Raw genomic sequence first — 72089 nt, 5'->3', positions numbered from 1 at the left:
CGGTCTCACTGCTTTAGAAATGCACAGTTCATGGGTACAATGAATAGCCCTCCTTTACAATATTTGAGACTTCTGTGAAGCATATGAAAGCTGGTAGCCTTTTGAAAAAATGTGACAGTGTCTACATATCTTCTAATATAACACTTGGGGAATTTTTTAAAAATTGGAGCAAAAAAAGAAAGCTAACAGCAACTTAAGTTATTTAACAAGTACCTACTTACTTTTTAAGAGCTTTGAAATAAAAACCTAATTGCTTCACTGGAAACCAGTTGTGTGACTTTGGGCTGCTAACTCAACCTCTCTGGTTGTCTGAGTCTTGAAGGTGAGCCACTGGGAAAAAAAAATGTTAGAACCTTTATTTATATTTTTTCCTATAAATGTAAGAAAAAGATAAACTTTACTAATATTTGATACATGGATAAACAGAGTAAAGGTATATAATTTACCAAGATATAAATTTTGGGGTGCCTGTTTAAGAAGGTTCTGCTTTCAAGGACATATGAAAAAAACATGGAAATTATTGATCCACACCTTTCAAAGACTAGGCTAGACGTAGTATTTTTTCAAATTGCTGATCCCAACCTGTTGTTAAGTTGTGCAGTCAATTTAGTGGGTTTTAAAAAAGTGAAATAAAATAAAATATAAAATATCAAAGTGTGTTGTTGCACAGCGTGAGGATTAAATATTGTTCTGTGAAGCTTTTGTTTCAGATAAACATATGCCTATATGCTGGGTTGTAATGTAAGATTTTAAAAAATGGAAAGCAACTGGACTAGAGCAGCGGTTCTCAATGTGTCATGAACAACCACAGCATCACCTGGGAACTTGCTAGAAATGCAAATTCTCAGCTCCCATCCCAGATTTTTTGAATCAAAAACCGGAAGTGGAGCTCAGCGATTTGGGGTTTAATGAATGTTCCAGGTCATTCTGATGAACTGTAATATTTAGAGTCAGTGGCCTAAATCTTTCCAGTTGTGAAAGTCTGGGTATCTATTAGCTAGTCACTCAGCTAAGGCTTTCAAGCTTACCTGATCTCAGGAATCACCTGGGGCGGCTTAGCCCCTCCCTCAGAGATTCTAATGAAGCAGGTCTGGGGTTGGCCCTGGAAGGTTATTTTCAACAAACACCACTGGTGATTCTTGTTGGTCAGGCAAGTTTGGGAAATATTTTGCCAAGAAATACTGTCAGTGATGTGGAGAAATTGGAACCCTTATATACTGCTGGTGAGAATGTAAAGTGGTATAGCCACTGTGGAAAAGAGTTTGGCTGTTCCTTAAAAAGTAAACATGGAATTACGACAATTTCACCCTTAGATACCCCTGAAGAATTGAAAGCAGGGACTCAGATACTTGTACAACGAGGTTGATAGAAGCATTATTCATTATAGTCCAAAGGTGGAAACAACCTGTATCCATCAACAGATGGAAGGATAAACCACATATTGTATATATATGCAACAATATTATTCACCCTAAAGAGGAATGAAGTACTGATACATGCCACAACATGGATAGAAATTGAAAACATTATGCTAAGACATAAAAGAACAAATATTATATGATTCCATTTATATGAAATATATAGACTAAGCAAATTCATAGAGAAAGAAAGCAGATTGCAGGTTACTGGGGGCTGGGGAAGAGGGAATGAGGAGTTATCAATTAATGGGTTGAGAGCTTCTGTTTGGGGTAATGAAAAAGTTTTGGTAATGGATGGTGGTGATGGTAACACAACATTGTAAAAGTAATTAATGCCACAAATTGTACACTTAAAATGGCAAATTTTATGTTTTATATTAATACATGTTACCACAATGAAAAAAAAAGAAATAAAAGAAGAAATTCGGAGAATAGCAAGGCTCTCTATAGAAAGTTAACTATTTTACAGAACAGAAAACAGAGTTAAAGAGAAACCAAGTATGAGGAAGAGAAATAAGTCATTTAAGTCAGAACCGGAAAAGCTAAGAATTACCTAAACATTTCTAAACTGAATTAAATGACCTTGCTTTCATTTTGAGAGAGCTGCAACTAAGAGATTCTCTCCTGAAAAGCTGTCCTGTACAGGACTTCAGGGAGGCACATAGTTAGTGCTCAAGGAATGCCAGTTGAAATGAGACTTGCACACCTATGATACTACTCCTTAGGCAATGGTCCCCAGCCCCTGGGCTCAAAGAGTTTGGCACAGCCATTGGAGGAGAGGCTCTGAAATTCCCTCCCTGTGTGGATGAGACAAACTTGACATTGGTTGTGGGTTAGACACCTCACTTTCAAAGGTAAGGATCACAACTGACTTCTTTTGCTATTGCTAAAACTGTTCTCAGTTTATTTTAATTAGAGGCAATATCTTTATGATATAGAAAAAAGTATTTATAATATAGAAAAGTAATACCTGTACCTTATCAAAATATTTGATAAAAATGTGTACATGGGGAGCAGATGTAGCTCAAGTGGTTGAATGCCTGCTTCCCATGTATGAGGTCCCGGGTTCAATCCCTAGTACCTCCTAAAAATAAGAAACAAACAAAAGTATGAAAGAAACAGTTTGAAATTTGTGGTATCTGCAGCACTCTCTTTAAAATAAAAAAAGTACATAAAAATCTGAAAATCTTCTGACCCTCGTCTCTGCCCCAACCTAACAGTAATCATTCCTAACAATTTAGAGGATATTTTTCTCCTTTTTTAATATGCATATATATAATCTTTAAAAAATAAAATTATCATTGATGTTATTCAATAATTTTTCAGTAGCAATATAGCGTGGACATTTTTCTGTATCATAAAACTAAAGATCTAGCCAATTATTTTGAACACCAGCAGATTTTAAATGCTTAATTTAAAACTTACCACACATATTTTACCACAGAACACTATTAAAATTAGATTGTATTAAGAACTTTGGTGGTGCAATTGACAGGGAATCCCTCTCCACATCAGAGGTCTCCAGGATCAAATCCCAGTGAATCCTAGAGGAGAGGAAATGAGAAGACAACACAGACAGCAAAAACAGCAGGGCGGGAGGAGGGGAAGGGGGGAAAATAAATAAATAAATAAATCTTTTAAAAAAACAAAACAACTAAAGCAAAAGATTTAAAAAAACAAAACCAACGAACAAACAAAAACCACGAAGTGCAGCAGTGCTCCAAGCTGTATTCACCAAATGCAACATAGGTGCGGCAATGATGAAGGAGGTTGTAGATGTGGGAGGAGTGGGGGCTGGGGAGGGGGTATATGGGAACCTTTATATATATATATATATTTTTTTTTTTTTTTGAGAAGGAAAAATGGTTTATTGACGGCCGGCCGGACTCGGGCGCTTTCTGTTTCATTCCCGAGCTATATTTTTTAATGTAACATTTTTTTGTGATCTATGTATCTTCAAAAAAAATACAATAAAGAAAATAAATGCTCATAAAAAATAAAAAAAACAACACAATAGCCTCTACTACTAAAACTACTACTTTCAGGATTCTGCTCGTCTTTCTTAGAGAAATAAACTATTTTAATAAATTAAACAAACAAAAATTAGATTGTATTTTGACTGATTATACAAGAGTGCATAGCAGACAATATGTACTTGGTTTTAAAAAAACAGCTAAAAGGTAGCTTCTGAACAGGAGTAATAATAAAAATGAAAGAAATTTAATCATTGTATTTTACTAAGAACAAAGCATATTGAATTAAGACATTTTACCTTAATATGTTTTTTTAGGATGTTTCTCACATTTTAATATGTTTTTATAAAATGGGACATAAAAACACACTCAAAATAGTGTTTTGGGGGTCATTTTATCACCTATCTTAATAGTTGCAATACAGTTTTGTGGGTAAAATCTTATTTGTGGTAAAACATCAAGTATGTTGTATGTTGATATATTCTCATTTCAGCCCAATACAAGAATCCCATTTTTTATACAAGAACACTAAAAGAAAGAAAGGCATGAGTGGAGAACAAGAATTTTATGGTATTCATGTAGTCTTGATTTATATCAGGGGTTCTTAACCTTTTTTGTTCCACAGACCCCTTTGCCAGTCAGGTGAAAACCATGGACCCCTTACTAAGTCCACAGTATATTGTGTATTATTTAATAAATATATCACACCTGCACCAACACGTCCCCACAAGAATATGTTTGTTTTTTTTTTTAATTTAAATTCAAGCTCATTGACCCCTTGTTAAGAACCCCTGATTTAGATGCTCAAAAAATGCTCAATTAGGGAAGCAGACTTGGTGCAATGGATAGTGTCCACCTACCACATGGGAGGTCCGCAGTTCAAACCCCGGGCCTCCTTGACCCGTGTGGAGCTGGCCATGCGCAGTGCTGATGTGCGCAAGGAGTGCCCTGCCACGCAGGGGTGTCCCCCGCGTAGGGGAGCCCCACGCGCAAGGAGTGCGCCCCATAAGGAAAGCCGCCCAGCGCGAAAGAAAGTGCAGCCTGCCCAGGAATGGTGCCACCCACACGGAGAGCTGATGTAGCAAGACGACACAACAAAAAGAAACAGATTCCTGTGCCGCTGACAAGAATACAAGCCGGACACAGAAGAACACACAGTGAATGGACACAGAGGGCAGACAAGTGGGGGGGGAGGGGAAAGGGGAGAGAAATTTTTTAAAAATCCTCAATTATATCCTGTTTGAGAGATCTCTACTTCGTTTTCTAGAAACTAATGGGTACAGTTATTTCTTTTTATGTTGGTATATTCAACTATTTTGACCTCTTAATTAATATACAACTTTTGAACAAGACTGTTTTTCATTTAAATTTTTCTTCTTTCAGCCTTAGATCTATGAGGGACTAGTTTAAGTGTTAATAATATTATAAACATCAAATAATAATCTCCAAGGTGGGTGACAATTATGAGAAAAGACACTCACCATGAAGCTGTCATCATCCAGGAAAGACTGTGCAACCAGACTGTTAAAGATACAGTTTCCTATGCATTGATATGCTCAGGAATCAAAGTCATGCACTCACATATGAGGTATTTTTCTCCTGCGACTTCCTGGGCTTCTGGGGTAGAAGTAAACCTTAGTATTTCTAAAGCTCTTCTATTTAGCAAGGGAATAAATACATAATAATAAAAAGCTATAGACTTAATTTTTGGGTCAGATTTTTCTGATATCAGAATCAAACTCTTGACTCTGAATATAACTTTACTGAGATGTCTGTTCCTGACTCATGCTAATCTCGGATGTGGGAGGAACCTTTCCATCATCGAAGGCTGTATAACTTTGTGTTATGAATTTAAAGCCGTTGTTTCCCCACCATTGTCAGGAGTCCCATGCTTCAATAATTCACCTACAATCAAGACTTTTGCCATATGCACCACTGCCTTATTTCATGGTTATCTTTCTAAATTGACTCACTTTTTTTCACATAAACTTATTTTAAAAGGAAACTACGTCGGTGATCTTCAAAGTAGGGTAGGAAGATTTTGCAAAGGGAACCATAGAATAGTTTTAAGGCAGTTCATTTTTCAGATCCTCAAAGTCCACAGCTACTCTTTCCTGAAACAGATCTGCCTGAGAAGTGCTTTTCCCTTCTTTCCTCACCCCTGTCCTGCCTCACTGTGCAGCCTCGCCTCTGTTGTGCGAACTAACAATTTGGAATGTCAGCTTAGGTGTTGACTTAAATAAGTCCTTTTGCGAAACAGGTAGTTTTACAATTTTTTGCTTTCAGCAAAATTGAAGAAAGACCTAATTGAGTTTTCAGCTGGTGATCACTAAAAATAATTTCTGGTGAGAGATCACTTTATGGATTTTAGCATAGAACTCAAAGGAGTTCAAAGACTGATATGCTATAAAACACTTCCAATTTCCATCTACTTATTTAAGTTGGCAAGATTTCTCAGAGCCAAAATCTATAAAAATGAAAACTAGAAATAGAATTAATGCTGAATCTGTCTAATTTAACCAGTAGGATATTCATCCATGGATATATGCATTAATTTAAAAAAGAATTACCAGCCTCATTCATATAATTAAAATAAGTATATTTAAAAAGAACAAACAAAGACACCAAAAATATGTGTTAATTAATTAAAAAAAAATTTTTTTTTAAGATACTAGGGCCAAGGATTGAACCTGGTATATGGGAGGCTGGTGCTCAACCACTGAACTACACCAGCTCCCCCAAGTTGGTTTTTCCATTTGTTTGTTGGCTTGTTTTGTTTTTAGGAGGTACCAGGGATCGAACCCGGGACCTCATACATGGGAAGCCGGGGCTCAACCACTGAACTACATTTTTGCCCCAGTATAACACTTTAAGTTTTAAATGTATTTATCATAAATGTATTTATTTAGGTTGTTTGATCAACTGTGTACTAATATAATTATGATAATTGATGTTTTTTTAATACCTAGAACTTTATGGTTACAAATAATACAAATGTATTTAAATTTATGACCTATTAGTAGAGACTCACTGTGCAGAGTGAGAGTGAGGATGAACAGGGAATTGAGATTTTTAAAAATTATTATTTTTTAAATTATTTGTTGGAATTTTTCATTGAGCATGTGGTCTTTTTAGAGAAAACACACATAAAAAAAAAGAAAATACACATTCTAACAAACAAAACAATCAGCACGTGTCCCCTGCACTGAAGCTGCTGAAGTCAGAGTTGATGATACACTGATTAGGCTGCTTTGGTGGTCTATGGATGGACGCCTACCTTTCTTCACTTCAAAGAGGGTATAATGTCATATTTTCCCCATCTGTCCATCCCATAGGGCCATTTCTTGACTCACAGAATGTCCTCAATGAAGGCAAACAGATGAATCAATGAATAAAATAATTTAGGTATAGCTTCAGCATAATTTGTTTCAGAAAAGGAACTCTCTCTTCCTGTGTAGAGAAAAACATGAGATATGAAGTTACGTGGCCTCTAATCTGGTTCTCTCACTGTCCAGATCTGAGAACCTGGGCAGGTCACACGCTTTCTGGATTCTTTGAACCTATTTCCATATAAGTAAAATACACAAAGTACTTGCTTTCTCAAACCTTACTAGAGTAATTGTGAGGACCTCATGAGGTAAGGTGAAAAAATAGATTTTGTCAGAGGGGCTTTAGAATTAATAGTTATTTTATTATCATTATTCAGAGAAAGTGAGTTTAATCATCTAGGTGACTTGAATTATTATAAGTGCAATTTCTATGACCAAAAATATATTCCCCAGAGGAAGCGGCGGTGGCCCAATCAGTTGGGCTCTCGCCTACCATATGGGAGGCCCTGGGTTCAAATCCTGGGGCCTCCTTGTGAAAGCAGGCCCACCTGCTCACACCATGGAGAGCCAATTCAGCAAGGTGACACAACAAAAAAGGAGACAGGTGAAAACACAGAAGGGAGCGCAGCGAATGGACACAGAGAACAGACAACAAGCAAGCCGCGGGGGTGGGGGTGGGGGGTGGAATATAAAATAAATACAGACACACAGAAGAATGCACAGTGAATGGACACAGAGAGCAGACAACAAACAAGCTGCAAAGGGGAGAGGGGATTAAAAATATATATTCCCCAGAGCTTGTGGTCAAAAGGGATGACGAGTATAGCTTGAACTAGAAAGAAGTAAAAAGGAAAGCAAGGGCAAGTATTTATTGCTTGTTACTCTGTGCCAGATCCCGTGAAGAGAGTTACATATTTTATTTTACTTAATCCTCACAACGAGCCTATGATTTACTTATCTTGAGCAACATATACGTATCAGAAAACTCAAGATTAAAAAATTTGTGCTTCTTTGTATGAACTCTCATTTATTGGTTCATTTGTTCATTTAATAGGAGCACTGTGTACCAGGAATATTCTAGGTATGTAGATTATGTAGGTACTAGGAATACAACCATACTTTTCTCTCAGAACTTGCTTTTGCGGGAACCTGATTTGAAGTTTCTGAGCTATCAACAGGCAGAGGGGGAATCCTCACTAAAGCTTACACCGCTTAGCTTCCGGTTCCAAACCCCGGCCTTTCCTAGGCTGTTCACTTTAAATCCCATCTACAGGTTGCAGAGCTCTGGTGTTCTCCTATCCCTGGGAAATGACACCTCCTGGGGCCCCCACTCTGCCATTTTTCGAAGATGCAGAAGATTGTATTAACCAGTTTTGCCTCCCAAGGTGTGGCCATCTGAGCCGAGGAAGCCTCCAGGGAAACTTCACTCCCGGATGAGTCAGCTGGCATCGGGGCCCTTACCTAATGCTGAACGGGACTGGTTTGGGAAGCTGAAGTCGGTGAGAAAGCCAAGACTCACAGGTTTGGAACTTGAGGTTGCTGCAAGCACAGGGCTGATTGCGTTTCTGCGGCTGGTGCCAAGCCTTCCTGGGCCCGCTCTCCCTAGAGACCAGCCGCAGCCTTCAGGAGTCCTATTTTTAAAAGGCCAGTATTCCTGGGAAGGGACTCCTTTTAAGTCTTTCTTTGGGAGTGCTTTAGGAAGCTAGACCCCGGAGTAGGGTGGGGGGGAAGAGGAGGAGAAAAGAGAGAGTGCCGGCTGGAGCCAGATGAGAGAGAGGGGCGGCCCTCGGGAGGGTGGCACGGACCTCCCCCGGTTAGAGGGCCATGAGGAGTCACCAGGGGCACTCGTGCCAGCCACCTCGTACTTAAGCTAACGTTCCCATGCCGAAACCTCTTTCTGTGACCAGGGAAAGACCTTCAGAATGATAAACTGGTCCTCGTGTAGTCGAGATACAGCTAACAAAGGCACTAGGCCGCAATGGTGCGGGTATTGCTGATCTTAATTGCTCTGCTTAAAAGTAAAGCTGCCTGTGTTAGGTATTACCCACACCTGTGCTGTCCTTCTTACCAAACTTTCTGGCTTTTTCTCGGCTTGTAAGGAAAGTGTCTTCGGTCTCAATTTGGAGAAAGTAAACACACAAACGTTCACTGCTCATTTGTGTAATTCTTCACTCCCTGGATCCTTGGGGCATTCTGACCTGCTTTTTCTTGCTGCGACTGCTGTTTTTGAATCAGTTTACACTCTGTCCAGAAATGGACCTCCTGCCCCATTCTCTTACGGTACTCTTGACTCAGAAGTTACTCCCAGCCTTTGCCGTACATAGGTAAATCTTCAGGTTGCCATTTCCTGTCATGAACTTTTAAAAATTTACTATTTCCTGGCTTCTCCCTACCAACATCTTAAGTATATTATCCTAAATCAACTCACTTCATTATCTCTTCCTTTTTTTTTTTTTAATTCTTTTTTAGGACTCTAGGATAAAGAATTAAGTTGCTGCTTTTCCTATTTGAATGGTACCTCAATGCAGTTGACAAAGGCAAGTTTCTTTTTATGCAAGTATTTCACTAATGAGTAAGGAGAAAGGATAGAATTAATAGTCTTCATGAGTATAGGACTGGATCAATAATGCTGTTAGCATCACAGAAATAGAAACCAGACTTTATACGATGGAAGTTACTACCACCACTTATGCATTCATCTTGGCAAAATATGAACCTGAAGCTGATTAGGCTTCTAACTAAACAATCTACAGGAAATACAGCTGTTGAAGGATTCTTCAGGAATGAAATCAGGAAAACCTAGACTTAGGGAAAAGCTATTGGACAAACAGCCCTGATGATTAAACAAATAATTTCAAGGGGAAAAAAGAAGAGAGAGAATGGAAACCTATAGATTAAAATAAATTTAAGAGGGATGCCAGACAATTGCAATATATGTTCCTTCTTTTGGTCTGGAGTCAAACAAAATAAACTATCAATTTTTTAAAGACAGTTGGGGAAATGTGATTATTGCCTAGATTTTTTAATAATCTTAAGGAATTATTGTTAATTTTGAGGTAGGATAATGGTGTTATAATTATGATTGCTTTTTAAAAAGAATCCATATCTTTTAGTGATACATGCTGAAGTATAATTGAAAGGGATGGAGTGATATATCTTAGATTTCCTTCAAAATAACCCAGAGGGTTTTGGTGAAATGGATGGGAGTGTAGAATACCAGACTGGCTGTGAGTTGATAATTAAGTTGAATGACAGGTACCTGGAAGTTTATTATACTGCTTACTTTATTTTTGTATACGATTGAAAATGTCCAAAATTATAAAAAATTGTAAGGTAATCACTGGAAAAATGGGCAAAGAATGCTTAACTGCCAATTATTTGAAGGGTAAAAAATGAATAAGAAAATAATGAATTGATTAAAAGGCAGGAAAAGGAAGAAAAAAATCACCCTAGAATGCATTTTAAGTCAAAAACACAAAATAAATTGGCAGAAATATTTTCAGGTCTGGCAGTAATAATTGATAATAAATGGGAATGGCTTGAATTCACCTATTAAAAGACAGATTGGGTAAAAATATCTAAAATTTGGCTTTATGCTCTTTTACAAGGAAAACCCCTAAAACAAAAAGAAGAAGAAAAAGTAGAGGTAAAAAACAATGTACTAGACAAATGATGATATACAGAATTTAGGTAAAACAATTTAATAAAATAAGAAATGAAAAGTATCTAATGGGATTAGAAAAAAGTGATCCCTGGTTGACTTTAACAAGAACAATTTCAGTGGCAATCTCAGGGCCTAGTGGGAGCTGAAGTCAGAAAGCACTGCCATAAGTAGTGACTGGGAGAAGTAGAAAGGAAGAGGATGAGTGGAAAAAGCGAGTGGAGGGAAAGCATTCCCAATTAGGGAAGACGGGTCACTTATTTATTTATCATTGATTTATTTATTGAATCTATATAGATGCTGATGCGATAAAGCCAGGGGAGAGGGAGAAGTAGAGGAAATGGGAGAAAGAGGGAAAAACAATCCAGAGGAGAGGAGAAGGCTCAAGACTATGAGATCTAGAGTGCCAGGGGAGACATTAGCAGCAGACAAGAAGGAAACACTATTTTATTTTATTTCTGATTTATTAAGTTGTCATTACACAAACAATACATGAACATCAAACATTACAGTTAATGCTAATGCACTTCACCAAACTACAGTTAACAGTTTGGTTAGTATTCTTTCAGAACTTTTCTATACATTTATATAATACGCAAATATGTACTTATAGAAGTACAGTATATAGTATTTTTGTGTGTATATGTGTGTCTGTGTAATGTATGTTTTAACATCAGTGGTATCTCATGTATTACATGTATTGGCTTCAACCTTTTTTTTTCAAACTTCTAAGAAACTTAACATTGTATTTTAGAGAACTTTCCATGTCAGTACATATAGGACTCTCTCATTCTTTTTCATTGATGCCTAGTATTTTATAATGTCTACCATACTCTATCTTCTTGATGGGTATTTTGACTTTTCCAATTTTATGCTATTTTGATGAGGGTGCAGTTGACATCATTGTACAAGCCACCTTTTGAACACATGTGAGTTTCTTTAGGGTATATATTAAAAATCAGAATTGCTGGGGTACAGGGTATACAAATTTTAAAATTTAATAGATAATACTCCATTGTCTTTAAACGTGGCTGTACATTACTGTATACTTCGGATGGATTGTATGCTTTATTAATATGTATCAATAAAATTGATTTGTTAAAAAAAAGTGGTAGTGTCAATCTATATGCTCAATAGCAATGTAGGATTCCTGTTTTCCCACACTCTTTCCAGCACTTGATTTGTACAGTTTTTAAGTATTTGCCAATTGCTCTGAGATAGTTTCTTGTGTATTCATGTGCATTTCCTTTATTTTGCTGAGATTGTACATCTCTCTAAAACTTGTCAGTAACCCATTTTGCTCATGTGCATCTTAACAGGTACAGTGTGTTCAAACTTTCAATGTCTAAACGGGATATATGTCCCCAAAAGTGTAAGACTCACTGTTAGTCAAGCTGAAACTAGTTTTTGTTAGGGATCTAAGTTTAATTTTTTCCCAAATGTTGTCCCAATACTATTTATTGAATAATTCCTTCTTTGCCTAATGACTTGAAATGCCACTTCTATCATTTACTAAATAGACATTTGTGTCTGTTTCTGGATTCTCAGTTCTATTAAAGATTTGTTTTTGGCATCAGGCCCCGAGTTACTCTTAACTTAGTTCTTTAAATGGAAGCTGCTTTTGTCAGTCAAGAGCATGAGCATGTTGCTTATAACACAGTAGACAATGTAATTGGTGACACACAAATCCTATTCTAGTTCGGTTTTATTTAAATCAGGTCCATTATCTACAAACTTAGAATATTTAAAAATGTGTAAACTTCTTCAGATAAGATAGTCCCTCTTTTTTATGGGATACCTCACAAGCCCAATGTCCCAGTCGGCCTAAGCTCTCGTCTCCAGGAGATACAGTACCTCTTTACATCAAGCCTGTGAGATGTCCCCTAAAAAAAGCAGAAACACTGTATTGGCTCAGTGGGAGGTTTTTCACCAGTTTTTCCCTCTTTCCCTCCTCCCTCCCCCCTTTCTCCCTCCCTCCCTTTTTCTTTCCTTCCTGCCTTCTTCCAAATTAAAATTTAAAAAAAATTGTAGTAACATATCTTGTTCTCGTTTTAGAAGTGTTATTTGAAGTTAACCTTTTTTGGTGATTTAAAGTTGTTTCCTGACAATGCTAATTTCATGGTGATGGCAATATCGCTGTTGGTTGAGGTAAACCCGATTTCATTCGACAAGTGATGCGAGGCCCACAAACTATGATGTACATGGCACTTCAGCTTTTACTTTTTTTTTTTTTTTGAGGTACCTAGGAGGAGATTAAGCCTGGGACCTCATATGTAGGAAGCCGGTGCTCAACCACTGAACCACACTGGCTCCTGAGTTGGTTTTTTGTTTGTTTGTCTGTTGTTTGCTTTTTAGGAGGGACCTGGAACTGAACTCAGGACCTCCCTTGTGAGAAGCAGGCACCCAACCACTTGAGCCATGTCTGCTCCCCTCAACTTTCACTTTTACTCTGGACTATGAGCTCCTGGAGAGCACAAATCATGTCCCATTTACCGCTCTGTTCCCAAAGATCTAGTACAGGATGCAGTACCTGTATTGAAATAGAACTGAATTGCATTACTACAGTGCCTCTATAAAATAAAAAATTACACCCGAACTTCTCAAAAATGTCACTTTAGGAACTTTCAAAGTTACACATATTTATAGTTTTCTGTCCATGCAAATCTGCCCCTGATCAAGTGGCTATATATAAAATAATTTTTTTTTAGTACTAGGAACACTAGAATTAGACAGTGGCCTGGTGTTATTTCATGCCCAAGTGTGGGGAAAATGTTCCTTGCTGTTGGTGGACTTCCTCAGGTATGATCTATCTATAGATGCGTTGCTTGCCTGTGAAATGACAGTAAGAACTGTGATCTGGAGAACTTTTTGGAATGCTGTGGGCAAGAATACTTTATAGTTGTTAATTATAAATATTGCAGGCATGCAAAGAATGAAATGAAAAGGTGAACTAAACGTTTTAATGGGAAAGATGAAGTGTAGCTTTTGCCTGGTTCTAAAATTCAGTTATTTTAATGATCTAATTTAGCACTCCTATATCTCCCCGCTTTAAAGTGTTAATTATGGCTTCTTCAGGCAATCGTGTTGGTTGATAAACTTAGATTCTCTGTTTGATAGTTGGACCTATGATGAATCAGACCATGGGAAAATTCCCCAGACTGCTTAATCTATCAGTTTCCCTGGTGAGAAGTAGGGGAAAAAAAAAAGCTAACTTGCCATTCAGGTCTGTTGAACAAATTCAACAACCAAGTGACAGTGCAAAATACCAGCTTCTTACTTTACTCTCCCTAATCCTGAAAGGTTATCTTTCTCTTTTTTATGACTCCATAAAAAGAAAAAAAATAAGAAAAAGGGCAAGGATGTCTTGCTTTCAACTTGCTTTGTATAAATTGTATAGCCCAAATTAGCATTTGTGAACACACAGCTGATATCATACTAATTGTACCCCACTAGGGAAATATTAAATAACACTTGTACAGTATTCCTTTCACTGAGAAAGGGAATACATGCCTGTACAGTGGATCTTCCTATACAAAGTTTATGACCTGTTGTACAAATACATGAGGGACACATTCTACAATGTCAAAAAGGGTAAAAGAGGGTACAAATATATATCCCTAAATAAGGAACTCTTAGTACTGTTAGAAAATAGAAACAAAGATCACTAGGAGGCTTGAGGCAGAAGAAGTTGGGGCAGCATCAGGGTAGTTCTGTTTAGCAGGGCACTTACTGGGAAGAAAGAAGCCTGCTGTATTGACCTGTGTCAAATAATGAAAGGCTAGCAAGTGGAAGTGCTAACAAAAGCTATTCTGACATGGGCTGTCAGAATCTGCAATAGGGCAAGATCCCCTATTATCCTTCCCAGGAAGTAAGGAGTAGGTCTGACAGATAGGCTTTAGACCCATGCTTCTCTAACCCTACTCACCATAAAAGGCCTAAATTTGGGTTAACTTTAGGACTCAGTTTATCCAGAGGCATAATGTGAACGTCAAGGCTCCTCTATTCCAACCACGTTTTGCTAAATTCTTGAGATCCCTTTAACAGGAAACAAAAACTTTCATTTCATAAGGATATATAGCTGTTGGAAGGAAAAGACAAACAAAATTTCAAGTATGAATTTGAGCTCTCTAATATACCCACAGAGCAAAAAAGGAGACCTGATGCTGGGAAGGAAATGTTTTTGGGGAGTTAAAAATTATATGTACAGAAACACCCAAAGACAAATTTCCTTTAAGAACTTCAAAAGGTTCTCTATAACTACCTATTCATTATTTCTCTTCTCGATTATTATTGTTCCTCCTAAATTATTTCTCAGCTTCTAGTTTCGACCCCCTCTTATCTACTGCCCATCTGTCACTGGAATGACTGCATTTTTCCAAAATGCATATTTGACCAAGATATCCCCACTGCTTAAAATCACTCTTGCTTTCTGAGTAAATGCCAAACTACTAACATGTGGGGCAGTCACCGCCTCTCCTCCTCCAGTGAAACAACTCCACCTTTGCCCTAAGGAGCCTTCTACATGCTTTCCTTTAAGCCTCTGAGCAGTTTTCTCCTTGGAATGCCCTTTCCTTTGGCTAACTTCAGTGTCCTTCAACTCAGACAACACCTCAGAGGAAACCTTCCCTGAAAAAGTCATCTTTGCCTTTATGTACTAACAAGCATTTACTGTTGCATTTTATGTTTGTCTCTGTCCTCAACTAGCCTGTGAGTCTTGAGGGCTGGGCTTTAACAGGATTATTGAACAGACATATCACAAAATGCGCTGAACTATGACGCTTCCTTTAAAACATACTTGACTTCATACCATTGAAAAAGTTTACAGAATATTATCTAATATTCTACTTCAGATTCTACAAAAATAAATTTCTGTTGAGTTGGGTACTCTGGCTACTCTAATCTTACTGTCCTCAAGACACTTTTTGAATGATCCAGCAGTGATTAGTTTTGGAACTTGAAGAAATGCCACAATCTGACATGTGACAATTCTGTGAATAAGGGCAGTTGTGATCACCACCACTGGTGGCTTGATGGTAAAATATTCTTGTCTCAATACTTCTAATTATTTCAGAACACAGGAAGAATTATTTGAAATACCCAGCTACTTTGGACCTATTATTAAGAGTTAAAGCATAATTAGAACTCTCTTCCCCCCTTATTTTGGGGTATGGCAAGCTGTAATATCACTACCTAAAATTCTTTGAGGAAAGTTAGGTTTGTTTTGTAAACACATTACCCTATAAGAAACAAAATTTTCGACCTATGCTTTCCTTGTTGGCTAAACTGAACCAGCAGAAAGCATGTCACACCTTGGTCTATGGGCATGGCATTGAAAAATTAAAGACGGATGCCATTCCCATAAGACTGTGCACAAAAATTGGGTCCTCTCTTAAGATTCCAGCTATGTGGAGCAGGAGATCCTAAATCTCCAAGGTAAAACTGGAAGTCTCTTAAGATCTAAAATGAACTAATCAAACAGGAGAGTGCTTGTTTCCAAGTGCAATGCATCTGATCTAAAAACCTTATTAGCTTTCTCACTCTTATTAGGTTTGTCCCTGACTTGAGAGGGGGCAACTCATGGAAGTAGGTCTGGATGTAAATTCTTCCTTCCACAGCTTTTTCTTTTTTCCCCAGAGAGAAGGGGTTGGATCCGAAGTAGGAAAGCCACGAGGGGAGAGAGAATAAAGGCCATTCTAATATTTTGCCTTTTTTTTTTTTAAACATTGCACCATGAGTATCTGCTTATGCCATTAAACTGAAAAGCTTATTCTTATATAGTTATTATTCTTCAATGCTGTTTAATGTTCCATTTAATGGACAAACTCATATTGAATTACTACTTAATTTTTGGACATGTAAGTTTTAATTTTTTCAAACATCTTTAACTTCACTTCTAAAGTAACCAGGTTAGATTCTTGGAAATATTACTGAATTAAATTATTATTAAAGCTCTTGATACATACTTATTGCCAAATTACTTTCCAGAAGTACACAGGACTGTCTTCTTTTCTAGTAAGGGTCCCACTATTTAAAAAACCCTTTGTTAAAAACATCATTTTGCATTTATTAGGCTACCAGAGATTGAATCTTAGAAATTGCTATTTATTCCTTCTGTGAGCTATCCATGTTTTCTCCCCTTTTCTTTTGTGGATTTAGCATTCTCCACCCCACTCCACCCGCAATGTAAAAGTGGCGATAATTGCCTGTTAATTTTGAATTTAAACTTTAACACATTAATAATTTCCTTGATGACTATTACTTAAACCAAAATTTAATGTTATTTTCACAAAAATTCCAAACCTCCTATTGTTTTTCTCTGCCTGTTAAAACCCCTTGTAACACTTGAGGGGCACACCCAGAGAACCTTTTGGTTAACATTATAACAGTTAACTTTCACATATCTCACTCGCAGTGGCTCTACTTAAAGTCTCACTCCACATCCTTAGGATTGTTTACTTAAGCCTATGTACTTGCTTCCTTTAATTATTTCAATGTTGTCCATTAACATTAAAATTTTGCTTACTGACAAATATATCCTGCAGCACAATGAGAATTTAAATTATTTGGTAACTTTCCACTTATGCCCCGATTTTGACTTTCGCTTGTGGCTAATCTAAGTTTTAATTTCAAGTTTAAAGAAAACTATTCTCCTCTAAATGAGAGCTAATGATCGGGTTTCAGTAATTTCTGTTTAGCTAATTGGCTAACCGTTACAGAGCATGTTAATTTCAACAGGTACCTTTCTGAATCCAAGATTTGGTAGACAAAGATTTCCTTTTTAAGTGTCATTAACACAGCACGGATACTGAGTATAAATATTGCTCACCATAATGGCATTCCTTTAAATTAGTTTACTCTGAAAATTTAAAAACTACCAAGAGGTCATTATTAAGTTTTCATTTAAGGAATATTTTGAACTGTGAAAATACAATTTTCATCAAATTAAATTTTGAACACATATAGAGCCAAATATTTCAACAAAACTGCAGTTTAATTTCAGAAAATGTGTTAAAATATATATTTATACATCAATTTCTGACATACACTTACTGTGTTAGTATACACAAAATGATGCTTTCTCTTGAAACTGTATTTATGAAATGTACATTTTAATTTAAATACTCAGTATACACTGCACTTAATCTGCATGTTGCATTTATTAAATACATTAAAATCTGCAATGTAACAAAACGTTTTCTGCATACGAAATTCAAAACACCATTTTAAATGAACAAAAGATGGCTCACTTCATTTTTTTTTTTTTTTTACAACTAGTGTATAGAACACTAGCTCAGCTCCACCATATACCACCTGTTCGTTCTTTTTTATTTGACATTGTTCACAGACTAGTACATATTACAATAAGAGTGCTGGATAAAAACATGAGGTACGAAAGTGGTTCAAAGATTATAGGTCATGCAGATCATGCTAGACAGCAAAGAAAATTGTGACCGAGAAAACACTAAATAAAAATACATAAAGAATGTGCATTATAAAAAAAACTCCATTACACAGCTTTGCTTCTTTGGTTACAAAGTAGGTTGAACAATTTCACAGCTTTTTATTCCCACCCGAAAAAAAAAAAGTCATACGAAATGTCGAAAAGCAGAGGAATCGTGGCAATTTCTCTATTAGAAAGTAGAAACAAATGAACAAAGTTTTCTTCATCAAAATAGCCCAATTATTTATTATATCACAATAACTGGCGACTACCTGTACAGTTGCACTATGGTCTTCATACTTACACTATACAAAATTTACATTCAAGCTGGGTCTTTACTACTGAAAATAAATACCGAAGATAAATTGCCATTAGTGTTAGAAATATGCCAGGATTCTTTTGTTCAATTATTGCCCAAACATTTTATCTATTAAATGCAATCCTGTCTTTCAATTCTTTTACTGATACTTATATTTATTTTAAAAAATTAAAAAAGTTCTGTGACATTGTTCATGTACATTATGAAAATAGCAGCCCTGTAATAAATAAAACACAAATAAATGAAAACTTATGTAAGCAAATGTTACTGATATTGAGAGAAAAGTGGCTCTTTAGATGAACTGTTATTGATAATGTGTAAGGAAGGCTCAGGGTAATCCATGGGTAATAGGAAACATGGGTGAGCCACCAAAGCTCTTAAAGACCCCACTCGTGCGCACCAGGTAAAATGCAGATTTTGCTGCTTTAATAAACCTCATCTATTATCTATTCTCCTTGTGTACTGAAAACATAGAACTGGACATCAACAGCGCTGCATGACATCTCAAAGAAGGAAAAAAACTCTTGTAGAATGATTGTCTAATACTGAAAAGGCCAAACACACAACCAAAGCATGGATACTTGCTTTCGTATAAAGTGGAAAGAACACCAGTGGCACACAAGGATAGATTGCTTTCAGTTTTTTTTCGTAATGAGGCAAGAAAGCTTTATGCTGAGGAGACATTCGGCTGCTGCGGAGGTTGCGTTGGCTGCGGAGGCTGTGCTATCACTGCTTGCTGTTGAGAAGTGCTACCAGGATTGGCCTGTTGGGCTGGGAGTTGGGATAACTGATCATTGTTTGAAAGAGATTTTAACAGTGCATTTTCTCGTTCAAGTAGAGAGTTTCTTTCAACTAATTCTTTTATTTGTTCCTTTAGGACTTCCACTTCTTCTCTTACTGCATACATCAAATGGCTTTTCACCAGATCCTGTGAAAAAACAAAATTAGGAATGTCAAAAAGAGTGAAAGGAAAGGTGAAGCTATTTGGTTTTAGCCTACTTAGTGTCTTATAAACACAAGGCATTTTAAAATTAGGATTCCTGCTCTTGCTTTTAATGTTTCTGGTGGATCTTAACTGGCCAAGATTTTCTTTTCACAATTTGGAGTGATTTCCAAAAATACTAGATCCCTAGATTATAAATTTTAAGTTCAGAATTTAAAAAGTTTAAGATCATTTGTTTTGATATTAGATCAAGAGAACAAAGTACTAGCAATCCAGTAGAAGGCTGTTTGATATTAGTCATAATATAGCTTTACGTACCTTGTAATTTCCAACTTTAATATTTTAGGATTATTATTTTTTTTTAAATACTTGGAGACTTACATACCAGTACTTATTCATACTCTATACTTCTAATATACTTGAAAATATTTTATATAAAATGACCAGAGTATCTCTAAGGAAACAACAACAACAAAAGGAACATTTTCCAGTTAATTGATAGTAATAGCAGAAATGAGAAGCAGAATCAATAGAACTATTTATTAAAGCTGAGTAAAACAATACCTGTAAATGACCAAAGGATGACAAATTTCCAGAGTAGTTTTCACTTTAAAATTATATTTGATACTGGAAAAATTTTAAATTTTTTTAAGGAGGTACCAGGAATTGAATCCAGGTCCTCATACATGGGAAGCAGGCATTGAAACCACGGAGCTGTACCTGCTCCCCTAATACTGAAAATATTTTAGAAAGTACAATTTGGTCAACTTTGGTTTAAGAAATTAGGCATTTATTTTCTGGAACTGATGAAAAACAAATGCTTCAAACAACCAACAGTCTATGAAATGAGAGGACTATAAACTTTTACTTACCATTGCTTGTTCTATTTTGTTGTCAATGGCTACAACACCTCCCCCAGATGCACTGGAAAAAATTAGAATATTTCATTAAATTATTCCACAAATTTTACCTCCCTTCCAAGTCTTAAAATAATATAAAGACATTTGTGTTTTACTTAAAAACCAAATATTGTAATAATTTTAAATAGCTCATTAAATTTATTCTCACATTTCAATACTCAGCTCTCTCATTTTAAATGAAGATGTCAGTAAACAGATGACTTGTAAAAATCCTTTGCAGTTCCAACATTTCTAGCTTGCCAGTGACATTTACTATAAAAGTAACTCCAATTGTATTCAGGAGTTCTCAATTAGTGGTCTTCAAAGGATACATTTTGAATGAGCAGCATACTCTCTACCTCTGTCAAAACATTTTCATTAATGTACTATATGTTCTAATTGCTTTTCATGTGGAGATCCTAGTGATTACTTATTACAGTAAAATTCAGGTGACTTTTCTTCTAATAAATTAGTATATTTTAATATCTGGTTAAATTTTTTTTCTTTTAGAATTGGTTTCCAAAAATGATTCAGAAGGCTGTAGGTAAACATTACTTGCAGGGTTGCTTAACAGGGAGCTTAACATTCTATACATATTAGGATTTAAATACTTGTAGAAGAGCTATGCAAAGCAAAGTCTGACTATATTTAACTATAAACTATAGAACAGTTATGTAAAATAAGACTTTAGTGTAAGTTCAGGGATAGATACCAAGTGGCTATCAATCAAATATGGACCACAATTTGGCAAAAGAAAACAGTGATGGTCATTTAATTAGAGTTTGCCTAAGAATCCTAGATTATATTCTCTGTATTCTTATTTCCATGAAGTTTTTCCATCAAGGAAAGACTGAATAATAGTTTAAGGACTTTATTGACTTAAATTCAACTTTTTCTTTTTTCTTTTTAAAAAGAGAACACCTGAAATACTAACTTTATGACTAGTTTTATACATTGAGTTAACAAAAAAAAAACTTTAAAAGTAACTTATCGCTTCATTCTTTTTAGATGGTTAAATAAAGTCAGTCAATTCCCCAAATCATTTCCTTAGGTATTATGCTATTCTTTGAATGCTGATCTAATAAACTAGCCATGACTCAAGACCTTTTGCAGCTGCAGAAAAGCTTTGCAAGTGAAAACGGATCATGCTGAAGATATGTATCCCTTTAAAGGTATGACTATTTCAACTTTATTGAGCATTGTACTCTATCAGTGTTATATCAGCCACAGATAAACAATTATCATTACAATGCCCTTTGACTATTTTGAAGGCATTATTCAAGAATCCTATAACCTCCTGCAGTGATTCTCAAACTTTAGCATGCACCAGAATCACCAAAAAGTCTTGTTAAAACACAGATAGCTGGGTTTCACCTCAGTGTTTCTGATTCTTTAGGTATGGGGTATAACCCAGGAATCTGCATTTCTAACAAGTTCCCAAGTGATGTTAATTCTCCTGACTGTGAGACTATACTTTGAGAAGCTTTGGTTTACAGAGATTTTCGAAAGCTATACAAGAAAGAATAAAACCCACTAACTCTATTTTTTTTATCCCCCCATCCTTGCAGCTGTTTTGTGTGCTGTCTGCTCTCTGCATCCATTGGCTGTACATTCTTCTGTGTATTTATTTATTTCCCCACCCCCCTTGCAGCTTGCTTGCTGTCTGCTCTCTGTGTCCATTTGCTGCGGGCTCTTCTGTGTTCTTGCTTGTCTCCCTTCTTTTCACTGCGTCACCTTGCTGAGTCAGCTCTCGGCGGGACTTCTGCGGGCCAGGCAGCACTCTGCAGTGTGTGGGCGAGCCCTGCCTTCACAAGGAGGCCCTGGGATGCTAACCGAGGGCCTCTCATATGGTAGACAGGTGCTCATCTGATCGAGCCACAGCTGCTTCCCCCCCCCTCCCAATTCTATTTTTAAAACTTTTTAGTGTGGTGTATAAAACTCAATGACCTTAACTTCTCTTCTGCTTTTATGGTCTCATCTCTTCCTATACCCCTTTTGGTCTATTGTGCTACAGTCTTATATAACTATACAGGTTGCAGAATTTATGTTCTCTCAGATTTCCATGGCTTTAGAGAAACTGCTCCTTCAGCTAGAAATGGTCACAGTTCCAATTCATCTGGCTATCTTCTACTCATCCCTTAAGATCCTCCAGGTACTCCAACTCCATACAGTGCCTTCTCTTCTTTGATGGCTTTTGATTTCCTAAGGTAGAGCCAATGGCCCCTTTCCTCTTGTGGTTCACCAATCTTTACAAACCTTTTATAGTATATAATCATGGAGACAATTTCTGGCTCCTTCCATATATTCACTGTGTGAATTCCTGGAAATTTTTAACCTTTCTTGGTCTCAGTTTTTTCATCTAAAATAAGGATTATATGATTACTTTCACTGTTATATTAGCCTTTTTAGACTGAACTCCTTGAGGGAGTTCACCTCTATAAAAAAAAAGTGAATACAATAGAGCTGGCCCACAGCAGCTCAAATGTATATACTGAAAAAGTCAAAATGATGTGAAACAGTGACTGGTTCATACCAGGAAGCCATTAAAAATGCTGAGTTTAGATAAATCACAAGTTCTCAAAGTGTGTTCCCTGAACCAGCAGTGTTAGTACTAGCTGGGAACATGTTAGAAAAGTAAATATTTGGGCTCTTCCCAAACCTACTGACTTAGACACTTTTGAGATGGGGCCCAGGAAATCTATTTTAAGTAAATTCTCTAGGTTATTCAAAATAGAGACTAAAGTTTGAAAAATAATTCTTTAAATAAACATGGTTTATAATAAAGATATCAATATGGTAATCTTAAATAAGAGGGTAAGTATTCTAGTTCAAGATCCCAGAATATGATTAAAGAGTATTGTTTCAAAGAGGGAGAGCACTGTAGATACTAGTTTCATTATTCATTTTTTATGATAACAATTTTTAGAAATATTGGCCCTAGAGTGTTACTGAATATATCTACTTCAGTAAAATTAGATCTAGATGAAGTATTCACAATTCTTTCATTTCTCTACATTTGGCATAAGAAATAATTTTGTTGTTAAGATCCAAGTTCTTTGATGTCGGTACACTGTCAATCCTAAGGTTATAATCATAAAATGTTTTGCCAGGTCTGAATGATTTTATGGCAACTGTAATTAGTATATGTCATTTTATATTTTTTTGGTCTTTTATTCTTTGAAAATGTCATACCATGTGAATCAGTCTAGAAAGGTTAAGAAAAATTGAGAATAAGCAAGTTGTTTTCTGTTCTATTCAAAGTCAACATAGTGGTTTTGGGCTTCGTGCTCTCTTTAAAAATGAAAAAATCATCTGAAGCAGAAGGAATAGTTTTCCTTCAGGTTTGCTTCCTTGACCACACTATATCTTTTTGAAAAATAGCTGTATATATATATATATATATATATATATATATTTTAAATTTATTTGCCTTTTTAAAAAAGATACATAGATCACAAAAAATATTGCATGAAAAAAATATGAGGTTCCCATATACCCCACCCCCGCCCCATGACTACACTATATCTTGATGGTTGACCTGTCTCCTAGTTACTTAAGCTCCTTAAGGGGAAGGCTTCCTATCTGCCTCTTTGTACTCCCAAGACAGAATATATATACCTGGTATACAGTTAGGTACCCCACAATCATGGTAGTATGAAAAAAAAAAATCATACATCTCTAGATTAACAGGGGTGTTTTTACACATTCAAACTGAAATAAGCTAATTTTAAAGCAAATATAATTACTGCCATACAGAAATCATAAAATAGTGGAAATGAAGTGCTTAGAAATTTCTTTTTTAACTACTATGCTAAACTGAAAGTACTAAATTTTAAGAAAGAATAACTTTCCATTTATTGTGGATCACTCTTTTAGAATAAAATCAAACCTTGATTAGCATTTGTTAGGTAAATTAAAAATTGTGGGTATGGCTAGAAATATAGACCTGTGGAAAGAAAGACAATAAGAAAAACTGTATTACTTTTATATGATGAATTTTCATTTACTGGAATTGAGGTCCCTAAAAGAACCAAATGAGCTTTAAATAAAAAGTAAAATATAATTACATTCACAGAAAAAGAAAATTCACTTAACATAGGTTATCAGTGCTACAGCTAGATAGGTATAAATGTTACAGTAAGCTAGCTTGGCTTAATTCATCCCAATTGGATCTACTGCAGCTTTTCTTCCCAGGTCTCCTTGCTGTTATCACAAGTGATCACCTATAACCTCCCTGGGAAGACAACAGGCCAGATAGAAACTTCTGGCTTTCTACCCTTTCTACACTTTCACCCTTCTTAATTGGCTAATTAAGTGACTCAATTCAGTGACTAATTTCATCCCCTGTATTTTTTCTCTAAAAATTAAAGTTCTCAAAAGCATGTTTCTTATCTGTAATATGTATAATGACATTATGGCTCTTTTTAAAATTCACTAAAATTATTTTTAAAAAAAGGTCTCTATACAAATTTTGACCAATTCTTTTAGCCTTAGCATTTGATTTAAATGTTAATCAACAAAGCAACACAGTAGAGGAAAGGAAAACTTAACGACTACCCGTTTATAGCAGGTGTGCACCTCAGTGAGCTCTTCACAAAAAGCCTGAATAACATTATCTTATAGTTGAGGAAACTGAGGCCAAGTTACTTGCTCAAGAGACACACAGTAGTAACAGGATTCAAACCTTGACCTAATGTCAAAACACAGTCCTTTTCTACAGTAACAGTGAGACTATAAAGGAAGAAAACAACTACGGTTAAAGACTTTAAAGAAAATCCAGAGTTATGTATTATTATGAAACATGCTTTAGCACCAAATGTTAGTTGTGGAACCATATGCATGGATTCCAAGAGTAAATCATTTTCATAACAAGTCATTTATCTTATCTATCACATTCCCAGAAGAGGTTCAGCTCTGAGAACAAGGGAGACAAATTCTTGGAAAAGGCACTTGTTCAATGATCTTTAGATAGTCAGGTTAGTTTGCCTATTTGCTAAAAACTAAGTCATTTTTTGGGTTTGTTTGAAAGATGAAGATATCTTAAAATCATGTTATATATAAGCAAAATACTGTGGAAAAAAAATACCTGCTTTACTCAAAGGCCCTTCTAACTTTCTGGGTCAAATCACATACAATCATGTATTGTTTCTAGCAAATCACTTTCACCCCTCACCCCCCAAAATAAATGCTGCAATAACATTACTACTAAATGCATTAATTCTAATGCATTAACTCTAACCTGGGTAACATTTTCGCCGCTTCTCTAAAAAATGCGTGTTTTGTTTGTGTTTTAGAAAGAAAATTAAGAAAATGTAAGCTGCCGATTGCAAAAGAATAACTCTAATGAATTTATAGCTTGGCATGCCTGTCAAGTTAAAATATTAAAAAAACCCACCACTCTTCTATAAGAGGGTATTAAAAATATTTATAGCTTAACACTTACTTTAAGAACAAATAATTTTCCCTCCAAAAGAACCTAAATATATAATTCATGTAGAATTAAATGTTTTTTAAAAAAAGCAATTTAAAACTATAACATAAATATCATGTAGTAACAGTGTTAAAGGATTGTTTCTAATTAGGAAAACACACATGCACATAATACAATAAGCCCCAACCCAAACTTTTCCATATTAATCAATATTTTTAAAACAAAATCTTCTGGTCAAATGCAAACCTCCATGATCGAGAATAAAATTATTAGATGAAGTTAACAGCAAAGCTAAGAGCTTAAAATTTTATGGATTCTAATTATTGGCTATAAGTTCTACCAAGGTAAAAACAATAATTTGCTTAATTTTATGATTAGAAAATCCCACAAAAATGCCCCATGGCAATTTTATTATTGTCAAAACAAAGTAAGCAATTTTAAAGCTTTTATTCATCCTAAGCAAGTAAAATGGCTACTTTACAAAACTAAGTTCTATTAATTTCTCAAGTAACTACTGGTGTGAAGAAAGCTTTTACAAAGGAACTATTAAAAGCCCAGCTAAATATTTATACAATGATTATTAATGTGGTTAACATCTATAAAAATCTTGCCTATCACCCTCAGCATATTTTACATTTATCTAGCTAATTTTACATCAAATTTCTGGTCAGAATATATGTTTTAAAAGAGGAAAAAAGTTACATGCTTTGGATCATACCAATATCAGCTTCCTGGTTGTGATACTGAATTACAGTTATGTAAGACAGGACCACTGGATGAAACTGTGTGAAAAGATATATGGGATCTATGTCATTTTTTTGGTAACATCTTGTGAATTTGTATTTCCAAGTTAAAAAAAAAAAAAGGACATAGTGAAAAATCTATTTAAAGAGTATACACAAAAGGTATACAATGAATATAAAGTCCCTCTCCTACCTCAAAGTCAACCATATTATTCGTGTAAAGGGTGTTTAAAAATAAAACGCCCATTTACAAAGAATTCCCTTACTACCTTGGGGTGGGAAAGGCCTTTCTCAGGATTTGTCTCAAATATATATAAAAATAAAAAACTTCAATTATTTCCCTAAAATATAAGTACTTCCAGACATCTGTAATACTAGAAACCTCATATAAAAATGGGTAGAATTCACACTGACAGATTACACACACACAAAATATAAACATATGAAAAATACTCAACTTCTCACCCATAATAAATACAGATTAAACTACAATGTAACACCATTTTCCAAAACAGACTGGCAGACATAGTAAAATTTAATACACCTATTGGTGAGGCTGTCGGAAAATAAGCCTTTGCATATAATGCTGGTGCAAGTGAACTGTATTACCCTTACAGAGACCAATTAGGTTATATCTAATACAATTTCACACCCACACATAACTTTTATTTTTAAAAGTTTTTAGAGAAGTTGTGGCTTTTCAGAGAAATCATTCATAAAATAAAGGGTTCCCATATACCATTCTATTATTAACACCTTGCATTAGTTCTTTTATAAGCCAGCAATGCTACATCTGCAATTTATTCTAGATGTTTTCACATAAATAGGAAATAATGTATTTATATAAGGTTATTCATTACAGCACTGTTTATAACAGCAAAGCATATATCAATAGGGAACTGGGTAAATAAATCATGGTACAACACCATCTATTTAATTGAATACTATGCATCTATAAAAAAAACATGAAGATGCTTTTCTGTGTACTGAGAGGGAAGCAATATATCTCAAAGGTCTTTAAAGTAAAGGTACGGATCTTCAAAGTAACAGTACAGAAACATGTATAATAAATATTGATCTTCTGCATGAAAAGGAAGGGGAATTATATATATTGTATTTGCTTTATATGCTTAGGAAACTGTGAAAGGATACACCACACAAACTAAGAAGGCAGGAAGATGGGGACAGCGGTGGAAGCAAGACTTTCAGTGCCCTTTGGAGAATACTGAAAAACACGCTCGAAAATGAAAATTACTCATGTAGGATTTATTACCCTGTACAGTATGAACTCAAGATATGAACACATGCCAGACAGGAAAAGTAACAACAGGGAACAGGAAAAAGGAGTGAAGAGGAGGCAGAAACTTTCACTTTCTCTAAGAACTAATTTTATTCTGGCAGATAAGACCAATCAACATAAGTGATTCCCAACCCGCCCCCACCCCTTAAGGAGTACATTTCCAGCTCTAAATATTTGTGATTTTAAATTAATTTCCTTGGTTTAGACTGAATTATACTACCTAAGAAAATTGTACAAATAACATTCACAACTCTTGGTATAGTTATTTCTATTCATTTAATAAAGTGATTCTGGTAAGAAGATAATAAAAATTTGGGGCAAAAAACTATGATACAAAATGAGTAAACTTACTCAATAAAAATATTACATTAAAATGCATTCCAAAGAAGGTTCAGATAAAATTAAAATTACCTTCTTTTCCCAAATCTGTTTTACATTTTTAAATTATGAAATTTTGGGAGGGGTCCTTAATATTTTTATTTTACTTAATCCTTTTATAGCTACTCTAAAGAAAAAACTAAAAAAGCAGCTGAACTAAAATGCTTTCTATTAAAATACTCAAGATAGAGACGATATAAAACTTTAGTCTGGAAAAACTGGGGGCAGATATAAAATAAAATCTGCAAAGCAATTTTACCATTACAATCCAAATATCCCAAATAAATCAAGAAAGTTTAGTTAATATAGTATTGTTTCAAGTTAAATACTTAAATGTTACAAGAACATGGAATCATAGCTACATAAGATAAATAAGTTTATGAACTAGCTAGTTATTTCATATTAGGCTAACATTAGGCAAGGTTTGACAGGATGAAAAGATTATTTCCTTCTTCTGAGTCATACCAAAATAAGAAAAGGGTGTGAGAAAGAGGTAGGAGGAGGGTGGCATTTTCCCCAATGTTGGAGTGTTTACAATTAGAGAAAGCTCTCTTGAGATTTCACTGTACTATTTACACAGCAGCACTTAGGTAATTTGATGATAGCATAGTTCATTACTGGCGAGTAAATGAACATATACCCAGAAGTTTAAGTCCAAATTAAAAATTTCTCACTATAGTGCTTTAAATTACTTCCTTGAGACTAAGAAAATAGCATATGACGGACATTGACAAATTACCTAGACTTGGAAGTACACTGGTACCTCGGACTGAAAAAAGAGGGAACGATTAGAAAGGACTTCAAATTTTGCCAACTGACTTCTAGCTCAGAATACCTGACAAGAACCTAAATAATGCAGTTATACTGAAAAGCAATAAAGTACAGTGTGGTTTCAGATATTCACTCCAGATATACTAAAACCATTCCTTTAGTCTGCCAGGATAGAGGCTGATGGTTAACCAGCTTCTAAAAATTTTAGAATTAAGTGATTATAGTACACTTAATCTAGTAAAACATGTTTTTCAATATGGAATTTTAAAGGCTATCTTTCCTAGAAAGTACAAAAGTTAAATAAAAAAGGAGATATAAATCCAATAAAAATTCTTAACATGAATGAAGACATTAAAACCAGATAAAAGCTCAAATTACTTCAGCAGGAGTAGGAAAAGAATAAAGATTTTGGAATAGGGATCAGTTCTATTTTAGGAGGAACCAGGGATTGAACGTGGAAACCTAGTTCATGAGAAGACACTCAACCACAGAGCAAGACCAGCTCCGCCAATTCTCTCAGAATAAGCTTAAACAAAAGCATTCCTTCTTTTTACCTAAGAGGAAGTAATAGCACTTTAACCACCTAAGCTGAACAAGAGAATTTCACGGTGTAAGTGTATGAAAATGAACAAAATAGAAAGAATGCCAAGGGAAATAAAAACAAAAACATAAAGCATTAAGATTTGCATTCTACTTTAGAAACCAACTAGCAATGAACTTTTTACATAGCAGGTGGCCTATTATAAAAACAACTTTTTCATATGCTGAATGTAATATTTCTAAAGTAATTCATAATTCTTTAGCAATGACATACAAGTGGGTGTCCCCCCACCCCAATCAGCTTGTCTACTAATGAAGGGCATTACTTTTATTTCTAAGCCTAAACTCTACCCCTCTTTCCCCCAAGTTCAAATGCCTGCTCAACTTTTAAACTGAATCTCTTTATTCATGGAGACCCTTCATGGTTTACTTTCACTCTTTCCTCCAACCATATCTCATTCTCTGAACACTTCTGTGGAATTCCTAGCATTCTTTTATAGCTCAGTCCAAATGTTTTCTATTCCGAAAGGTTTCTCGAATCCTCCCAGAAATAACACTGTCACTATAGAATGAGCAATGCTTCACACCATCCTTATGGCACTAACCTTGTATGCTGTGTTTAAAGGTTGAGTCTATTACCCACTAGACAAAATTCTACTGTGCTATGCAAAATCTACCTCTATAATGACGCTGGAAGCTGTCCACTAAATAATGCATATACTACAGTAGCCTGGACTCACAAACTGGATACTTAGAATCTGAGTCTTAAGTATGCTACTTTGACTCTGGGGCTTCTTTCCCTAGCCATAACATGAGGTAGCTATATTGAATTACCTCCAAAGCCACTTTCCGACCTTAATGACAAAAATGACTTTCACCACAGCAGTCCCTGATAGCTAATAGACATGGGTAATGCTATTGTTTCAACTCAACTCAAAACAGATAATTGGAGAAATAACTCAATTTCATTCCTGCATTTTCAGTCTGAGCTACATGTGCCTAACTAAGGAGGAAGGAGAGCTACCAGGACATTGCAAAATACTTTGTCATAGGCATGAAAAAGCTTATAGAGGTAAGTTGAAATAGTTTTTACTATTAGAGCATAAAACATCTCTAAGACAGTAAAGGGATGATGAAGGAAAGGAACTCATCTATGATAAAGGAAATGCCAAGGACAACTTTGGTTTTCCGGCTTGGAGCAACAGCTAGGAGTAGGGACACGGTTAGGGTATCTTAGAAAAAAGGCTAGATTTGTGTGTGTGTGTGTATGTAGGGATGAGTGGCAGAGTGACATGGGAATACAGATGAGAAACGAGAAATTTAAGTTTCACGTTGGATTTCTGAAAATTTTTAAAAAACAAATCAATTTTCATATGTATTAATACAGCATATAATACATCCAAAGTATACAATCAATGGTTTTTGGTATAATTACATAGTTGTGCCTTCATCAGGGAATTTTAAGATACCTGGAAGGTATGAAGATCCTAGTGCAGAAATAAGACAGTTGCTAAGAACGGGTATCTAGAACTCAAGGAATCTCTGGCCTAGATGTCTACATTCGAGAGTTGTCAGAATGTGGTATATGTTTCAAACTGGGGGAGAAACAGTGAAAAGATAAATGGGCTCAAAACACCAGGAAAAACCAGTATTTGAAGAGTTATGGAAAAAGATGGGCTTGGGAAGAAATCACTCTTCTTGGGTTAAACTGCTTATTCCTTTCACCAGGCAAACTTATTCCCTTTCATTGTTTGCCTCCTTTCTAAGCATTCTACATGCTATTTCTTTCACCTGAACTGCCATTCTTTAACAAATCCTCGCAATCCCATTTCTTCTATGAGGTCTCATCAATGTAGAAATGACATTAACCTTTTGTATACCAAATGACAAATACCAGAGAAGAGCACATAGATAACCTGTGCTCATTTTATGGGTAATCTTTTTGTTTACATGCCTATTTCTTGAAGATTCAGAGATGTTAAAACAGCTTTACAGGAAAAGTATTCTATGGACAGCATTTTTGAAAAAGTAAAATTATGTTAGTCTCATCATTAGGATTACTTGACCAAAACTTAGCACTTAGTTTACCAACGAATCTTTGCTATCTTCCTAATCTGTCCCCAAAGTCCAGGGATACTAGTAAATAAAAACAAAGGTTGTCAAGGGACTGTTTCAAACTAGGGCTAAACCCAGAAGAATAAAAGAATATTATGAAGTTTTAAAAGAGATAGTTCTTTCATTCTAATTATTTATTTTACCTTTTTAAAAAATGAATGAATGTTTTGTATCTGAGATGTTCTAAAAATCTACACTGGCCTGGGTTTGAGGAAAAAATTAAATTTCTGATCTTCAACAAATATAAAGAAAGCACTGTGAACACATGTCTTTAAGAGTTAGAAAGCTGTCTAGGTCATCTGTTTATGACCACTTAGCTCAACTCCCCTTTGCCTTCTGCTTCATTCTAAGGACAGAGAGCCTATCTATCTTTCAGCAGTTGCCTAAGCAAAAAGCTGAGTTCTCAAATAAAGTGATTTAAGAACATAGTCTTTGGAATTAGACAAACTGGTTTCAAATCCCAACTCCACCACTTATTAGTGGTGTGATTCTAGCATGTTAACCTGCTTAAACCATTTTCCTCATCTGTAAAATGGGGTCATGGTTGTACTACCTTAAAGGGCTGCTGTGGAGATTTAAGAGGCTACATATACAAAAGTAAATACCCCAAGCTAGTTTCTCCTATTATTTGGATCAATTGGGACTTGGGTACTTCATAAGGTCTACTATTCTAGGGCATTTTAAATTACAAATTAAATAAGAATTACAGGCCTGAGACAGTGAGGTACAAATAAAAATCAATTATTATTAGTATTAAGGCATTACTGTGCTTTGTATTGTCTCACCCTAAAGAATAAAACAATCCTACCTATCTATGCTTTACATTTACTTATTCTTTGTTCTCAATTAATATAATGTTAGAGACTCAATGCAATTATAATATATATGACAATAAAAATTGACTTAAGATTTTAAATTTACATCGATATTTACTAAGCACAGGATTGAACATCAATAAAGTTCTTATTGATCTTTTTAGACCTCAGTGCTTATTCGGGATAAAACTAATCTTGACTTATGGTAGGAAAATTTTCCAAAGGCCACTAACATATAAATGAATTAATTAATTAAACATAAAAACTTCCAAAAACATGTTTAAGAATATACTATGCCTTCCTTTAGTGTTATTTCAAAAATAAGTATTACTAAAAGTAAATCAAAATAGTGCAGCAAAGTGTTGTTTTGTTTCTAAATCACATATTACCCTAGTTGAGAATCACCACTTTAGAATTACTTGCTTTAAAAAGGGATTCTGGTATAGGTCAATAAAGTAAAATATAAAGTATCACTACTGTAAAATCTAAACGCTCATAAGGTTCTTTCACTTAAGCAGAAGGGTACTCAAATAGGTATATTTTCAGTAATAAATTTCTTTCTTTCTTCCAACAGGCTCCACCCCTGACTTTTCCCTAATTTTGTTTTTGCTGTCTCATCAAATGTTTTTTCTCTCCTGAACTGAATCTTAAAGGCACGGACTGTGTCCTTTTCAAAGGTCTACTTATTTTTTTTTTTTTTAAAGATTTATTTATTTATTTATTTTCCCCCCCTCCCCTGGTTGTCTGTTCTTGGTGTCCATTCGCTGCGTCTTGTTTCTTTGTCCACTTCTGTTGTCGTCAGCAGCATGGGAAGTGTGGGCGGCGCCATTCCTGGGCAGGCTGCACTTTCTTTTCACGCTGGGCGGCTTTCCTCACGGGCGCACTCCTTGCGCGTGGGGCTCCCCCACGCGGGGGACACCCTTGCGTGGCACGGCACTCCTTGCGCGCATCAGCACTGCGCATGGCCCGCTCCACACGGGTCAAGGAGGTCCGGGGTTTGAACCGCGGACCTCCCATATGGTAGACGGACGCCCTAACCACTGGGCCAAAGTCCGTTTCCCCAAAGGTCTACTTATTATAACACTCCACATATAACTGACATTAACTGAAGAAAAAAATGGGATAAAACAAAGTAGTATATTATTTAATTATACTTGGTTCAGTATGAACTTATCTTTGAATTTATCATGTCAGGACAACAATCTAAGAACTTAACCATTTAAAAAACTAACTAGAAAGGTTGTCAGTGGAGCATAGTGAAGATTTTTTTCTTCTCCCTGACAAAGATAGTTTAAATAAAAAGCAAGAAAACCTTTTTGGTATGTGTGTATGTGTGTGTGATGTTCCTAGAGTCTGGTTGTTATTCATCGAGGAAGGCATTTCTATGTAATAATATTTTAACTATTTAAGTTTGAGGGATAAAAAAGCTAGAGTTTTATGGCTTTTCATGTTACTGCATCAAGATTATGCCAGCTGAAACTCAGCAGCTCCATATATTGATCATGGTGATGACAAAGTCACAGAAGATTTCATGGAAAAATGAAATGGGCTGTAAAAAGTATAATCTTTTGAATAGAAACTTTGACAAAGACCTTTTTACATTAGGACCATAGATTTAGGGAGGAACGTAGTATAAGGCTTAATTATATAATTTTAACTCATAAATATCCATTTGTAGGTTCTCTCAAGTGAACAATATCATTCTCCATGAACAATCAGAATTAAATCTAAAGGGAAGAAGTGAAAAGAAACCAAAAGCTATTTTGAAGGCAGAAAGTAGTGAATCCAAAGCTTGAAGGTTTGGTTGGGACAGACAATTCAAGGATGCTTTGTGAATAAGTGGGAATTCTAAGTGAACTAGGTATAGGAGTCTGAAATTCAGATGCACTTTACTCTTTGAGTTTACACTGGTGGATCAGGGCATATTAAATGAGTCCCAGGAAGTCCTCGCATCATCACTAGAATCAATAATTAAGAAGTGGAAAACATCCATGTAATCTCCTCTAAGAAGTTAAGCAATACTGTCTTAACCATTTTTAAAGGAGAACTTTAGAACTACATGGTACGAACACTGATGATTTATGCTCATACACTAGAACCCGTATTCTTGAATATGGCAGTTACAAAAACAAAGAACTAGAGAATTTACTAAGTTCAATCTCCACAGAATTTGTGGTACAGTTTATAGTCTTTCATATTAACATAATTTCTTTACTAAATGCTTCAACTGAAGGCAATCATCTGATTTTTCTGATTCACATTTTAGAATCTCTATATTGTACAGAAAGGATTTATGAAAGGCTTAAAGATGGAATGGGAAAAGAAAAAAGACCAGGATGCCAGCGTAAACATCACTGGAGGCACTCAAGGGCTAATGACAACCTGGAAGGTGCACTGTAGACTTAATTCAAGTGTAGAATAAGTGGCTGGAATAAATGACTACTAAATTGCCTTTCCAACTCAGAGATTTATAATACTAGACTAAGAAGACAAACTTAGTGGAGGTATTGAATAAAAGGGCTTTGGCCCTGGTTTGAATCAGCTCCATCACTTTTAAGATGTGACTTCAGACATGTTATTTAGCCTCTCTAAAGGACAACAGGATCAGGTAGTAGGAGTTAGTGAGATAATGCATTAGGTACCTGGCATATGAAAAACATTTAGTGTATTACCTATGTAATTTGTATTGCTTAGGTTAAAGCGGCCAAAGGCTAAATATGAAATACACAAAGAACAACTGGCTGAGGAATTATTCTGCATCTGACTCTGTTTCTAAATGAATGTAATAATTTCTAAGATTCTTTCCAGATAAATTTCGTGATGTCATATTTCAGAGGACTTTTCATGTATTTAAACATTCATCAGATGTTGGGAATACAGTAAGAAATAGACATAATCTCAGAGTTTATAAGTTTATAGTTTGGTGTAGGAGACAGACAAGTTAACAGGTGTGATAAATGCCAAGACAGGACATTTTGGGGACATCAAGTCAATATATGGGATTAGGAAAGAATGTTTCAGTAAAGGCAGTGCTATAGTTGTGTGAAGAAGAAAAGGACACACACACACAAGTCTTCAAGGAAAAGGAATAATAGGTGTAGTGCTTCATAAGCCATGTTAGCTACATTAGGAAACTCAAGTAAGGGAGAACAGTTAGAAGGCTGTCTCATTTACACATAAGAAAAGATAGTGACCTGAATGGGAATGAGAAAGAGAAGCTGAAAAAAATGCTCCAGAGGTAGAGCTGGCAGTACTTTGTGATTAAATAGCCATGAGGGATCAGGAAAGTTCGACTCTAAGAAGAGATGCCTAGGGTGGAGGTAACAGGTTTGAGAGGATCAGGACAGCACCCTGAGGATGTCAATAACATTTAAAGGGTCAGACAGAGAGGAAAAGCTTACCAAGGGACCAAAAAGAAACAACCAGAAGGAAGGAAGGAAAACAGGAGGGTACAGTATTGCAGATGTCAAAAGTAGCCCAAAGTGCAAAATCTATCACATTACTTTGTACAAATGAATAAGTATTAGGAACACTAGAGAACTATTAATAAGCTTCCTAATCACCATGATTGCAACTCTTAATATGCATGCATAATTATTCAAAAGTTTCAAGGGGCTATGAAAACACTAAGAAAGTAACTGTGTTAAAAACTTGGATTAGGTGTGATTGCTGTTAGTCTATTTTCCAAACTTTCCATAGTTTTAATTTTGAAAAGGCAAATATATTACCACTGAAGAAGCTGGGGTATAAATGTATTATTCTGAAAGACTTGAAATTGGATTCTTATTCAGATGACCTATCAAGATTATTTGTAAATTTAACCATGACACTGAAAAAATTAAGTTTTTACTTGATCTGCAGATTTCAAAAATTTTTTTTAGATTTATTTTATTTCTCTCCCCTTCCCTGCCCCCCAGTTTTCTGCTCTCTGTGTCCATTTGCTGTGTGTTCTGTGTCCGTTTGTATTCTTGTCAGTGGCACTCAAAAGCTGTGTCACGTTTTGATGCGTCATCTTGCTGCGTCAGCTCTCCGGGTGTGCGGCACCATTCCTGGGCAGGCTGCACTTTTTCTGCGCTGGGCGGCTCTCCTTATGGGGCGCACTCCTTGCGCGCATCAGCACTGCGCATGGGCCAGCTCACCACACAAGTCAGGAGGCCCTGGGTTTGAACCTTGGACCTCTCATATGGTAGGCAGATGCCCTATCCTTGGGCCAAATCCACTTCCCTGCAGATTTCAATTTAACTAAGAAATTCTTATGGTTTTACTAATTTTTGTATAAGCATTATTATTATGTATTTAACTTTAAGCCTATCTAGACATACAGGATCTTTGTTATAAACATTTAAAATAGGGAAAAGGTTATAAGGTTTGGAGCTTTATCTGAGGGTAAGAGAATTATTCACAACTAAAGGGAAATGGGAAAATCTGAAAATCTGGGAAACTGTAAAGGGTTTTATTTGTGATTCACTCCCTACTCCCACCCCAAGAAACAGCTCAAAGTAGCTTTTAAAAAATGCCTCCCAGTATTTGTAACTTATAAATCCTAAATATTAAAGGGTGCATTCATGAATGGTTATACAAAGCATATTCTATTCTAGTAAGCACTAAGATTTTTCTAAAATTAATATATGCTTATAATCATAAGCATTAAATTTCAATAGAAGCTATTTTTAAATATAATACTTAATTTTAGATATTAAGCAATTCAATTTTTTTCCACTGCTAAAGGTCAAAGTAAATAAAATTTATGCATCCACATTTTCATTCAATATAAGAGGGTGCCTTATCCTATCCTTCACATTCTGAGATTACTCTACATAGCTGCAAACTGACTGTAGAAAGCTGGATTCATATCCTACCTCCACCACTTGATCTGAACAAGTTACTTAAACTCTCCAAGTTTTCAATTTCCTTCTCTGGAAACTGAGGTTACTGATACTATCTATGTAACATGACTGTTGTGAAAATTAAAGAGATAGCACTAAAAAAATATTTAGCACAGTATCCATAAGTAACCACTCAGTAGCAACAATCCAGCTACGTGGTGGAAAAATGCAGTGAACACCCCACCCACAGAGACTGACAGTATGAAATTGTTAAAACTGTAAAGTGGCTAATTTCTGATTTGTTTCATCAGCCTAATGGTCACTTACAAATAAAATCTGCCTTGGAAAAATATCAGTAAGAGTTACAGGATCAGTATACTCATTAAAATTTGCTTTCATTAGTTACATAATGGGTAGCTATTAAGACTTGTCCTTTAGACACTAAACATTCACCAGCACTTTTACTATGTTTGAAAATCTGACATGCTAAGAACCCTCTTCACCACATAATGAACATACATAAATGTCTACCACAAAATTCCTCAGAGTTCATGATTCTTTGGAGCCTACCTACTGACTACTAAACATGGACAATCTACACAAAGAAATTAGAAACTATTTTCCTAATTATCAAAGTTTTGCAGATTTATTGCAGAAAATAAAACAGAAAGGTGTATGAATAAGCGACAACTGTTGATAGTTTGTGTTTCCCTCCAGAATACCATTGACAATTACTGGTTTAAGAAACATATTATAAAATACCATACCAGAAACAATTTAGAATATTATTCAAAAGACAGGATGAGCGTGGGTATGCGGGGGAGAGAACAACATGTCTCTTTGGTTAAGGATAAAGTTGGTAAGAGATATGGTTGCCTGTTTAGATGATATCAATGATACGTTTCTGCTTTTTCTTTTTTTAAATAATTTCAAATAATTTTTGATAGACTTGCAGGATGAGTAGATGAGTACCAGTTTAATATTTTTGAAAATATTAATTCTACAACTGTATGATATCTGACATATAACTTAACCCAGGCTTTTTTTCATCTGTGAAGTATGATTATCTTCAAGAGATTGAAGATTTAAAAATTTCACCCTGATGATCTAAATTCTGATTCTAAGAGTCCTCCTACAAAATACAGATATATATAACAAAGCAAAACAAGGAGGTACACAAAACAAGTTAACATTTTTTTTTTTTTCCCTATGCAGGAAACAGTTCTGAAAGGAAATATTTTAATTTTCAGGGCATACAAAAAAGGAATATTGAATTTGGAATACATTGTTTTCATTTGACATTGGTATTTTAAGGTATTTTCAACGTAAGAATTGAGAAAATATTCTTAGTTTTATTTTAAAGACACCTAGGGAAAAAGTGCTTTAAGAAAAATAAAGCAATAAAATTAGAATATATTTTATGAAGAAAATGGAACTACTTTTTAAATAATGAAAATTAACTTAAAAGGTTGAAATATTATTTCTCAAACATCTCCTGAGAGACCTATAAAGTATTTGGGGGCCCTTTACTATATATTACAGCATCTATTGCTTTTGTACAGATTTCACTTTCTTTTTTAAACTGATGTCATTATTAAACACCACTGCAAAGATATGGCCTTCAGCTTCGTAAGACTTTCAAAGGATTACACACTCCAAGTATTTAAAACTTATTTTCTAAGTTTAAGCTATATTTAATATTATACTCTTAGTTATACAATGTGCTCATTTTGTTCATAAATATTCATCTCAATACAATAACATCAGGTATAATACATAAAATCTAATCCATTAAGTCTTACCAATTTATGACCTGATGAGACACTCTTGTGGACAACATTCAGTCCTTAGAAGCTAGAATAACCCTCCAACCATGTGAGGGCATCACAACTTTTAAACTTTCGGCTTTCGATCATTATTATGTCACATTCCTCCTCCGATGCTGAATTCTAAAAAAAATTCTAGCAAAGAGTTTAAGTAAATAAGTGTTTTAATCAAATAGCCTTTAAAAATCTTTTATAGCATAGCTTTATGTTTTACCATGATTACACAACTGATATTTTTGTACTTAAGTATTTTTTTAATGTTGAATTTCATTTGATCTGGATACTTCAAACTTTAAATATCAATATGGACTTTCAGGCCGTCAGGAATACTTGTTAGTAAAGAGTCAGGTAGAAATGGAACCAATTTAAAGGCTTAGGATCATAATTCAGAAATTATTATTTAACACCATAACCTGCTATCAACAGTTTTACAGTCCTGAGAATGGCATTTGAGTTGTGTAGTTAGACCCACACCCATATATGAATTTCTGAGCTTATAGCACAGGTGGCCGGATTGGTAACAATCTATACTGATTTAAATGCTCAAGACAGCATTATCCATGCCCAACACCCCAATCTTAAAAACAGAAAGCATGATGGCAGGAATAAATTTTATTACGTGCTTTATGTAATAAACAATAACAATGCATCTTATTGAGCACTGCTTCTCATCTATGTTTGGGCACAGAAGAAAATTGGGATATGAAGATTTAATAATGGCAAAGATTATTTCAAGAAGAATTTATTAAGTTTTTACAAGAAAGCTTTCAATTGGGCATTTATTTTAATTCCTGAAGGGTAATAATAGTAACATTTTCTGTCTGATAAGAATATATATTTACATTTTTAGTTGCCAGTAATCCACAGGAAAGGCATCCTGTATTTAGTGGGCATATTTTTGCTAACTTAATCCCCTAAATAAAATGACATAATGGGGCAAGGAGGTAGAAAGGAGGCCATTGTTGAGGAAGATAAAGTGTATATGTACAAAGCTCTAGAAAAACTCAACGAGAGCACTGTAAAGGAGACTCTGTAGCTATCTTGAGATATTTAATCCAAATGTAGGGGCTGGAGCTTATGCTATGCAGAATCTGACCTTTAATGGAACGTCTCTATTATAAACGGTCATTTAAAAGTCTTCCATGCAATCAAGAATTACTAGGATTTTTCCAATTTACAAATATAATCATTCCAAATGTAATCTCACAACAAACACATTTGACTTCAATAAAACCATACAAATTTACTTTCTCTTTTGTCAAAGAACAGCCTTATATGAAATCACCTGGTGAAGGCAAAAATCCATATTTATGAGGATAAATAGTAAAGTTGTAGTCACTTCAGCAACATATTACCAAATATTTTTAGGAAGTTCTTAATGCAACTCTGTCTCCTATGAACCAAAATACTACCACAATTTTCAGAAATATTTATTTTAATGATTTACTCTTGTGGGGCAAGTCCCATGAGATAACACAACACCATATTTAGTAAGGTAAATATTTCCTGAAATACATCTCTATAATGCTGGTAATTTGCTTGTCCACAGGCTTTGATGAACTGATCACACTGACTGACCCTTTACTAAAGGGTGTGCCAACAAACAAGCATTATTAAGATAAATGCCTGGAAAGCCTTTGGAAGATAGAATTAAACCAGCAATATAAGGCAAATTCAGTAATTTTACTAGGAAGCTTATAGAAAAAAAAATGTTATGGGCATATGTGCATTATCCTAACGTATGGTAAATTTAGGACTTATTAAGAGCTGTAAATATTTTAAAAATACAATATTTCTCTATTAAAATTTTCCCAAGCATGCATTTTTAACATTGGTTTCTACCAAGCACTAAGCACTAGGGTCATGTTTGAAGAGTTTCAATCATTAAATATCAACAGGAAGGAAATCCTTATTAAAAATCGGCAATCATACTGGGTAACTGAAGTGCTTGTAGATGAACAGAGTTAAGATTAATTAGAAATCCATTAAAATTTAATTTAAAATCAGAATTCTTCCTAAAAATGAATATTTACTCAGAAAACTGTACCAATTTATCAATTGTAATCTTGAATCTCTAGAAAATTGCCATCAAAAACCTTTTCTGTAGCTATTTATCATTTCATTCCTTTTCAATTTGTGAGGAAGAAAAATCCCATTTAAATGAGAATGTAATATTAAAAGTTCTTGCATAGTATAGTACGGCAAGAATTAGGCTTATGTTTACAATTATTCAGCTAACTTTTCTTTATGGAGAAGCTGTATTAGCAGAACCAAACAGAGAAACAGGCAAAGAATGGATGGATTTACAATTTCCAAGTAATTATTGTGAAAAAAATTCTAAATCAAACAAATAACCAAACAAGCTTACAAATGTTCCTCAAGGAACTTGCTATTTGAATGAATGTGCTCTGTATGATAAAAAGTTTTACCTTCAAGTATAAGCCACAATTTTTTTTTAAGGTACAGGGGCTGGGATTGAACCAGAGACCTCATATGTGGGAAGCTGCGCTCAACCACTGAGCCACATAGGCTCCCCTCAGTTGGTTTTAGTTTGTTTGTTTTGTTTTTAGGAGGCACCGGGGACTGAGCCCTGAAACCTCCCATGTGGGAAGCAGCTGCTCACTGCTTGAGCTACATCCACCCCACATTTATTTTTAAATATTTCAAAAATTCTTTGACTATTCACAAATTTAGCCATATTTTCACCCTGTTTTTCGTAAAAGCTCAGGACACTGTTTTGGGATATCTTAGCAATAATCGGCCAATGCTTGCTTTTCTCAAGGGCAGAAATGCTCATTTTTAATGGAGAAAGAGGAAAAAATAGAATAACCCTGTATCTCCCCAATAAATTACATACAGTCTTTCCATAGATTATGTATTGGGAAATGAGGCTAGAAATACCAAAGACAAACTTATGAAAACAACTAGTACAAATGTATGTAATAGAATAAGAATATTGGAAAGACAATATGCTCTAAGAAATTCACATATAAAAAGATAATTATAAGAAAGTGGTTGATCTAAGAATTTAAGACACAGATTAGTTATGCTAAAAACTAAATATTTAAAAAGTGATTAACATGTTATATACTATATCAAATGCTCCTATTGGCAGAATATAAGCAAAATACATTCAAGAATTTAATGCAACTTTGAAAAGCAGCTCTAAAAGCGTTTTTTTAAAAGATCATGTTTATCCAAAAATGGTTTATACTCCCCATTCTTTCAAAAGGGGTAGAAAGAGTTTATAAATGATACAAAAGGCAGTTTATAAATGACACAAAGAGGGAGGGAAAAAGGAATTGAAATTGGGGGTGGGGGAGAAGAAGATAAAAATGGGAAAAAAAAGTGAAAGCTAGTTATATATCCCTCAAATATATGCCAAAAGGATCCATATACTTTATTCAAACTTACGAAGAGCCAACATAAAAGAAGGCAATATAACTGCTTTTAAAGTTTAATACCACCAGCACATATTATCCTTTTGAGTCTCATTTCTTGAAACAAAGTGTTATGACCATCCTAGAAATATATTTAGCAACACCTTCTGGATTAAGATGGCAATATCTAAAATAGAAACAGCTGCTGCAAATAAACAATGAAATTTTCTGAAGACTAATGGTTAATGGTCATTGTGAACAGAAGGGTAGATCAGTCAGACACTACAACTCTTCTTCCTCTTTGTTCCTCTTTCAAAAATATATAGGATCATAGAGAGCGTCTTGATATTAACAAGTAAATAAATGGAAAAGGTATGTTTTTGGCTTCTAGAACAAAAATTACATAGATTCTTGAACACCCTACTCTCAGTAGAAAACACCTAACTACAGTGAATTCCACCATTTAGTATCAATACTGAAGCAGTTTAAAAAACGAAACCCTCAATCTCCGGCTTTATGTAATTTTGTGGACAGTGCAGCCATGCTGCCCGCATGCATACTTTATTAGGACATCACTATTTCTAGACTAAGTATCACAGAATTAAAAACTGTAAGAAAATACAACGAGTACCTTCCAAATCTCTTAATACTTATAACCAAGGGTTTCAGATGCTAAAAAGCACGAGTAAATATACTGGCATGAAAATGCTATTTCTTAAAAAAAAAAAAAAGGCTATTTCTTGAGGATATTTACCGATTGATACACCTTCTAAAATAATACCAGCTCTTTATATTTATTTCTATCAAATATGAAAAGTATTTTACAAATGGCAATTGAAGACTAAAAATATGGAGGTTAATTTTTGGTAAGCGAAGTCATTTAAAAGCTGTTTCAATCACAAATATCTATAATATTCCCAAAATTGAGTGATTCTGTGTAGTAGTGTATGTATAAGCGCATGTGCACACGCACACATGCCCACAAATCAAGACTGTCAGGTAGAATATAGTCAGTCATTTCTCTCATCTAACTACAACTACAAATCTTTATGGAAACAACATAAATTAAAATAATTTCATGAATTTCCTCCTTCTTTCCCCTATTCAAGGGGTTGACAGGAAAGCATCAGATACTATACTTCACTATCTCGTTTATAAAAGGTAGATTCCTTTTATACTATGAATTCAAGATGATGAAGATGATACAAGATTCTAAATATAGTACATAATAAGACAATTTTCTGCTATAAGCTACTGGCAAAAATTAAAACTTAATTCTATGCTATGCTACTTACAAAAGTGATTATATTTTCTTCTGGGATGGGTATGCACAGATGAACTAGAGCACATAAAAATAATCTACTGTGAAATGTAATGCTTCTCTTTGGTAAAATACTATAAAACTACTGCTACTAATGGCTCTATAAATGTTTATTTAATCATTTACGTGCAGCTATATTAAAACATATTTTTTCACTTAAAATCTTTTTTTCATTTAATACTTTTTCTTCCCAGAAGTTTGTCAAATTACCTGCAGGTTTAAATACACTGAATATGTGTGAGTTTAAGTTGTCAAGAACTAGAATAGGAATAAAAAAAAAAAAGTCAGCTGAGAAAACACCTGTTCTATATTTGTTCAGGTTTAACGTAAATTTCCTTCTCATCTGAACAAGTTTAGTAAGAATTTTTTCTTAAAAAGCTTTGGTATAGTTCTAGATACTACAGAAAAAATAAATTGGGTTTAGGAAATTACCTAGTTTACATACACACAATTTCCTGCTCTATTCATAGCCTAGGTTTACTTAAACCCATTTGGTGAAGTTAAACAACAAAATCAAGAGACTTTACTTTACCAACTGTTCCCACCTTTTCCAACTGTTCTCAAGTTTCACCCTGAAAATAATTACCCATTGCCAACTCTTAAATCTGATCACATGCTGAAAATACATGTCAGCCTGTCAGGTGTTCCATTTCAGCCACAGAAAAGCTAGGAGAGAAGAAATGTTTAGGATCCACTGAAACACCATTTCAAACAATGATACACAGATTTTTGGTAAAAAATCTGGCAGCAGATAAGCCGCCTTAGAGAACAATAAAAATAAAATTAAGAGGACACAAAAATATAATGATAGCAATTACATATTTTGTAAACACAAGTGGTGATGTAAAAACTGTCTTCAAATTACACTACTTTTTCCAACTAAAGATCATTAAAATCTCAATACATGTTTAAAAATAACAGCACAGACAAAATCAGTTCATGAATACACCGCAATTTCTATTCTAGGGACTAAATTAATATTCACTTTAATATTCTTCTCTACTATCTCCCACACCCACACAAACTTTGAGAAATATAAAATCTCCTCAACTGCAATAGATCTTTGAGCTTGATTTTTTTAGGCAGTACTCTTGCATGTCTCCTTTCCCATGATACAAAGTAGGTAGGCGGATGTTCTTTTTGCTAGTGTTTTATCCAGAACATTAGGATTTCCTTCATTGTGGATCTTTAAATTTTAAACAATCCTAAAGGAGAATAATACAAGTAAAGTACTTATATATTTATTTAAGACAGGAGGAAAAGAGACAGATATTTGCAAAACAAATGTAACTGATGATTCTGTATCGGTTCTTGAATGAGGTAAAAACCATGAACTTTTATTACGTGTTAGGTAATAGTATACCAATATTAAATTTACTGAATTTGATCATTATACTATTGTTATGTGAGATATCCTTTTAGAAACATATGCTGAATTACTTGGGGTAAATGGATATTATACCTGCAAATTACTCAAGTGGTTTATAAAATAATGTCAGGATGATAAAGTAAACATGACAAAATATGAATAGGGACCCATGGTAAGATTAATGCAGCTCTTTGTACAATTCTTGCAAGTTTTCTGTAAGTCTGAAATTATTTCACAGTAATGACAAAACATCTTCCCTTCTTTTTGGTTAAGTGAATCTTCTAAATTCTAAGATCTCATATTCTTTATATTTTCTCCTGTTCTCTAAATGCAGGTCTGAATTCTTTACCCTACTCTGCTCCTGGGCAACCTCAGCCTTTCCCAAAGCCTGAAATCTTTAAAAAAAAAAAAAAAAAAAAGATTCTTCAGTCTTCCAGCCTTAACATCACCTACCAGCTGTACACAGAATAATTCCCACCATGACTTTCCACCAGCTCTTAAACTCATTACCTTCCGAGTATTTACTCAAACTGTCCAATCCCAGTTGACTGGTCTCTACTCAATCAAACCTCTATTATCCATTGTCTTTAAATATCTCACACAAGGTTACTAGGAGATAGAATGAGGGCTGAGAAAAGGTATGATGCTTAATGTATACAGATTTTTTATTTAGCTTGACTATAATTTCCACACTATAAAGCGTGGAAATGGATAGCACTGATGGTAACACATTATAGTAAGTATAATTAAAACAGCTGGCTTATAAATGGGATTGGGGCTGAAAGGGGTAGTCTAGGGATTTAAATGTCAATTGAAAGAAAGCTAGAGAATAATCTAGAGACTGAATAATGTAGTGAACCCAGAGGTAGATGAGGATTGTGGTTAACAGTACAAATACAATAATGTTCTTCTATGAAATAGAACAAATGTATATCACTATTACAAGCTGGTAAGAATATGGAGATGCACAGGAAACATACAATTAATATAACTTACGGACTACAGTTAACACCAATATTGTAATATTCTTGCATCAATATCAAAGAAGGTATTGTGTTAATAATATGGTGGTAAGGAGAAAATATACCAAATGTACCCTTACAGACCATAGTTAGTGGTAATAGTCTGTTGATGTCTCTCATAATATGAACCAAATATACTGCAATAATGAAATGTGTTGATGAAGAGGTGGTGTATGGGAATTCTGCACATTGTGCATGATCATTTTTGCAAGTTCACAACTTCTTTAATAAATAAATAAATAAATAAGTATCTCACACACCATTCAAATCTAACCATTCTTACTGCATATGCCCTCTACTTTCACAGTGGTTGACAGTATTTCCTCTAATTGGAATGCTCCCTTTCCTTCAGTTCTCTACCTCTGCATGACCAAATTCTACTAGACCACTTCCAGGTTCCAAATGAAAAAGCCACCTTTTGATGAAGCTTTGACCAATTCAGCTGTACCCGAGAGGCATAAAGTGCTTGAAGTTTAAATGACAGCTATCATATTCAATCATGTGATGATGTATTCACCTATCTTTTTTCATATTAAGACCAAGCTTATTAAAGGCAGGTATTAGATTTTACTAATTTTGTTTCTCCTAGTGATTTATTTATACGAGACAAACTTTTGCTGGGTCAACTGCGTTTTTCTCTGATAATCTTTTTTATTATGATCTATTACAAAAAAATGATATTTTAAGGTTTTAGTCTTTTGGTTGGAAAAGGTGGCTGTCTTTCATACAATCACCTAAAATAGCAACAAGAAAATCCTTTAATGTCAGGTATCTACAATTTGGGACAAATGGATATTGCTAAAAAAGACTACTTTCTAATATGACAAAGCATCTAATACTTTACTGAAATTCCCAAGTTCTATCCAGAACACTGTAAAGCATGGGTATTAGGAGAGTTTTATGTGACCTTCTTTCCCTAAAACCCCAATGACCTACATTCACTACATTCTACACACAGTTTCATGTCATTACCACATACTGCTCATATCTCTTCATCCGTAAGAATTTGATATGTACCTTGAGAGTATTAATTTCACAAACATTCACTGTGGCTTTTAAAAAAATTGGGTCCTATTTTTCCTATGGTCCCATGACAACCACACAGACTGACGCCCATGTATGTATAGTCCAGAATTTGAGTTATCTTCTTAAATTCTTCTGTCAGTTTATAACGTGAGTTATTTTTCTGTGCAAGTTACCTTACCTCTATGTTGAATTTGGGAACAAAGAAATCTCTAGTTTTTAAGATGCTGATCAGGGTACCTAGTTATTTATGGGGGCTTCACTTATCACCATCATCTATGGCATCATTCCCAAATAAGCTTCCAGTCACTCTTTCTGAGAGAAGAACCATTTGTTTCTCTACTTAGCACTAACACTTATTCCATCTAACATGGAATTCTTTCCTGAAAGAGCAGCAGTTTATCAGCCTACCTTTCCTTAGGCAAACATACAATTCTTTGAGGTTTTTCAATAATGAAAAAACAGAAGTAAAGGAACTCAATTCCAATGCTTTTACCTACCTCTTTTCTCTTTCATTTAGAACTTAAGTGGAGGGAATAAAACTCCACAGAGTAGGCATTTTAAGAGTAACTGAATCTAAACGTCACACAAAGTCAACATTGCTGATTAATAGTCATAAAGACAGCTTTACTATTTCTAGGGATGACAAGACTACTTGCCAAGAATGCTCACTTACTTTCAGAAAGTAAGCCCAAGCCTGCTTATTCAAGCACCCACCTGGCTGTCCAGGTAAAGTATAGAGAAAGTAGCTTTTCTAGTTAGCTTTTTATACAGAACAGCTATTCTGTAGACATGGAGTTCAAAAGATGTCACCATCTTTTCCTGTGTATTTTAGTTCTATAAACCCTACTTAAAATTACATTAGCTTTGTGGCAGGCCTGTCACTTGCTAATCAGTACTATAAAATACAGTCAACGAACACATGTATTTTTTACTCTACCTACTCAACCTAGGTTTCAGGCTCTTTGAATTTAGAAATGTTAATTTATCAATTTCTGTGTATACTTGAGTCTGTTAAATTTATAGATGCTGTTATTCAATAATAGCCACCATTTTCCTGCTTTAGAAAGTCATCTGAACATTTTAAGTGAGTCCTTAGGTTTTCATTTAAACCTGTCATCCAAGGATGAGCTATGGTGAGAATACCCATAGCTTTCATCAGATCTCTAAAGGATCTTGATATTCTGACTGCCCTCATCCCTTTACTACTCAGGTAAGAACTACAGATTATGTTACCGAGAAAAACATTTATAGACAGTGGCACAAAAGAGTCCGACGGGGGGTAGCAACTGTAGCTAAGTATAGCGAGAAAAGGTGGAGATTTGGAGGGGACCTTAAACTGCATGTCCACACTAACAAAATCAGACTTGATATCCTTTGACATATGTTCAATAGAGAAACAGTACTGTGTTCCAGACTGACAAAAGGAGATACAATAACTAAATGCAATGTGGGATCCTGAAACAATAAAAACGGCATTAGTGGAAAATCTGGTAATATTTGAATAAGGTATGCAATTTAATTAATAGTATTATACCAAGGTTAATTTTTGAGGTTTTTTTCCCATTATACTACAGGTTTGCAAGATGCTATCATTAGGTGAAGCTAGGTGAAGGGTATACAGGAATCCTCAGCACTATTTACACAACTTTGCTTTAAGTCTAAAATTATTTCAAAAATAAAAAAGAGAAATAGTTCTAAAAGGGGACAGCTCATTAAAAACTTGTCGTCTGATTTACAGCATCTTGGATTATCCACTAGATGTCCAAAACTGGAATAAGTCAAAATTTAATCAGCTAATTATGTAGGTAATAGGTACGAATTATTAGAAAATATATTTAAGTTGGTTACAAAACAGCTTGGAGTCTTATTCTGAGGCTACATCCAATATAATTATTAGGAGAGAACATTAACAAGTAACAATCTCCAACAAGTAATCAACTGTAGCTTTCTTTCAAAATTATGTAGTTCTGATCTACAATTATGCAAAACAACATAAATATCAAACACAGTATTGCCTGAAAGAGGCCAGACACAAAATACACACTGTATAATTCCATTTACATAAAATATCAGAAGACAGAATAGGGGAAGGGAAGTGACTCGAAGGGGACTTGAGGTGGTCACGAGGGAGTTTATAATATTTGGTGTCTTAATCTGGGTAACGGGTATTCAGATATTCAGTTTGAGCTATATATTTATGAATGGTGCACTTTTCTAGTGTAAATTATACTTCAATAAAAGTTTAAAAATCATATGGCTGAACATTCAAAAATGAGAGCAGCCAAATTCTGAAACCTACGGCCAAATTCTGAAACCTAAGTCTTAGGATCATTTAGGCTACCAAGTAATGGTGGGTGCCAATGACAGACTAGTTTCCTGGAGGAAGGGTAAAACAAAATTGTCTTATTTAGGATCCATGGTTTTTGATATAGGCATTTTAGCTGTGATTTACTCTTAGCTTCAAAAATGAAAGCTCATAGAGAACAATAAAAGAAAATACTGCAAGTCTTTTCCTAACACAAAATACTTGGTTATTTAAATAAGAACATTTTTTAGTCTAATACTTTTTAAACTAGATATAAATACATATAAATGAATAATCACTGTAAAAAAACTTAACAGAAAATAATCTAGTAAGAGACTTACCATAAACTTACGTAGACATTCATTGTAAATTAATAACATGTCTATCATTTTCCCTATTTTTCTTTAAATTTTGGTGCTATCATTAAGGAAGGACAAGGGACAGTGCACTTGGCAACCATTACCCTCACTTGTTAACTGTATTTATACTTTTTTTCATTAGGGTAGGAACATTCCAAGTGTTTATTAATGAATGAGGTTAAATTCTTACCAGCTACCCAAATGCTTTTTTAGTCTACCTGAGTTTAAGTAATTCTTTATCCTGATTTTCAGAAAAAGGTAAAACTGTTTGCTATAAACTTATCCTGAGCTTTTGTAGATAAAGGATCTCCAAATGAAAGCCTGTTCCCCAGTGATCATCGGGATAGGTTTCTAAATGATGTCAATTTAACACTGGAATGCCAAGAACTAAGTTTAAAAAGCTGTTCTGAAAAGATACACAGATTTTAAAGTCAATACTTGGAAATGCCAATAGTCTAAAATATTGCTAGATATCGACTTCTTCGTTGTTAGGTAAGTGCCTAGAAAACTAACTATGGAAGTTATACTATTCATTTTAATAAGGATAAATAGCCTACAGAAAACAGTTTGGGCTTTCTAAGAAAGGGTTGTACTACTGTTGAGCTATCAGTGTCTAATGTTCCTGTATTTGAAGATTGTTTCTTACTGATTCCTTGAGGACTCTGCAAATGACAAGATAGAAAACAATGATGTCATGTGTAAGAAAAGATAAAGAAGGCTTGAGAGCTGCTTCAACTCTAGTACAATAACTGAATGAAGCACCAGATACCAATGGAAATAGAGAATATCTAAATATAGGCAGAAATAGGGAAGGAAACAAAGGAGCCATTAGAGAACTTTAAATCATAACGAGAAAGGTATATTAGTTACTTGTATTTTAATCAAGATTCTCTACTAAGCTGAAAGAACCCAAGGGGAAAACAAGAGATTTCAGTATTTCAAAGTAAGGCAAATCTAGGGTGGGATCTTCAAATATCTAGGACAGTATTAGTGGAAATTGGCACAGGGCTTAACAGCTGCCCATACTGAAAAGGATTTCCAAAATTTCATAAATAGGATCCTGAAACATGGTTATCTATCAACACTGGTAGATAAACTTATACCTCAAAATAAGATGAAGGTGGTAAATATTAATATTATAAGGGTTTTATAGTTCTGATTGGTTCTATTTAATAATGGAATCATCCCTGAAAAACAACTATTTGCCAAATTAGTAGTAAAATAACGATCTGAAATTTTTAATAGTCAAAAAATGAACAAGGCAGTTTGATGAGGTCCAGAACAAATATGGCCAGAAGTTATATATGAGTTTTAAAAGCTTAACACACACAAATCTTCAACCTCTGTCTGCAACTGAAAAGAAAAATCACCCCACAAATACTTTATTAGCTGATACATCTACTAACAAGTCTGTGGATATTTGCCAACTGAAGGAATACTTGTTAGAAGTAATAAAGCTAGCCAACACTGGTCTTATCAACTGAGAAATGAATTAGCTGGTTGATAAGTTAAAAGGAAGTCACTATCAGTTTCTATCAGATTGAGTTTGTTATCTTGATACCAAACAGATTAAATTTACAGTAAAGAATGGCTGATTTAGAATATAAATTCTGATTTTACTTTGGATATTAACACACCATAGACAAGTAACTTATTTGGCCCTGGACAACAGGCTTCAAAGAGATAATATTTTCAACCCATGAGAAGCTACAGGTATGGCAACTTGCATTACTTATGATATCTTAAAAGTTTCTGGCATCTAAAAAGAAAACAGATAAGGAGTATTTAACTATAACAACAGATGAGGAGCAGGCAACTTCCATAGTTGTTTTATAATGAAATAAAAGAAACCTTTTAATATTAGATCTAAATTACAGAAAATAAAGCTCAAACATTTTTAGTATGCTTTGATGATAATATATTACTCATACTGATGTCACAGCAGCTCACAAAAGTTAGCAATTTGAATTAAATTACTATACATTTGAAAACTACTATTGTATTACATTTCTAAGAAGAGTGCTAATTTTCACTCTGCTCTAAGGGAAAAATATGAAGTACACCAAAAGTACTCACACTCTGGCTTCATTTGGTAAACCATTTAAATGATTAAACCTTCATGCTTGTTTCATGTCATAATCTACATTTATATCAATTTATATTGCTATGGAGGAGCTGTTGGAAAAATTGGTTTTATAAACGTGGTATGACAATTTAAAAGTTCCTGTTTCAACTAACTGAAGACATTTTTAGTTAAGAGATACATCACCAAAAAGATACTTCATTAGAAAAATTTTCAAAGTGACACACAGAAGCATATCAAGCCTAAGAATTAAAAGACTGTTACCAATCTAGGCAATGAAGACCATGTCTTAATATGACATGTACATGCACTTAGCAATACTCAGTTCTCTAATGAAGGAGACAGAGTTGAGTCCATGAGTGTTATCTGAACCTATGCCAGAGGACACAAGTGCACTGCCAGGCAGAGTTAAAAGAATCTTAAAAAAAAAAAAGCTTTCTGTGAATTTTAAAAGGATTGTTTGTGCTTAACTTGTAGTAATTAAGCAGAGAATGATGGAATGCTAATAAATACTCAGCAAAATAACTGAACAGAGAGAACATACACTAGATAAAATATGTTAAGCAGAAAGATAAACCAAAGTATCTTTTGCCATAAATGAATTCTAAGACTTCATTTTATACTTTTAAAAGTTGAGAAAAAAATCTGTACATTTCCATGAGAAAGCAAACTTTTTTAGCGGTTTACAGGTCAGTAATGCAGAGCTAGTTAATTCTAGCAAACAAACTTGATGTTAGGTTTCTCATCAAGAATTAAACAATGACTATTTTATTTTTAATTTGAAATATTTTGCATTGAGTCACTAAGGTTTTTACAGAGAAACCGTATAAAAAATAACACAAAAAAATAAAATAACTGTAGATAGTATATTTTATATTTTCTGCTTCAAAATAAATATGGGTAAGTAGATATTTCATAGCATAAAATTCAATAGAATATGTAAATCCTTTTAAAAAAACCCAAATAATTAAAGTGCACAAAATGCAGTAAAAATAAAATATGCTAATATTCTATACAAAATGATTGTCTTTTTGGTTTATTTTGCTGCTTTGTCCAATGTTAGATACCATGTGATTTCCTTCCTCCCATTAAATTAATCAGTTTTGATGAAGAGAAACCAGTACAGTGCAAGGCAATTCATGCATACACTTTTGCATGTATGCATTCCATATGTAAGTATTCATACCTATCCCAGAGGTTCTTTGATTCCTGAAACGTGTTCAAATGGAACGCTTGGTAGAAAGCAGTTGAAGGATTCCTGTGAGATCCAAGAATCAAATGGAAATGAGGTTGAGAACGTACAGTAAAACCACCATTTTTTCAAAAAGATGGAAGATTTTCGGTTTCCAATACAGAGTAAGTGCTTTAACAAAAGACAACATTTTGAAAGAAATTAAAAACTGGGCAAAATCCAACAGACACTGGTTCAGGATTGCAGTTTTCAAAGAAAAGTGTAATGCAGATAAAGTGATATACTAACTAGCATCCAATTAAGTATATATGCTTGTACATAAATACATATGTACCAATATGACTAGTTCATATATTAATCAATACTACTCCGTATCAGATCTTTATAAATCCCTGTATGTTTAGCAATTTAACAACGCTGTTTTCAGATTGTGAATTCATGTAAATCATGTAAATAAGTTAGGCTGTATCTTCACAATGTAAAATTTCTTTGTTTTAAGAGGGAAAGATTTTATGAGGACCAATGGAGATTCCTTTCCTGGATTAGACTTGACACAATTCCACCTTCAGAATCCATTTTTTATGTGTGGTTTTTCTGGGATAGGGCAAAAAATTGCTGCTGCAATCATTATGGCAGTTTTCTAACCACTTGCATTAGCACAGTGCCCCTTTAAGGGGCAGGAGCCTATTCATAATCATCTTCCATTTCTACCATGGAGCACAGGGTACACATTCCCGAGGGTTACCACCAAAGATTCTTTAACTGATGGGCCAGCTGGGCAAGCTCCAACTATGCATGATTCACTTCCTATCCCTGGTATGTTTTCTAAGAGAACTAAAATTTTGACACACCTGCTCCGTAATGGTTCCCTTCCGCCTCAGTATGTTCTCACAGTCACCTACCCCCAACCATGCACCCCACCTGTACTAGGTTATTTCTTCTAAAATTCTTGACCCATGCTGTAGTAGAGTAACAGCATAGCTAAGGACATAAATGCACTATTCTAAGTGCTTTACATTAATGAGCTCAATTCTCAAAGAGCTCTAAGACGTAGGTGCTATTATTCTCATCTTAGAGATGAGGAAACCAGGTCAAAGAGAAGTAACTTGACTGATGTCACAAAGCTAGGACGTAGCAATCTAGTCCCAAAGTTTATGCTTCATTACTGCTAATACTAAATATATAGAAGAGTTAAATTTTAAGTCTGCTTCTTTATCTGTTAAATGATGATATATCTAGCCTTGCGGGGTGGATGAAGAATTCAGACTACATGTAAAGCTTCTGGCATAGTTAAGGCTGAATAAATGACAGCTATTACTTTATCAACAAAATGAGGTTAAGATACAGCTTGCAGTTCTGAGGTTTTAAGAGAGCCTCTACAGTATTCATACAACAGGAAGGAAAACTATATCCAGGGTCTACTGGAGTTAACAATTCAGTTGGTTGTACTGATCAAAACTACTGGAGAGTCGACCATCACCAAGCCAAACAAATCCTCAACAGAATTCCATGATTTGAAAACTCAGATTTAGACTTAAATTGTGTTAACTATAGATAGAATTTTTAAAAATTATTTTTTAGAAAGCATTTTTAAGTTTAACCTTTTAGATGATCCAAAATTGGGAAAGGCAGATACTAGATGGCAGCATGTCCCTGAAGTAGAGCAATACCGATTAATTAGGCATCTTCAATAAGTTACTTCTCTTTGTTTACCCTACCTTCAACTACTTTCTATTCTTTTAACCCTGTTTCTACTTTTCTCCTGACCAGGTCTGAGGCAATTCAAAGTTACTTATAAGACTTGCTCATAGCATGAAAGGCTTAAAAGACTGCTACCTACTAGTTATTAACAGCTTGCATTCCTTAAAGATATATTTCTTAGGCTACTTTTTTTTCACTGCACATAGAACTCATTCAGCCAAATCAAATGAAATCTTGAAACCAAATGAATCAACTGAAAACTCAATTTGGCTTTTTTACCAAACGTGCCTAGGGCCATATAGGCACTAGTTTGCTATCTACACAGGTGTATTTAGAGATGTTGGATTTAAAATAAATGGGGTGACTCAAAGAAGAAGTTATAAATACAAAAGAATAACAAAGAGCAAACCTGAAAGTTATTCTGCAAGTCTGGAATTAAAAATTCATTACAGTAAGAATAATATTAACAATTTATTTATAAGGATGCAAAGGTTGGCAGTTAATCACTTTTTCTATATATATTCAAAACGAAGACACACGGAATTATACAATCTGTGTACTATAGAAAATTTTAAACAGTCTAAAGGATACATTTAGAAAGTCGTTTATAATAAAATATGAAAATTTTGAATTTTGGAATACCTTAGCTAGGATGTTATCCATAAACTGAGAGGTTTATCAGCAAGTACCAACAATGATTAGTTTCAAAACACTGATTTACAGCAAGAGATTAAGGGAGTTAAGTCTGTGAAACCTAGCTAATGAAGAACTTCAAGGGGATGGAGAGGGAAAGAGTCATTTATAAATACTAAATAATCTTTCAAAGACTTCTATTTTGGAATAGCACAAAATTGAGGAAATTAAAAGCCCAAGGAAAGTGCTATTAATGGGAAACACTTCATGATTATAGTCTATGAAACCTCTTGGAACCAATATATAAACCGACATGTTCAAAACCTACTAGAGAGAAATATTGAACTGTGTCCAGCTTTGGTCAAAAATTTTCTTCTGCCCAAGAAATAAAATCTGAAACCAATTTTCTAACAAAATATTTGATGTCAATATAAACTACCAATCTAAGTACAGAGTTAATGAAGCAATTCTTAGGAAGACTGAGATGAGTAGTTTATTCCAAATTTATTCTGGCCACTAAAAATGAAAACGATGTTTTCCTATTTGTAGACCTTTTTCTAAACCAATGACCAAAACATATTCTTCCCTCCCTGACTTTATATACTAAATAATCTGTTCATGTTCATTCCTAAGTACCTGAGAGTAATACCTTAGAAAGTGACTCAAAGCATTTGACAGTTTCTAGCAAGATATCTTTATAGGGTAACTAACAGGGAGAGAAAACACACACACATAACCCCTCAAACTAAGCTACGAAAATGGCTGCTGCTTAGAAAATGAACTATATGAGCCATGAACTCAGTGAATACTCCCTCTTATTCATGTCAAAACAACCTCAGAGACTCTAAACAGAAACCATGGAATTATAATAAGTGGAGGATCAACAAGGGCTAACAATCTTCAGCATTATTATCTGGGCACTTTAAATTATTGAAAATATCCTTTAGGTAACAACAAATCTTGGTTACAGTAGCTTTTCTAAAAGTTTACATTTTACAGTCAGCCAAGCAATAAAACAAAACTTCAGACTCTGGGAATATCCAATAATACTGGATTTGGAGTCAGAAGGCTGGCGTTTGAATCTATGCTTTACCACTTAATGCTGGCTGTGTGACTCAAAATCTCAGACTCGGTTCCTTTAATCCATAAAAAAGAGGAAATCACTTTTCTAATAGGCTGCTGAATCAATCAAATGAGATTATATATACACAGGACCTGACACAATTAAACTTGGTTTGTATGTTTAACACGGTGTCACAGTTTCCAAATTATGCTATATGAAAAATCAACTTTTGGTAGAGTAACTTAATATGTACCAAATATCTCATCATTAAGGTAATTTTGAGGCAGACACAATACCTTTAAGTTTCTTTAAAAACCATAATACTAAATTAGAGCCAGGTATACCAAATTATTTAGTGCATTCCAGAGGATGAGAATCCTGATTTTGGGGACTCAGTATTCCCTACATGTAACTTTATTATAAATTTTAATTTAAAACACGATAATAATTGAACAGGGAACCAAAATGCTTCCAAGACACATACCACTTTAATAATAAGGCTTCAAGAAACACCTTGAACAGAAAACATAAATCTAAGATAAAATCTAAATTCCTTACAGGGACATTCAAACTATACATTCTGGTTCCTGTCAAATTTTTCATCACTTTCTAAGTCTGACATATTCTTATTCTTTCATATCCACACACTGCCTTCTCCCTCTGCTTAGAAAACCATTCCCTTATCAGTGACCTAATCTGAATAACCCCGTAAGACTCAGATTAAGAGTGTGCCTCAAAAGAATGCTCAAGCTATAACAGTTTGTTTCTGAGGACAGAAACTGGGTCACTGGACTTGACAGGGAAGCTTTTCAATTTATACACCTTTTCATATTTTGAATTGTATAGATGTATTACCTAAAAGAGAATGAATGTTTTTTTTTTAAGGAGTACCAGGGATTGAACCCAGGAACTCGTACACATGAAGTAGGCGCTCAACCACTGAGCTACATCCACTCTCCAATAAGAGTTTGTTTCTTTGTGTGTGTGTGTTTTGTTTTTAGGAGGTACCGGGTATTGAACTGGGACCCTATACATGGGAAGCAGGTGTTCAACTACTTGAGCTATAACCACTCCCCAATAAATGTATTTTTAAAAGGGGGGAGGGGGTGGGGAGTCAGTCTACTATCTCCTCCACCCAATGATTTGATGTCCTAAATAGTTCCCGCTAACACCATACTCCATCAGTCTACAAAAGTTATCTATCCAACAATCATTTTTCAGATTGCCTGAGATCTTGCAAGGCAGAATAGTTTTATTTCTGTATCCCAATGCTTACCACTCAGAGAGAGCAAAAAAACTGGAAAGATAGGTATACTATTGCTTTCAAGTTTTCCTGGTCATTCAATCTACTTAATTGAGTATTTGCAAACTTCATTTTTTGTGCCCACAACAGTCTGGTGACAGGAAAGCGGTTTGATAATGAGGAAGGTTTAAGCTAGTAGCCCTCTCATGAAGTATGTTTAAATATACAATTTCATATATAAAGGGCTAAAAGGAACTTCAGAATCTGACCAAGTCTGAAATTCTAACTTTACCAATGAGGAAAATAGAGAGGTTAAATGGTTTGACCAAAGAAACCAACAAAGTGGTAGAAGAGTCAGAACTAAAACATAATCTGCTATGCTGCTTACTACATCATGACTTCTTTGGCCTAAAACAATGTCTCCTTTTCTCTGAGTACATCCAGAGCATACAATTTATACTTTATTACATGAAGTACTCCTTTCAGATCAAAATCGAAAGTTTGTGGTATGACCCGTACCATTTCAAGGGGTAATCTGGGAGAATAGTTTAAGCACTGAAATATTGATATTTCTGTGATGCATGCTTGCTGTACATATTGTTTTGTGTTATGAATTATTCTCAAATTACTTGTATACCTCATTTAACCCTCTTAAATTCTCCAAGAAGTTGCTATTCCCATTTTTTTTCCCCATATGGAGAAGCAAAGCTTAAAGGGCTGAGCAACTAGCTCAAGGTCAAGTTCCTCAATATATGCAGTCCAGCTGGATTTCAGCCCAGGCTGACTCCACTAACTTTATAATGGTCACTCTTATGATATGCTAATACATAACTAAACACATTATTGATTTTGTTTGATTAAAAGAATACTCTCATGCCATATTTTCGTTTTGTATTCAAAGGCTAGGTAGACCTTATACCAAGGCAAGGATTTGTTTTGGTTTAACATATACAATTACTTAACACCCGATTCTAATTTTACTTTAGAAATTAGTGGGCTTTAAACTTTGTTTGAGAATCATTTTCACAGATTAAGCAAATTACTTGTATAAATAATTGAGAGATAGCCTAAAACATTAAGAACTAGCATTTAAAAATACACCAAAATTATTCACAGTAATTGATGCATTAACCAGTTTCTCTTATACATAGCAACTCTTTTTTTTCCCCCCAAGAAAAGAAAGAATTTATTGCATGGTCAGTTAGCAAGGAGACTATACATTAGAACATATTATGAAAGTTGAAATGATATATATAGGAATGATACAAATTGGTTAATGTACCTAAATCTTTGTAGGGAGAACTCAACTTCTGTCCTAAGCAATGCCAGACTGAATAATGTGGTAAGTTCAAGAATTGCTGTGGGAAAAACCTATGATACAGGCATGCACATTCTTTTGTGGATGTACTAATTGTAGTAGACAATCTAAAATAGCAGCCTCATATCACAAGTCCACTGGTTTAGAATAAAGGAAAACTATAAACAAAGGATTTAGTACAATTCAGGAATTCTGCCATGTCTTTTAAATACTGTCAACTATCAATATTTCTGATTAAAAGTCTGTTCTCATATATGAGGAATTACTTAAGGAACATCATTCAGCCTACATTAAGCCAAAAAGACCTGCTTTGCAAAGTCTCTCTTCCTCCTCATACTCTTCATGCTTTACTCTTTAAATGCAGTAAGCATTTAAAGAGTAAAGCAATTAAGAAGTAAATAGTATCTGTTCAGGAAAGGAAATATATTGGTTATATTGGTCAAACAATTATTAAGAGAAGGAATTAAACCACTGTTCTTCACTCATTATTAACAAGCCTTCCTATTCACTCTGATGCCACATTCGATCCATTTCACTGTATTTTCTTCCCTCTTGGTTATCTGCACTACATACTGCCCCCTGCAGTCCGCGCCGCCCCCCCCCCCCCAGTCTTGAGATTTTAGGAAAGTCTTTTTGTACTCCCCTATCAACCATTTAGGGAAGAGATTCATTTTGGTTTCTCTACCATCTGATTGGTAGGGCTGCTCTGTTACACTAGAGACCATGACTGTGTTCAATCTCTTCTGATGCAGGAAAAAAAAAAGCTCCATTTGAAATTAACAAGTACCAGATCCATAAAATCCAGTACCATGTTTTGCTACTGCCAAATTAGTGTTTCAAGATTTCTTGAAGAAAAGATTGGCATTACATTTACTCTCAGGAATTAGAAAACATATATCCTGCCACCAGTAATGTATAATTAAGTCCTCATAAAAAAGATTTAATTCAAGATTTGTGATCCTGTACCCTATTTACCCCTATAGGAGAAAAAAATAAATGTTACTAAAATAGTTATGTGGAGTCTCACAAGCCTTTTGTTTTTTAAAAAAAATTTAAACCGATGTTTGGCCTATATGATTTAGGTCACTAGAAATTTTAAACAATGTGTCACTGTGAATTAAAAAAGCCATATCCCTAATGTTATCGCTCTTGGTTTTGGGAATTGCAGGTGCTTTTGGAAATCAGCCTTTTTGGAAACCTATAGTTTTCTTTACTTACAGGCATATTCATGTCTAAAGCATATTTTAGAAATAAGCATGACATCAGTTTTAAAACTTATAATGCCATATATATATAACTTTACATTTTCAATACTAACTCCTTGTTAAGAATACCCTCAGAGGCTTAGATAGGCTTAAGATGGTATTGGTATCTAGTGTGTAATTTAAATCAGTTGTAAAGCTGGAAGGGTAAAATTACCTCCATAGTTCAACAAAGAGAAAAGGTAAGGACCCCAGAAATACAGAGTTAAGTAAAGAACTTCCATTTCTAAAAGAGTAAATGCACCAAGACTTTTATACAACAGAGCAGGTTTTCTTTTCTTTCTTTTTTAAACAGCAAAATTAAAAGTGACATGAATTTCTGCTTTCACTCCTGGTGTACATTTGCATAATCGCTTTATGTAAACTTCAAAAAAAAGTAAAAAGATGTGCAGCAAAACCTCATTTAAACACACATACAAATACATAAATGCAAAAGAAAAGCCTGCATTTCAAACACAAACCAGAACACACCACTTAACATTCACAATTTATACTACTTTATCAGTAGTCATTAACAAACTACACGAATAAAACCATTAACAAGATATAGGGATATTCTGCCACTAAGGGATCCTTACAATCAGGTTTTCAACAATTTTCAACAGTCTTTTGGCTGTAGTTGACAGTTCACAATTGCAGCCATTCATTAAGAGTTCCTGGAATGCGGCCTACAGAGTTCACACTGGTCAGCTATCTATGGAAAACGATCTGTACTCTGTTCCATTTCCAAAAGGGTCAGTAATATTTTGTACCTCCCCCTTTTACAGAAAAGGAGTCTGTTATGTGTGTAGGTAGTTTAAACAAACTTTGTAATATCCAATATAGGAATGGCTACACATTTTTCTTGGAACTGTATTTTCATCTATAATTACATATTCCAGTTTACACAAAATCAGTTTGAAGAGTTTCAATGACTTACCATAAGACTTTCTGAAAATTAGGATGACTAGAATAATATGCCATAAACTTTATGGTCATTAATGATATAGGGCCAGTAGGCAGTGCTCAGATGAAAAGAACTTTTAGACATTTTCTTATTTAGAATTATACAACCAACTGTCCTTTTAATGATACTATATTAAACGATATTACTATAATGCCTGGCTTTTTCATATAAATGGTCTTGTAATAGATAAAAGAACGAAATTTAGAAGATAATTTTCAATATCTATCAACTTTGATCATTCAATATCTTTCGGTTAATCTCCAATTTTTCTTCCTTTTCTCAAAAAAAAAAAAAAAGAAAAAGAAAAAGATACTGTTTCCTTATCAAAAATTTTAAAGCAAATATCTTATTTACAAACATTTCCTTAGGATCTGAAATTTGTCAACCTATTCACCACGTTTAAGTCATAATTACTTGATCTCACTCCAATTTGTTTTATTTTACATTTGAGTGAAGGCAAACAAAAACCGTATGCAGATTTTAAGAAGCAACCCAAAATCATCATATTAAGATTTTTGGTAAGATACTACTACCTTCTCAAAAGTACTCATCTCAGTAATTTAAATATATGCCTGGAAAAACTAATTTCAAGCATAAAACTTTAAAATGCCCTCTCTTTCACAAAGGCTTTCCATAAAAACCAAAAAACCAAAAAACCATTTAACTTAATGGATTTATTCCTTCACCAGGTGTATTGGTCCAGTGACAAAAGAGTCAAATGTGTAAGATTACATCTTAGAAGTTAGCACGTTACATTAAAAACCAATGAAAGACCGTAACAAAAATTAGGAGTGTACATTTGATAAGAGATGTGTTCCATTTAAAATACCACTGTACACATATCAAAACCCCTGCACTGGATTAACTGTTGCAATTGATAAGAACACTGATTAAGTAGTAACCAGTAGTATCTGCAGTTCAAACATTCACTTGTTTGGAAATGAGATTCTTGAGATTATCAACTCTTAATAGGAGCGACATAAATGCATCTTTGGGGTCATACCCTAAAGAATATATCCCAGAGCTTCCATCTGTCAACAGATCTCTCTGCTTTGAGTCCTGTCATCATATTAAGGTTCTGGGGAATGTAATTACATTGCTGTAAACTGAGAGAGGTGTGAAGAGGAGGGAAAACTTACTGTTTCTTCACAACTGTAAGGGTGGGGGGAGGAGGAAACTGGGAAAGGAAGCACTGTTTCTTGAAGAGATATGGGGGCAGTATACAGGAGCAGAGAGGCAAATACATGGTTATTTACTAAGCCATCAGAAAAAATTGGCTTCTGGCAGCTAGAAAAGGGAAAATGCTGGACTATTAATATCAAAGGTGAAAAAATAGCCTCAATCTGTGTGTGAAGAGTGAAATATGGAAGCAACTTTAAAAGTAATGAGGGTTTTTTTCTGAGTGGCTTGTAAAATCAGTTTCTTTACATGGCAGTCCCACCCACATAAAATTAATCAATGACTAGCTAGCTGAGCTCACATATGGACATGTGGTATTCTCTAATAGTTCTCAAATGGAAGAAAGACTTCCCACAAACAAGTCACCTATAAAAAAAGATACACTTTGAATTACAAAAAGCAGAGATGATGAATGAATTTCAGTGAGCATTTTTCAAACCAACAGAAGTATGTAACAAAAATCCAAGGCTAATTAGAAATGTAAAGCAAAGAAAAGGATGTGAAGTAACTCAGAAGAAACAGGAAGAAAAAGTTAACAGACCTCAATGTACTCTTCACCATACTAATTATTCTAGGAATTCATAAAAATAGTTTTGACCTTTTAACACACCTAAAATTAACCACTCTCAAAACAAAAATCCTAGCAAATGTCTAACTATAAAGTACTTGAAACTTTCTTTGTAATTTTTAAATGTAATTGTAAAGCTTTGTAACAACTCAGTTTTTAAAAATTTGCATGTTAAGTCCAAGTGCATAATGCAAAAATTTGCATTATGTCAAATTTTCAGGTGACATTCCCTCACAACCACTAAAAATTCTCATTAAACCATAACCAAAAATTAACTGTTGTAGAATTGGCATGTTAATACACCAATTTTCACTTAAACCACTAAAAGCATGCCTTAAATAGAGGGAGCTACCTGTTGACATTTACACTTTCACTATAAAACTACTCTAGTTTCAAGAACTACGGCTTTCATAACTGTTAGTCTATTCCATACCTCCTTTTCTATAGGAAAAAGACTGATGGAAGATAAGAATATCTTTCCTATTATATACATATAAAATAAACCATAGAAGTCACTGTGAAGCCTCCTAACCTATCCCCTTTTATTAAAAGGCTGAATGAAATTAGGCTTTTCAAAGCTGGATTTGACATTTCATCATTATTTCTCCAGCTTTTCCAGATACACTGGAGAAGATTCCTTATCTATATATTTTCCTATTGGAGGTTCTTCTGGTTTTCCAGAATGGGAAACTTTCCTAAATAAGTTTGTGTGTCAGCCTCAAAACTCACACTGACAAAACTCTGCCATTAGTGTTCAACTGATGATTCAAAGGATGATCCTATGGAGCATAATCTAGTAGCTACTACCTCTAAATTGTGAGGATTAACCTAAGAACCACCATTCTGAATAAGGAATGTTGCATTCCTACCCACTTGTGCTTTTTTAAACTGTGACAAGTCTCTCATCACACACCGTTAAATTAGCAATCGAAAACCAATGTCTTTCCAAGAACTGGAAAATCAAACTTATTAAACACAAACGAAATTTTACATTTAAAAACACTAAGCGCCTCAAATTGGGGGAAAAAAATCTCACCTAGTTGCATCCTAAGCTACAATATATATTTGGCCAAGATGTCTATTAAATATTTAAAATAAAGATTTCCATACCTGTCTTCATCACCATCAACAGGAATAGCTATGCTGAACACAGAAGTGGCGAGACTGTTCATAGGTGTTAACTGAAGGGGGTTTGCCAGGGCATCTGCAACAGGAGGCTTCACAACAGGCTTATTTTCAGCAATGAGAGAAAGTGGTGGTTGAGGTAGGGGTTCTGATTTTCTTCTAGTATCGTCAACTTGCCCAACTAAAGGCTGGGTCTGGGTTTGAAACTGGCTTAGGTCGGACTGTGGTAGACTTGATGGTGCGCTGGGTGTGCCTTGCGCTACGGGCAGCCCAACGTGCTGGATGATGCCCGCGCTCCTGCTGAGTGGCGTGTGGCTGCTCAGCTGCGGCGACTGGCCCAGCGGTGCGGGTACATTTGGCATAGTAACAGAAGTGGTAGACACACTAGGCACGCTTGGAGCGGGCACGACGGCAGGCACGTTTGGAACTCCGGGCACCACGGCGTGAGGGCCACCAGGCGCGGCTGACACCTGCCCACTGCCACCCATCTGCGGCTGAGGCACGGGATGCGGCTGCCCAGCGCCGGAAGGGCCCATGCCCGGCGGCACCACCCCTCCCACAGCAGCCTGGGGCACTCCAGCCGGCTGACAGGACGCGGTCTGGCCCCCCTGCACGGGCCCCGGCCCCGGGAGCATGGCTTCACCTGGCTGGGAAGACGGGCCCATCATCTGCGCGCTCGCCGCGGAGGCACTGGGGCCGGGGCCCCCGGGGAGGCTGGCGGCGGCGCTCGCTCCCGCGCCGGCGGCCGAGGGCTGCGCGGGGCTGGGCGGCTGCAGGCCGGCCACGTGCTGCTGCAGGTACTCACTCGGGCCGGGGGGCTGGACCGGCAGCAAGTGCCCGGGAGGCATCTGCGGCTGGGAATAGGCGAACTGCTGCGTCGCGGGCGCGCCGGCGCTCGAGGCCGGCTGCGCGGGCAGGGCCACGCTGGGCTGCGCCGGGGTGACCGTCGGCGGCGGCAAACCTGGCGCGGCGGTCCCCGGGAGAGCGCCGCCGGGCCCGCTTCCCTGCGGCGGAGCGGGCGGCGGAGTCGCCATCATCTGCGGAGCGCCGGCGGCGGCGGCCGGGTACGGCGGCAGAGGAGTCGAGCTCGGGGCCACAGCCCCACCTACGGGCGGCGGCGGCGGCTGCCCCACGCCGAAACTCAGCGGCTGGGTCGCCGCGGGCTGGCTCATTTTCTCCGACGGGGGTAGCTGTGACACAGCAGTCAAGGAGCTGTCAGTTCCCGAGTCGGGCCCGTGCGCCCCCTGCATGGCGGCCACCACCACCACCACCGACCCCCCGGTGGCGCCCAGGCCGCTGTCCCGCTCCGCAGTCTGCTCAAAAGTATTGCTGTGTCGAATGCAATCCCCCGACCTGGTCAGGACGCTGCTGTCGGAATCCCGCTCATAGTATTCCATACACGTCCATCGGCCGCGTCTATAGGGCTCCCCGCTCCCGTGGTCCAGCTTGATCACACGAAACCGCGAACTACAAGTGGCGGGGGGCTGCGATGGGGCTGTCGTCCCCGGCGCGGCGGACGCGCCCGCAACCGGGAGGCCACCGGGCGCCCCCGCGGCGGGGGCCGGGGTGGCGGCCGCCGTCAGGGTACTGGCCAGCGCCCCGGCCACGCTCCGGGCCGAAACGGGGCCTCCTGCGTTGGCGGGGGCGGCCACCGCGGCCGCCAGCTGTCCGTCCAGGAGCAGGTTTGGGGAGACGGTCCCGGGAGTCTCCGCATCCCCGACATTGTTAAGCGTCTCCTCCGAGGAGCTGCGCTCGCAGACCTCCTCGGGGCCGTAATCCGTGGCCCGGGAGACGTCGAATATCTCGGAGGAGACGTCCTCCGTGCGCGACTCGTCCGGGTCGTCCAGGCTCTCGGTGTCCTCGGTGATGCTGGTGGCCACCTGGGCCGTGGTGACACTGGTGATCTGGAAGCAGCTCTTCTTCTTGGCCGGCATCTTGGACATGGTGAGGAAGGCTGGAGCGCAGAGAGGCACGTCGGCTCCTCTGGGATCCCGCCGGAAACCGGGAAGGGCCGAGCACCGGCCCCCAAAGGCAAAGTCCGAGCCCGCGCCGGGGTCTGAGGCCCGCCGCTCGCCGAGTCACGGGCTGATCCGGGCGCCCGCCGCCCCGCGAGACATCTTCCTCCCCGCTCCCTGCGCGGCGCCGGGCTCTGCGGTGCGGGGCCGTCTCACTCCCGCGCCGGCTCCTCCTTCCTCGTCGCCTCCCGCGGCCGCGGCGCCTCGATTCAATCCCCTCAGAGGCGGCGAGGGCGCGAGCCCAGGGGCGGGCCGGCGGCTTCCTCCCCTCGTCTCCGGGCCGCCGTGGCCAGTCCAGCGCCGCGCTCGGCGCGGTCAGCAGGCCCGGGCCGGGGGGTGGGAGTGGGAGGGCGGCGGGGGGGCGGCGGCGGCGGCGGCGCGAGGGGCGGCGCTGCCCCGCTGGGGCGCCTCAGGCCGGGGCCGGCGGCAGCTCGAGGCTCTCCGACGCGGAGGGGCGGAGGGGGAGGAGCGGCGAGTCCGGAGCCGGGGATTCCTGACTGAGCCCCGCGCCGGGGCTGGCTGGAGGTTCGCGGGCCGGCGGCGGGGCTGTGGCGCGGGCGGGCGGCCCTCCCTCCCCGGCTTCAGCCGGAGCTCAGCCCCAGGGGCATGTCGACTGTCTCTGGCGGAAACCCGCTCCGGAGGAGGGGAAAGCCGGCGCGGTCCTCCCCTTACAGGGGGAGCCACCCCCGCGGACGGCGGCGGCGGCGGCCGCGGCCTCCCCTCGCGGCTCTGGAGACTGTGAGGGGCGGCGGACGGCTGGCCGGCGAGCGGAGGCGCCCCGGTGGGGTGAGGTAGCGGCGGTGGCTTCTTCGGGCCCTCCTCGGTGGCGCTCGGCTCGCAGACCCTGGAGAAACTGAAATTCAAACTGCTGAAGCGGCGGCTGCAGCTCCCTCCCCTCGGCAAAGATGGGGCTGAAATGGCCGCGCCAGGGATGCTGGGAGGAGCAGCAGCCCCGCTGCCGCCGCGGCTGCCGACTAAAATGCCGCCGCTGCCGCAGCCGCCGCCGGCGCCGCAGCCGCCGCCGTCCCGTGACGCACCGGCGTCCTGACGTCACCGCCCCGCCCCCTCCGGTTTCCTGCAGTTTCGCGTGGAAGCCCGAGGGGGAGGCGGTGGGCGGAGCGAAAGGCTAAAAAAGGGGAGCGGTTTCTTTTTTTAAAATTTTTTTTAAATTTAAATTTTGCGCTGAAGGCTCTTTTTGAGTTGAAGAGCTAGAATGTCTTTTAAATGCCGAGCTCAGAGCAGCGCCTATCGAGTGTTTTCCTCTCGGTTTGTTCCGCGGCCCTGCAAGGCTGGAGGTCATGTGCTGTGTTTAATATTTAGCAAAATCTTAGTGAAACAAGGGCGATAGGAATGGGGGTTGGGAGAGAGGAGATAAAAGAGGGAGGTAGCTGGAGGAATCGAATCACTGGAAAGGTCTTCCCTGAAGATTAATTTTGACTACTATAGTCAGAAGAGTGAAATGTTGAGAGAAATGGGGATGATTAACCAAGAACAGCAAGCCAGATTGAGTCAGAGAAATGATCTTTTAGCCAGAAATTCTGTCTCCAACAATGGCATCAGGGGATGGTTACTTGCCCAGGGTGAGGTCAGTTTAAAAAGAGATTAGGGTTACCTAATTTTCCTGAATTTGTTTTGATTCCAGCATCGAAGAGATCGTTTAAACTCTTGAGACTATTTTTACTTTTAGCACGAAATTAGCTTATGAGCTCTATAAATGTAGAACCTACTGCGTTGAATGGTTATGGTTCTTCCTTTTGTTTATTCTAAAACTTGTAGTTGGATAGAGAGTGTTGTATGGATTGGATTGGGCTGTGAACAACCATGACTGGTCTGAGAGAACCCTTTCATGTCCAGGTGGTAGGAGAGCAGCTAGGAAAGTGCAGGCGAATTTATCATCTTGTAGCTACTTTCTGGTAAAGGAAAATGGTAAGGCCATTCTTCTGAACAGTTAAGAAAAGGGGGAGGGGGAGCCGCTCTTGAACTTTAACATACTAATGAAGTCAGGCTTTAGGCAAAAGTGTAAGAAGTCTTGCCAGAAATACAGATTTTATATATACTGCAGCTTTACCAAATACATCATGATGACTTAGATAAGTCAGTTAATCTCCAGTCTTTGAAGAATAGGAATACTTTTTTTTATCCCAAGGGATGTTTTGAGAATTAAAATTCACAGAGAAGTTTTTAGGCCTTAGTTGTAAATAATTTATAGAGGTAAGTCTTTCAACCTTAGTAGAAACCCTGTCCTCCAAACCAACTGATTTGAGGTCAGGATGTAAAATAAGACCACATAATAACATCCCTGTTTCTTAAGGGGGTGGGAGGGAGTAAAGGAACAAAGTGTAACATTATGCTGCTATTGTGGCAGAGATAGATAATAGAATGTTTCATTTCTAAATCTGTAATTTCAGAAATCGTTAGAGCCATTTTTCCATCAATAAGCTTATAATGGTTAAATCCATTATAAATTTAATTTTGGGTTGACTTACTAGATTGTTAAAAATAGAGATTTTGAGTGTGGGGTTGTGGAAAAATAACTATCATATGCTTGCTTGGCCCATTACATTATCTTATTAAGTGGGCTATATTCCTGGTAAGTATAGGGTTAAAGATGTTAAAAGACAGCTTAAGGGAAAAAATAAGATAAAACTAAAACATCTCGTTTAGGTGTTTAAAGATTTGTGTGTGTTTAAACTAATCAAAAGTTCTCTTCAAGTAATGTTTTTCAAAACTTTTAAAAGCCCTAGCTTCTTTTGTATATTTGCCCTAAAAAATGTAGAGAATTTATGGCATAAAACTGCTATGAAGAAATAAGAATTCTAGTTGTTGCAAATAAATTTGAAATCATTGTATAAAGGCAAAGATGGTATACTGTCATCAAAGCACAAAAATCTGAGTAATTCATAATTGGTTTGCTAAGTATTAAGAGCCTTCTAGTAATTAATTAAAATGATAGAAAGCAGGATTCCATGTAATATGTCTGCTTCATGTGTGGTGAGGTGATAAGTAAAATGGTAGCCTAGAGTTATGACCCAGCTTACTGGGAGTGGAGAGATCTCTGGGGTCCCAAACTCAGCACTAGGGATCTTACCCTGGTTCCATGTCTACACTCAGACATGGTAGGTGGAGACTATGGAAACCCTCTTTTAGTGCTCCCAGATCCCAAACTTGACTGTCCTGCACTTGGTACTTCCCTCAAAGACTTGAAATTACAGCTATGTACAGAAAGCACATTTAAGTAGAACAATGCAGGGAGGGGAAAAAACCAACACTTAGAAACTAAGGATTATTTTCAGTGATGAAAAAGCTGCTGGAGGAAGATCCTTTCATCATTCCTAAGTGTTATCGCCTCACATTCTACTAGGTTATTATCTAATAATATCCATACCAGATGGTGCATTGTTTTGTAGTTACAAGATACTAGAATGTGAATTGCAGCTCTCCAAGAAAACTCAACTTTTTTTTCTTCCAATGAATACATATTGTAGTTAAAATAATAATGATTCATTTATTTAAACATTCTGAGATAAGAGTAAAGAAAATCGTACTTTCAGTAGAGAGTAATTAACTGCCTAGGCTAAGAGTAGTAACCCTTTAGAATTACATTATCAGTCAGTCATATTTATCAAGCACTTCCTGCATTAGGATTTATACAACCTGTACCAGAGCCAAAAAGTTTTCCTGGGATTTAGAAATAGCTTATGTTTATTTTCTATGTTTTTATTATCAAATTGTCATGAAAATACTAATTAGAGGAATAGTTTTAGGGTTCCATTTGCTAGGAACAAATATCAGTTTAAACATGTATTACTTGATTTATTACTATGATATTCCTGGGGTTCCATTTCTGGAACAATGTATAATAATCCCTTGCAGTGAGACTATTTTGTAATGTTGTCTAAAAAGGAAAATAAATTGCAGTGGAAAGAGGACTGAGGCTAATGAAATTCCACAAACACCTTCGTAAAGAAAACCATAATCTGACTTAGATACCTATACTCTTAGTTGAGAACTAGGGGTTTTAAGATGTTCACGTTAATAAAAAAACCCACCTTCTATTAGATATTCTTTTAGAGTTCGAGGTATTATGAAACAATGATGTCTTTTTTTTATTATTCTTTTTTGAAATTAAAAATCCAAACATTTTTATGTACCCTGTATAAATGCCCTGGAGAACTCCCTCCCAACCATTTGCCCCCCATCAATAACATCCACACCGGTATTCCTCCCCTGCCATTGTTGAACCTCTCTGTGATCCAAAACTTCTTAAAAAATGAAGCCTAATATATTGCCAGGTTCCATTAATAGTAAAATGGGATATATTGATGGGTTTAAAGGTTAGGTATAGAATACATACTAATTTAGAAAAATTAAAGTAAAAATCAGGATATCAAAAAATTAAAAAATGAAAAAGCTTTATTTTTGATGTTTTGCCTGCCATCATTGCAATAAGTGTTGCCCTGTGTGCACATTGGCAAGGCAACTTCTTCCATCTCTTCCTCAGTGTCTATGTCCTTTCTTTTTCTTTTCTTTTTTTCTGATTATTAAGCTTGTCTTCACAAAAATTTTAGATCACAGTAATTCATACTTACAATATACACTACTCCTACACATCCAACATAAGACACTTTGTCCCTTCCCCAGCAATAATCTTTTTACATGTTTGTGCTATATTTACTGCAACTGATGTACAGATTTTGAGACAATAGTTCTCAAACAAGGTTACACTTGAATTTACATTATGGTTTATATTTTATTATTTATTTATTTATTTATTTTTAATTTTTCTCCCCTACTCCCTCCCCCCAGTTGTCTGTTCTCTGTGTCTATTTGCTGCGTCGTCTTCTTTGTCCGCTTCTGTTGTTGTCAGCGGCAGGGGAATCTGTGTTTCTTTTTGTTTCATCATCCTGTTGTGTCAGCTCTCTGTGTGTGCGGCGCCATTCCTGGGCAGGCTGCACTTTCTTTCATGCTGGGCGGCTCTCCTTACGGGGCGCACTCCTTACGCATGGGGCTCCCCTATGCGGGGGACACCCCTGCATGGCAGGGCACTCCTTGTGCGCATCAGCACTGCACATGGGCCAGCTCCATACGGGTCAAGGAGGCCCTGGGTTTGAACCTTGGACCTCCCATGTGGTAGACGGACGACCTAACCACTGGGCCAAGTCTGCTTCCCTCATGGTTTATATTTTAGACTATACAATTTTCTAAATTTTTAGTTATCTTATGTTTTACATTATGATTTACTTTATAGCCTATCGGCCCCTATACATTTTTGGTGTAATTTAATATGTCCTATATCCATCCTTGCATAATCCTGTGGAACACTTCCACTGCCCCACAGTTACATTGATTCCATCTATTCAATACCTCTTTCCCCCTCCCCTCAGGGCCCACAGTGACAACCAATCTTCATTGCTTGAAGGGCCGTGTTCAGAGATACTTGCAACAATGTTGAGGGCTTGACAAGCTGGACGTCTTTTTTGATGGTGAAGATTTCCTTGAGTTCCAGAGATTTTTGAAGATCAGACAAAACAGCAATTTGGTGGAGGGAAGAGTGCATTTAAAAAAAAAATTTATTTATTTCCTCCCTCCCTCTTGTGGCTTGCTTGTTCCCTGGTCTCTGTGTCCATTCGCTATGTGATCTTCTGTTTTTTGCTTCTCTCCTTTTTCTGTTGTTGCATCACCTTGTTGAGTCGGCTGTCCACAGCACTTGCAGGCCGGGCAGCACTCTGTGGTGCCTGGGCCGGTGGCTCTCCGCAGCATGCTGGCGAGCCTGCCTTCACCAGGAGGCCCCAGGCTGTGAACCCAGGGCCTCCCATATGGTAGACGGGAGCCCAACTGATTGAGCCACAGCTGCTTCCCAAAAGGATGCATTTTTAACTAATATTAAATACATTGTCTTATTAAAACCTGTCTTATTTGAGTTTAATTTAGAATTTAAAAACTGAGTTCTGTATTCTGAAATCTAGTTTGAATAATGTAATTGTAGGACCACATGAAAAGAAGCTCTTTAAAAATACATTATTTATGCCCACTTGGGTAAAATTAAAGAAATCTGCATTGCCAAACTTGAGATCCAAAGTTAACTACTGTTTTGTTATACCCTTCATTTGTGACTGCTGAAAAGTGTATTAATCCCTCAGTTTCCCAGTTACCCAAAAGGAACGACAATGGGGTAAAGAGATGTTGAATGATGAATCCCATTGAAAATATTTGAAAGGTGACAGATGGAACAGTGCTTCAGCATCTTTGAA

General features: G+C 36.4%; 1 protein-coding gene across 3 annotated transcripts; it reads right to left on the bottom strand.

Annotated features, from left to right (window-relative positions):
* Positions 1–17353: 17353 nt before the first annotated feature.
* TSC22D2 (TSC22 domain family member 2) lies at positions 17354–66772 on the bottom strand. 3 transcript variants are annotated; one of them, XM_058295143.1, is made up of 3 exons: positions 63809–66754; positions 19957–20008; positions 17354–19069 (listed from the first exon to the last, which is right to left on the bottom strand). In XM_058295143.1, the coding sequence occupies exons 1-3, from the start codon at positions 65764–65766 to the stop codon at positions 18809–18811; spliced, it is 2271 nt and encodes a 756-aa protein (XP_058151126.1). In that variant the 5' UTR covers positions 65767–66754; the 3' UTR covers positions 17354–18808. The 3 variants fall into 3 exon arrangements, 2 of the variants coding, with proteins under 2 accessions (XP_058151126.1, XP_058151127.1); XR_009185435.2 differs by lacking the exon at positions 17354–19069 and adding an exon at positions 38705–38863 and having other exon boundaries at positions 19958–20008; positions 63809–66770; XM_058295144.2 differs by lacking the exons at positions 17354–19069; positions 19957–20008 and adding an exon at positions 52602–52851 and having other exon boundaries at positions 63809–66772.
* Between the last annotated feature and the right edge of the window lie 5317 nt (positions 66773–72089).

This window comes from Dasypus novemcinctus, chromosome 4 (assembly GCF_030445035.2).
Source record: "Dasypus novemcinctus isolate mDasNov1 chromosome 4, mDasNov1.1.hap2, whole genome shotgun sequence".
NCBI lineage: Eukaryota > Metazoa > Chordata > Mammalia > Cingulata > Dasypodidae > Dasypus > Dasypus novemcinctus.
The sequence above is the reverse complement of the archived record's forward strand: the minus strand, read 5'-3'. Positions and strand labels throughout refer to the sequence as shown.

Excerpts from the sequence above, each read along its gene's own strand:
- TSC22D2 (XM_058295143.1), bottom strand. The coding sequence starts at position 65,766 with ATGTCCAAGATGCCGGCCAAGAAGAAGAGCTGCTTCCAGATCACCAGT. Across the intron at positions 20,009-63,808 it reads GTTGATGGTGATGAAGACAG|TGCATCTGGGGGAGGTGTTG; the intron begins GTATGGAAATCT and ends AATTTTTTCCAG. Across the intron at positions 19,070-19,956 it reads ACAAAATAGAACAAGCAATG|GATCTGGTGAAAAGCCATTT; the intron begins GTAAGTAAAAGT and ends GTTTTTTCACAG.